The sequence below is a fragment of the Myotis nattereri genome, assembly GCF_964212035.1.
Source record: "Myotis nattereri genome assembly, chromosome: 18".
NCBI classification, from domain to species: domain Eukaryota; kingdom Metazoa; phylum Chordata; class Mammalia; order Chiroptera; family Vespertilionidae; genus Myotis; species Myotis nattereri.
In genome coordinates this window covers 38,429,175-38,499,090 of record NC_138093.1, presented here as the reverse complement: position 1 = coordinate 38,499,090, position 69,916 = coordinate 38,429,175, and the positions used below count along the sequence as shown (strand labels likewise).

General features: G+C 51.8%; 3 protein-coding genes across 3 annotated transcripts; 2 read left to right on the top strand and 1 right to left on the bottom strand.

The window, feature by feature from the left end:
• Positions 1–18,640: 18,640 nt before the first annotated feature.
• Positions 18,641–18,901, top strand: LOC308534404 (uncharacterized protein; the record flags this gene model as incomplete). The annotated part of the gene is made up of 1 exon (XM_081112893.1): positions 18,641–18,901. The coding sequence occupies one exon, from the start codon at positions 18,641–18,643 to the stop codon at positions 18,899–18,901; it is 261 nt and encodes an 86-aa protein (XP_080969019.1).
• Positions 18,835–34,769, top strand: BCL9 (BCL9 transcription coactivator). The gene is made up of 7 exons (XM_081112892.1): positions 18,835–18,940; positions 19,753–20,069; positions 21,200–21,389; positions 24,554–24,653; positions 27,448–29,686; positions 31,089–31,349; positions 32,475–34,769. Exons 1-7 carry the CDS (start codon positions 18,888–18,890, stop codon positions 33,590–33,592), a joined length of 4,278 nt encoding a protein of 1,425 aa, XP_080969018.1. The 5' UTR covers positions 18,835–18,887; the 3' UTR covers positions 33,593–34,769.
• Positions 34,770–50,983: 16,214 nt separating this feature from the next.
• Positions 50,984–67,253, bottom strand: ACP6 (acid phosphatase 6, lysophosphatidic). The gene is made up of 10 exons (XM_081113004.1): positions 66,509–67,253; positions 60,458–60,586; positions 60,218–60,348; positions 59,849–59,928; positions 57,439–57,526; positions 56,493–56,625; positions 55,473–55,570; positions 53,512–53,607; positions 51,984–52,149; positions 50,984–51,431 (listed from the first exon to the last, which is right to left on the bottom strand). Exons 1-10 carry the CDS (start codon positions 66,725–66,727, stop codon positions 51,288–51,290), a joined length of 1,284 nt encoding a protein of 427 aa, XP_080969130.1. The 5' UTR covers positions 66,728–67,253; the 3' UTR covers positions 50,984–51,287.
• Positions 67,254–69,916: the final 2,663 nt, after the last annotated feature.

Genomic DNA, 69,916 nt, shown 5'->3' with positions numbered 1-69,916 from the left:
CCAGTTCCCAAGCTGTGGGAAGCAGATTCGTGGAGACACCGAACAAGACCCAAGCCCACGTCACAGTGCCAGTGGTCCCGGGGGAGCTGCCGGAAGAAGGGAGGCGGGAATATTGGCTTCCTCCTTCCAGAAGAGACACTCCGCCCTACATCTTCCCAGCAGGAATAAGGCTCTGGGACTCCCCATTCACCTAAATGGATTGGGGAGAGCGAGGCTCGGGGGTCTTGTTTCTCCTGCATGGGCAACCTAACAAAAAAAGCACTTCCTGCTTTACCACAGCCCCGGGCAGCAGCACTATGCGAGTCCAGGGACTTTTCCATTTCCACCCTTCATTTTCAGTCTTAAATACCTCTCTTGGTATATTCCTTTGGGGTGGAAATTCAGCAGGTTTGGTTTGGACAATGAGATAGATGAGTTGGTAAGAAACAGTATAAGCAGCCAGAAACTGGGGCCAGACTGGGGGGTTTGAGCAAGGCAAGAATTTGTTAGGACCTCTTATAACCCTCACACCAGCTGGCTCAGTGGGCTCAACCTTTCTGAGCTTTAATTTCATCATTCCTAAGGTAGAACTTCATGCTCTCTTACAACAATAAATATTGTTAAGAATAACCAATCCTTGGAAGTTAGAACTGTGCTGTAGAGTGTTGGACTTAAATTCTAATCATTAAATTTCTGTCTTGGAATTCTTTTTAAAAATATATATATATATTATTGATTTTTTACAAAGAGGAAGAGAGAGGGAGAGATAGTTAGAAACACTGATGGGAGAGAATCATCAATCAGCTGCCTCCTGCACACCTCCTACTAGGGATGTGCCCACAACAAGGTACATGCCCTTGACCGGAATCAAACCTGGGACCTTTCAGTCCGCAGGCCGACACTCTATCCCAGCCGTGGGCAAACTACGGCCCGCGGCCGGATCCGGCCCGTTTGAAATGAATAAAACTATTGAAAAAAAAAGACCGTACCCTTTCATGTAATGATGTTTACTTTGAATTTATATTAGTTCACACAAACACTCCATCCATGCTATTGTTCCAGCCCTCCAGTCCAGTTTAAGAACCCATTGTGGCCCTCGAGTCAAAAAGTTTGCCCACCCCTGCTCTATCCACTGAGCCAAACCGGTTAGGGCAGTCTTAGAATTCTTATCTGTAAATTGAAGGGGATTCCTTCTAACCCTAAAACTTAGGTACATTATATGTGTATCAAGAGCTAAGGGAACAAAAGCATTTTGAAAGTGGACTTTACAGGTGAGAAAGACTGGAGGCAAACTTAAATAACAGATGCTGTGATTAGCTGAAGAACTAAGAAGCTATTCTTATATCACCCATGTTTGATGCGTGCTTATCATCATTATGAGAGGCAAATTTCAGAAAGCAAAAATATAAAGCTGCCGGGCCAGAGTGGCTCAGTGGTTGAGCATCAACCCATGAACCAGGAGGTCACAGTTCGATTCCCAGTCTGGACACAAGCTGGGTTGCAGGCTCGATCCCCAGTAGGGGGCATGCAGGAGGCAGCCGATCAATTATTCTCTCTCATCATTGATGTTTCTATCTCTCCCTCTCCTTTCCTCTCTCCGAAATCAATAAAAACATTAAAACACACACACACAAACACTCAGGTCTCTTTATTGTTAAAAGCCTTCATTTTTTTTATTGATTAAGGTATTACAAATGTGTCCTTATCCCCCCAGTGCACACACACACACACACACACACCCCGCTCATGCCCTCACCCCCGCCCCCTGGTGTCTGTGTCCATTGGTTATGCTTATATGCATGCATACAAGTCCTTTGGTTGATCTCTTACCCCTTACCCCCACCCTACCCTACCTTCCCTCTGAGGTTTGAGCATCTGATTGATGCTTCTCTGTCTCTGGATCTATTTTTGTTCATCCGTTTATGTTGTTCATTATATTCCACAAATGAGTGAGATCATGTGACATTTATCTTTCTCTGACTGACTTATTTAGCTTAGCATAATGCTCTCCAGGTCCATCCATGCTGTTGCAAATGGTAGGAGTTCCTTCCTTTTTACAGCAGCATAGTATTCCATTGTGTAGATGTACCACAGTTTTCTAATCCACTCATCTGCTGATGGGCACTTAGGCTGTTTCCAAATCTTAGCTATTGTAAACTGTGCTGCTATGAACATCCTTTCTGATTGGTGTTTTCAGTTTCTTGGGATATATTCCTATAAGTGGGTTCACTGGGTCAAATGGGAGTTCCATTTTTAGTTTTTTTGAGGAAACTCCATACTGTTCTCCACAGTGGCTGCACCAGTCTGCATTCCCACCAGCAGTGCACAGGGGTTCCTTTTTCTCCGCATCCTCTCCAGCACTTTCATTAGTTGATGTGTTGATGGTAGTTATTCTGACAGGTGTGAGATGATACCGCATTGTCGTTTTGATTTGCATCTCTTAGATGATTAGTGACTTTGAGCATGTTTTCATGTCTCTTGGCCTTCTTTGTGTCCTCTGTCGAAAAGTATCTATTTAGGTCCGTTGCCCATTTTTTGATTGGGTTGTTTATCTTCCTTTGGTTAAGTTGTATGAGTTCCCTATAAATGTTGGAGATTAAACCCTTATCAGAAATAACATTGGCAAATATGTTCTCCCATGCAGTGGGCTTTCTTATTGTTTTGTTGATGGTTTCTTTTGCTGTACAGAAGCTTTTTATTTTGATGTAGTCCCATTTGTTTCTTTTCTCTGTAGTTTCCATTGCCCTCGGAGCTGTGTCGGTGAAGATATTGCTTTAGCATATGTCTGAGATTTTGCTGCTGTGGATTCCTCTAAGATTTGTATGGTTTCCCATATTACATTTAAGTCCATCAACCATTTTGAGTTTATTTTTGTGTACGGTATAAGTTGGTGGTCTAGTTTCATTTTTTTGCATGTATCTCTCCAATTTTCCTGACGCCATTTATTGAAGAGACTGTCTTGACTCTATTGTATGCTCTTGCTTCCTTTGTCAAATATTAATTGAGCATTGTGGTTTGGGTTGATTTCTGGGTTCTCTATTCTATCCCATTGGTCTATGTCTGTTCTTGTGCCAGTACCAGGCAGTTTTGAGAACAGTGGCTTTGTAATACAGCTTGATATCTGGTATTGAGATCCCTCCTACTTTGCTGTTCTTTCTCAGGATCGCTGCAGCTATTCGGGGTCTTTTTATTATTCTAGATGAATTTTTGGAGGGTTCATTCTAAGTCTGTGAAATATGCCATTGGTATTTTAATGAGGATTGCATTGAATCTGTAGATTGCTTTGGGTAGTATGGGCATTTTAATGATGTTGATTCTTCCAATCCATGAACATGGTATGTCCTTCCATCTGTTTATGTCTTCCTCTGTCTCTTTTTTCAACGTCCTGTAGTTTTCTGAGTACAGGTCTTTTACCTCTTTAGTTAAGTTTATTCCTAAGTATCTTAATTTTTTTGGTGCAATGGTAAATGGGAATGGTTTTTTAATCTCTCTTTCTGTAACTTCATTTTTTTTAAATCCTCACCTGAGGACATGCTTAGAGAGAGGGAGGGAGAGAGACAGAAAGAGAAACATCAATATGTATGCTCCTTGCCTGGGGATCAAACCCATGACCAGGTTTGTGCCCTGACCAGGAATCCTACAGCAACCTTTTGGTGCATGGGAGGATGCTCAACCGAGCCACTCCGGCCTGGCAAAAGCCTTCATTTTTTTAAAAACAGTTTTATCATTTGGATTAAAAATGATTTATCTTAGAATTTCTAGAGTAGCAGAAACATTTTGAAGCTTTTTATTTACAGAATTCTTTAAAAAATTATTTCCTCATTTTCTATTAGTATTTTTGTATGTACATATAGTATGCTTGATCCTTATACAGCAAAATAGAATTCTTTTTGTAAGGAAATTAGAAAATTCAAAGGACAAACATTTTAGCAAAATCGATAAATATTTGATAAAATAATTCATATTTTAGAACACACTTCAATTTCAGGAACAATGTAGCTAAATTATCATTACTATGGAGATCTTAATCATTAGATTCCATGACTTTAGCATGCTTGATATTATTGCCTTTTTACCATAGTGCTTCACATTTAATATTCATTTACATTTTTCTTCTGGCTCAGAACATAATTTTGAACTTTGACACATATATAGTGGAGAGAGGGGGTAATGCCTAATAAAATGGTTAGGATGTTTTGAATGAGTATTATTGTTATAATGAGCTCGTTTTTGAATTTTTAGAGAAAGGTGATCTGGTCTGAAACACCCAGCCCAGAGCTTATTTTAGCAGTGTTATTTTCTTACAGGCACGTCTATGAATCCCTTCTCTCCACCTACATTAGCAATTCTAATGTTTCGTGGCTTTAGTTGTCCTTTCATATCCTGACTTTTTCCTTCCACCTTCTTTTACAGAGGTTTCTTACCTATGTTACACTAAAAGTTTTACTGCCAAAAATTGACACCCCCCCCCCAAAAACAAGCATTATTATTTTAATTACTTCCCATTTGGAATCCTTCAGCTGATCTTAGGCTTATATTGTTTACACCTACTGCTGTGTTTTTGTCTGCATTTATGTCCTCAGTCATAATGGAAGACAGAGAAGATCTTGCTATGAAAAAAGTTTTTCAGAAAATCTAAGCTGGGGAGACATTTCATAGATACTTATTTGACCAGTTAAGAGTTTTAAAAATGGTCTCCAAAGCTTTTTATCATGTAGGGCTCTCCTGTATCAGCCTTTACAGCCAGTACCATTGGTTAAAAGATTGCTCCGAGGAAGACTTCCTATTTTATACGCAGGGAAATTGACACAGAAATAAGTAGCCTGGTTAAAACCATGGTGACAGAAGCAAAACCAGAAGGAAATTTATCTCCTTCCCTTGGCCACGTTGTCTCCATCCATCTTCGGGGAGAACAGGCAAGTACATTGTAAGACAGACAGCCTTCACTCAGCTGATTCCAAAAGCCAGTGCACAGAGTAGCAGAAACACCGCCCATGAGACTCTCCCAATACAGACGGGCATCAGCAGTGTGTGTGTGTGTGGGGGGGGGGGGGGGGGGCTGGGGGGCAGGTGGGTCTGTAATAACCGTGGGTCACAGAGATAAAACAGTAGCCAGACTGCGCTTTATGCACCATGATGCTGTCATTTTTTCTGCTGAGAAAAAGTGCAATCACATGGGTTACCTTCTCGCTTCACAGGGGGCAGTGCGGGGATGCCCGGGCTCTGGGCTCCCCAAAACAGAGGCCTTCCGACACATCTGGGGAGCGATGCTGCCATTAAAAGGCGGTGGTGCCGCGATTGGAGGGTTTGGGCTGAAGGTCCCCTATGGGCACTCGCTAGCGACGCGTGAGCGAGGCTGGGCTGGGCGGGGTATGGGAGACCCCGCAGAAGCCACCTGCAGGACCCGGGCGGGAACCTGCTTGAAGGGGGGGGAGTGCACCCCCTTGAAGGGGCCTGCTCCCCAGGAGGGGAGAAAGCCAGCACAGCAAAGGCAGTGCCCAGATTGAGGGGTGACATTGCCTCCTGGAGGTGCGAGGGGGCAGCCTTCAGAGGACAGCACGCAGCAGAGACCCCTTTCTGCTTCTTCCAATTCGTTTCTGTCAAAGATGGCCAAATTCCACGCTGCCCTTCCCCCTCCCGCCTTCCCAGTCCCCTAGGTTTGCTCTCGGTGCTGCGGGCGGCGGGCGGGGGTTCCGGGTGAGTGTGTGCGAGGGAGGAAGGTGCGGGGAAGAAGGGGCCCCCTCCATGGCCGCACTCCCACCCCGCCGGCCCAGGGGGAGGTTCTTTTAGTTAAGAAAGGGCTCTGCCGCTTTAAGGCGGGGAGTAGGCGTCACCGCTGGCTGTTGACTTACTGGGGAGGGAATCCGGAGGCGTGGCCATGCAAAGCAGGAGGAGGTGCCCGCGATGGGCGGTCCCAGAGTAAAATATTGGAGGAGGGGCGGGGCCACGCGGTGGGCGGGGTGAGGGGCGGGGCCTCTCCGGGAAGGCGGGGGAGGGGCAGAGGAGCGGTCGGGTTGGTACCATCGCGCGCGCCGGGAGGGGACCAGTGACATTCCCTTAGATGGGGGCGGGCCCTTCCCGGCGGCTTGGCCGGGCTGGGGCGGGGAGGGGCGGGGAGGGGCGGCCCCTTCCCTCGCCGGCGGGACGTCGCGGCCGGGGGGAGGGGCCCGGCTCCGCTCGCGTCCGCGGTGGGGCGGGCGGCGCGCTTCGTGGCGCGGAGCGGCCGGGGGAGGGCCGAGGGGAGGGAAGGGGCGGGCCCGGGAGGGGAGCCGGAAAGGGGGAGGCGCCGGCGGACAATGGAGCCTATGTGTGTCTGTGGGAGTGGGACGGCGCCGCCGCCGCCGGGGGGAGACGCTGCGCCGCCGCTGGCCCCGGCCCCGGCCCCCCGGGGCTGAGAGCCGCCCGGGCCGCAGCCCCCGCCCTGCCCGCGCCGCTCCCCTCCCCCACGCCCGCTCGGGGGTAAGCGGCACCTCGGGGGGAGGGGGGTGGGAAGGACCGAGCCCGGGGGGTGGGGGGGTCGGGGAGCCGGTCCGCGTCCGCGTGTTTTGAGCCGGTTTGGGGGCAGGGGCAGCCGCGGCCGCGGAAAGCCGCGGGCGGGGGAGGGGAGGGAGGGAGGGGGCGGGGGGCGAGGCTGCAGTTGAGTGAGTTGAGTCTGGAGAAATCTGGGTGGGGAGCTGGGGGCGTCCCTGCCCTGAGCTCGCCGCGCGGCGGGGGGAGACGGAGGCTTCTTGGGTTTGAGGTTTGTCCCGAGCGGCGCTGGGGGAAGCTGAGTGGGATGGGACGGTCCTGGGGTCCCGGGACGAAGGGGCGGGAGGGGGAGACGGAGAACTCACCCGGGAATTCGGGCCGCGCCGGGCTGGGTCTGTGAGCCCCGAGGGTGCACCGCGCGGGCCGGGGACTTTGCAGGCGGGTGACTTGTTGAAGGCGGGGAAAGTGAAAGCCGGGGAGACCCAGGACCGGGGGGTCCAGCAGGTGAGGTGACGGCGGGTCCGGGAGTCGCTGTGGGGGTCGTGGACACACCAGTGGCTTCCGAAGCGCAGCCCCAGTCACTGACCTTTGAAAGTTGCAGAGACGATTGAGATGTCACTGGGTGGTGGTGGGGAGCCGGTGAAATGGAGATTCCCTTGGGAAAACCACGGCCGGTTGTGATGTTCAGAGGGGAGAGCCCGGGCCTGCGGTGGTGCTGCTGGGGGCCTGGAGGAGGAGGCCTGGTCTGTGCTGGGGAGGGGTGGCTTCGGGGCTCCACGGTAGCCCAGGTGGGGACTGGGAAGTCATTGGACGAGGTAGAGCAGTGGACAGCTGTCTCTTGGTGGGGAGACTCTTAGGTGGGATTAGGCGTTGGTTCGGGCCAAGGTGGGTAGATCCCTGCCAGTGACTGTCGTGGGAGAGTGATTGAGCGGCTGTGTAAAGAGTTACATCTGGTCAATGGCAGGTGGTCGAGTATTTAACATTTGACATATTCAAGAACTAAGTGTCCATTCTTGGGCCAGAGAGGTGGACGCCTGCATTGTGATGAATCAGATTTAGCAGGTGGGAAGGATAAGTAGTGAAATAATTGAGAGATGGGGTGGGTGGGGGGAGAGATTGGTGGGTAAGATTCATGGGCGGGTTAAGAACCTTTGATTGTCCTGTTGATTTTTTTTTTGACTGGATGCTATTAATTGGCGAAGTTTTGGCAAGACATTAATGTTAGCGTAAATAATGTTATGGCCCTATGTGTACATTTAAGAAAGACCGCCTTCCTAACTAGTGAAAAAGACCCACGCTGTTAAAGACAGAGGTGGCTTAGTAAAATGAGCGAACGCCGAGGTGGCATAAGGATGCTTTGAGGAATGAGAATTCCATGTTAGCTGGCGGTGTGGATCAGAAGGGAAAATGTCACGCAAAGCCGAAGCAGTTGGCATTGCGTCCATAGTGTTAGGACCTGGGATCTAATGGTGTTGAGCCATTGGAATGTTACTTTGTGGTAACAGTTCTGAACGTAAGATGATAATAGTTCCATACGATATGGTAGGGGGATAAGAAGGTGATTGACTCTGAGATGAAGGAACAGCCTCCATACTGCTCTCTTCATATAAGGCAGTGATGGCGAACCCTTTGAGCTCGGCGTGTCAGCATTTTGAAAAACCCTAACTTAACTCTGGTGCCGTGTCACACATAGAAATGTTTTGATATTTGCAACCATAGTAAAACAAAGACTAATATTTTTGATATTTATTTTATATATTTAATGCCATTTAACAAAGAAAAATCAACCAAAAAAATGAGTGTCAGGTTCGCCATCACTGGCAATTTGTATGTAATTTGGATTTTGAGCTAAGGGTTCCTGACCTGGATTCTGAGATGACTAGCACACATGAAAAGGTACTTCTGTGCACTGGAATTTCTTCTGTGGGCTCTTTTCCCGCCGGCCTTCAGGAATTGCCTGCGCCTCCGAATCAAAAGCAGATTCTCTCTGGCTTGGGGGGTGGGGGGGCGAGTACAGAGGTCTCACAAGCATCATCATCAGCCGCGTACTTGATCGCGGTGACTTGGGACAGTGGTTGTAGCAATCAGGAGGCTGGCTCTCCCATTGGCTTCTGTGTGACTTGGAACAAATCTCATTTACTCTCCGGTTTTCCCATTGATGTTGTGGTGAGACCCCTGCCCAGACCACTCATAAGGCATTGCAGTGCTTAACAAGTTGGTGCTCTCTGCAGGGTGCTTTGAGCACTTCTGAGAGTGAGAGATTCTGTATTATACAGCTCAGCCTTCTTCTCGCTTCTCAAACTCTGTCTCAGGAACAGACTGAATTCAGCTTTGGTAGCAGTGATTAGCACACTTTTTAAGGAACTGAAAGGAGTAGCTTATCCATCGATCTTGTTCTGTTTGTCTGGGTCTTGTTTTTTATTAGTTTTCCCCTTTCAGTGGCAAGACAGAAATAGCGATGACAATTGTAGAAAGTTAAGCAGAGGCCCCGGGGGATAGTGGAATAAACACTCGGTGAGCTCTAGCTAACCTTAGGCTGATACCAACCCTAAATTTGTGTGATCTCAGACATGTTACTTAGCTTCCTGGTGCCTTAATTTTCTTCAAATATGAACTGATGCTGGTGGAATGACTGACTTGTCTGTCTGCCTCGGTGACTATGATGTCAGGGCTTATAAAAACTTTATTTGCTCTAGATCAGGGGTTCTTAACATCTGTGTCCCATGTATCTCTTGGCCATCTAATGAATCGTGAGGACCCCTTCGGAGAATCATGTTTTTTTAAACGCATAAGCAGAATTACAAATGACACGGAAACAGTAAAATGTTAAACAATTGTGATAGTCATTTACATGCTTCTTTATGACACATTAAATAGCAAAAAGTAGCTACAGGTCTAACAGTATAATTTTGAAATAGTGATGAGTGTAAATACTCTGTGGCCATATCTGCAGGGGCTGTATGTGATGTGAAAGTGTCTGTGGTTTCTCTTGGTGTCGCAGTCACAGGACAGCTGATACTGCTGCCAGTTGTCACCTATGTCCACAACTGAGGGCAGTGCTAACTTTTACTCCGAGGTTAGTGACTGGGAAGATGGAAGTTCCCCAGCAAGTTCACAGTTGCCCCTCCTCCCTCCCTGGCCTCTCCATAGACCGCTGGGGAGGCAGTAGATCCTAGATTAAGAATTCCTGCTCTAGACCAACTGATTTTCAAAAGTCAAATGATCTTATGGCCACTTGCATTCTAAGCTTTGCAATATTTTCTCAGCATCTCCGCCATGCTAAGAGCAAGGGCACAGAGGAGATCTAAAATAAAAGGCCGTTTTGCAGCCAGTGGTGACTGTTCTTGGTTGTGGAGAAAGTGAAAAACGGTGATTAGAAAGAGGCTTTTGCGTCTGCTGGATCCTGCTGTTTATAAACTCCCCAAGTCTTCGTCGCGATGGACTTGGGCCGCAGCGCTCCAGCTTACCTTGTGAGTTTTAGTGGTTTTGCCTGCCTTCCCATTGTTGACCTAGACCTGATCATTTTCTTCCAGATACTGTTTTGGCTTCAGCGCCTTGGGGAACGGGGGGTTCTCTTTGAAACTGGTGTGAATTGGGGGATGAACTTTCCCATTCTTCTCATCCCTGTAGGACTGAACGTGGGACTAACCGGTGTCACTCCACGTGGACCTAGAACTTCCCATCTGCGTGGGAAGCAGAGCCCGCTCTGGGAAGCTCCTGCGCCCTGATGTAGAAGAGAAAGCGGATTGGCCATCTTGAAAGGTAAAGAGCCTGCGATGAGCCCATCACTCCTGTGGTTTAATCTCAGCGGGTTGTATTGTTGTGTCTTTTTCTGCAGGGTCTCTTGTAAGTTAAAAGTGCGTTTGTTTGTTTATTGTTGTAGCAGTCCTCAAGGCAGAGGTCATAGGGTTAAACGTCAGTCAGAACTGCCGGTGCAGTGACCTTATACTTCTCTGTGAGCAGGGACTTCTGCAGGAGCGCACCTCATGGGCACGGCGCGGGGGCGAGGAGTTAGAGCAGGTGTTTGTCGTGTCGCCGTTGGTCGGAGTGACTTTGAGGCCTGGTAGCACTGCCAAGCCCTGGGCTCAGTTGGGCTCCACCAGCATTGGTTGAGTTTCTGCTGGGTGCTGGGTGCTGAGAGGAGGAACCTCCTTTCCCGGGGCGGGGGGCGGAGGGAGGGGGCTCTAACCATTGAGCAACACCAGCCAGGGCTGAAATTTAATTTTGAGTGCTTAAATTTTGTCAAAATGCTTTCGCTTTTTTATTTGCTTACTTAAAGTTTGTTAGCTTCAAGGATGACAGATGTCCGTCTTTCCCCTGTGAGTATGAGAACCAGTATTACTATTTTGTTTGCACCAAGGTTTTCAGGACGTGCCCTTAGTCTAGTTTCCTTTTTGCCACACGTTGGAAGGCTTGGTTCTTCCGATTGTGTACTTTTTCTGAGAGGAAGCCTTTTAGCAGTTGGCGTGCCAGAAGTTAAGGAGCGAGGAATGGAATCCTGAGGCCTGTTAGTCCCACATTCTAAGTTTGATTCTATGCCTTTTATGGAGCAATGATCAGAGCCTAGAAAAGTTTGTTAAACAGGACAGAGTTGTAATACACTTGACTTTTTAGAGCAGGGCAGTGGGAAAGGATCATTGGAAGAGTTGAAATTGGAATCGGAGCGGTGATTCTGGCCTGGGTTCGGTTAATTTGTGAATTTCCTTATGACTTGTGGCAACCTGTAGGGCAGTGGTTCTCAACCTTCCTAATGCCGCGACCCTTTAATACAGTTCCTCATGTTGTGGTGACCCCCAATTTCACTGTTACAAATTGAACATCATTAAAGCATAGTGATTAGTCACAAAAACAATATGTAATTATATATGTGTTTTCCGATGGTCTTAGGCGACCCCTGTGAAAGGGTCGTTTGACCCCCAAAGGGGTTGCGACCCACAGGTTGAGAACCGCTGCTGTAGGGTCTTTGAAAGTTTCCTAAGTGATCTGGCCTTAGGACACTCTGGGACTTGGTTCTTCCTTGCAGTTTGGAAACTATACATTGTGGGCTAAGGGGGCGCAGTGCTGCCCTTCTGATTTGTAAGGACTCTTGCTGGACATGTTCCTCTTGACGAGAGCCTCTGTGGATTTACCAGCTCAATTCAGCATGACACTGCGCACAGTAGGCACTCAGTCAGAGGGAGTCATGTGGTCCGACACTGCGCACAGTAGGCACTCAGTCAGAGGGAGTCATGTGGTCCGCATTCAGACCCCTCCCCCCAAAGCCTATGAAAGGAGATTTCCTTGCTCAGTGCCTCCCAGTGGATTACAGCTGGGAGGAAGGAGGAGCAGAGAATGGTCCTCACTTGGTGAATCAAGAGCGGACTTCTGTCTCCCTCACCTGACAGTCAGCTCTCGGTTCTCTGTACTAATAAGGAATGGGCAGAAGCAAAATGGGCTTTTTTCCTGCTAAGCTCCCAGAAACTTGAAAAGAAGGACAGTCAGTTTTACTTGTTCTTAGTATTTCTCCAGTCTCTGGGAATGAAACGTGCGGTTGGGAAAGAGGGAGAGTCACAGCCTGGAACCAGCTGCTGATTGACAGGATGCCCGTCACACTCATTCTTCACACGGGAGAGGACAACTTCCCTTCAACTCATGTTCTAGGATAAATGGGCAACCTGTCCTTTTCTTAAGATATTCAGTAACAAATCATATTGTTGATTTTAAAAATCCACTTAGGAGTTTTTCTTCTTTACTTTCTCCTTGTCCAGGTGAGGGTCACCTTTGAGCCAGGGGTTCCTGGGCTCCTCTGACTTCTCACCTCCAGGATGAGCACTGCCGTGTTGTGACCCTGGGGGTTTGGGTGAGTAGCCTGATGGACGATCCCTCTAGAAAGCGCGCCTGGCTTAGACAATTGGGGGGCGGGGAATGGGGAGGTTGGGCGGGCTCCCGATATTTTCCGGCAAATACCATGTGCCAGACACTATGGTAAATGCTAGGAATATAGGGATGAACATAGCAGTCTTGGCCCCTGCCTGCATGGAGCCTGGTGAGAGAGGTGAATGTTACACAGGCGAGCACATTGTTACAAACATGGAAAGTGTTGTGAAGGTGAAAAGTGCGATGAAAAGTGTGAAAGGGAGGGTGTCCCTCCTCTCCGAAGAAGAAACGCTGAGGCTGGGACTCAGTCATTCGGCAAAAGTACTCAAGCTTAGGTTTGGGTTGGAGTAAAGGAGAAAGGTGTCAAGAATGACTCCCCAGTTATGGGCATGAGCTGGAGATGAAGGTGCCGTCTACTAAAATGTGGAAGACTGAAGGGAAGTGTTTTTGGGAGGCAGGGAATATAGAGAAGAGGAATTCTTTGATCTTGTTAAGTGTGAGACATTGAGGTGCTGTCAGGTTGGCAGCTGTGTCTGTAAGCCTGCCGATGGAGAAGTAAAATTGGGGTGGCTGGCATGGAGAGAACTTACAGAATGAGAAGAGGAGCCAGGGTAGAGTCCGAGGAACTCTAAATTATAGAGATCGGGGAGAGGGGTCAGCGATCGGAGGGCTGGAGTGGTAGGAAACCTAAGGAAGTGTGGTGTTGTGGAAACCAAGAGAGTCTCCACGTCTGTGAAATGGGCATCGCAGTGGCCCTTGCCTTCCGGAGGCCGTGGGGGAGCGGGTGTGCGTGGACGGTGCTGGGAAGAGAGTTTCAGGAAGGAAGTGATCAGCTGGCAAGCTCCAAGATGGAATAAGACGAGGTTAGAGAAGTGGCCCGTGGTGACCTTAACAAAAATAGTGGTTTCTGCGATCTGTGGGGAGACGTGGGTTTAAAATGGTTAAAGGGTGACCGGCAGGTGAGGAAGTACATGAAGGCCGTGTCCTGTCAGCTCTCTGGAGCAGCTTGGCTCTGAAGGAGAATGGGATGCCAGGGCTGGGTTTTGTTTTTCCTTATTGTTACTCTTAATCGGAAAGAGGCTACAACATGTCTGAGCGCTGCTGGGAAATATTCAGGAGATGTGGGAGACGGAGGGCATGGCCAAAGGAGAGAGAGAGTGCTCAGTCAGCTGAAGGGGGGGGGGGGGCGCACCTGTGGGGGATGGCGTTTGGGGAAGCGGGGACCCCTTTCTGGTTCAGGAATAGAGAAGAAAGAGGGTGGTGATGTAAACAGGTTGGAGATAAGGTGGTCAGGACTTCCTGCCTGGAGACCTCTCTTCTCCCTATAAGTCCTGGGCAAGAAAGACCATGCACGAGAAGGGGGAGGGAGGAAAGTAAGCGTTGGGGATGGAGAAGATATGGAGTGATGTGAGGCGCGAGAGCTTGCTGGAGCGTGGTTGGTCGCCATAGGAGTAGCTAACCGGACGCTGTGTTGTGCCGCTCAGCACTTTCTTTCTTTCTTTCTTTTTTTTTTAATCTTTATTGTTCAGATTATTACATTTGTTCCTCGTTTTTCCCCCCATAACTCCCCTCCACCCAGTTCCCACCCCACCCTCCGCCCTCACTCCCCACCCACTGTCCTCATCCATAGGTGTACAATTTTTGTCCAGTCTCTTCCCGCATCCCCCACACCCCTTTCCCCCCCAAGAATAGTCAGTCCATTTCCTGTCTATGCCCCTGATTCTATTATAATCACCAGTTTACTCTGTTCATCAGATTATTTATTCTCTTGATTTTTAGATTCACTTGTTGATGTGTATTTGTTGTTCATAATTTGTATCTTTACCTTTTTCTTCTTCTTCCTCTTCTTAAAGGATACCTTTCAGCATTTCATATAATACTGGTTTGGTGGTGATGAACTCCTTTAGCTTTTTCTTATCTGTGAAGCTCTTTATCTGACCTTCCATTCTGAATGATAGCTTTGCTGGATAAAGTAATCTTGGTTGTGGGTTCTTGGCATTCATCACTTTGAATATTTCTTGCCACTCCCTTCTGGCCTGCATAGTTTCTGTTGAGAAATCAGCTGACAGTCGGATGGGTACTCCCTTGTAGGTAACTGAGTTTCTTTCTCTTGCTGCTTTTAAGAGTCTCTCTTTGTCTTTTGCTCTTGGCATTTTAATTATGATGTGTCTTGGTGTGGTCCTCTTTGGATTCCTTTTGTTTGGGGTTCTCTGCGCTTCCTGGACTTGGAAGTCTATTTCTTTCACCAGGTAGGGGAAGTTTTCTGTCATTATTTCTTCAAATAGGTTTTCAATATCTTGCTCTCTCTCTTCTTCTGGCACCCCTATAATTCGGATGTTGGTACGCTTGAAGCTGTCCCAGAGGCTCCTTACACTATCTTCGTATTTTTGGATTCTTTTTTCATTTTGCTTTTCTGGTTGGGTGTTTTTTGCTTCTTCATATTTCAAATCGTTGACTTGCTTCTTGCGATCCTCTAGTCTACTGTTGGGAGTCTGTATAATATCCTCCATTTCAGTCAGTGTATGCTTAATTTCCAGTTGGTCCTTTATCATAACCTCGAGGGTCTGACTAGATTTCTTGAGGATCTCACTACATTTATCGGCGGTCTCACCAGGCTTTTTGAGGGTCTTACTAAATTTATCAGTGGCTTCTAGAAAGTTCTTGAAAAACCTTAAAAGTGTGGTTTTGAACTCTATATCCAGTAGTTTGCTTTCCTCCATTTCTGTCATTTGTGTCCTGTTTCTTTGTCTCTGCATTTTTTATGCTTCCCTGTGTTGATAAAGTGGTTTTCTGTGCTAAGTGTCCTCTAGGGCCCAGTGGTTCAGCCTCCCCAATTACCTGAGGAGGACACTCTTGGTGCACCCCCTTGTGGTCTTTGTGCACAGTCTTGTTGTAGTTAAGCCTTGATTGTTGTAGGTATCACTGGGAGGGATTGACCTCCAGGCCAATTGGCTGTGAAAATCAGCTGTGTCTGCAGTGGGAGAACTTCTGTGCTGGAGACACCCTTCTGGGGCAAGACTTGCTTCAGTGGGGCTTTGGTGCTCACTGCGTCTGCCCACTGAATGTGTCCTTTATGGATCCGAGGAGCTGCAAACTGGATGGTCCCACTCTGACCACTGGGAACACTGGCTCCTGGATAGCTAGGGAGGTGCTAATCTAGCCTCTGCCTGAGGCTGCCCAGCAAAAGCCTCCCTGCAGGGCTTGGGCGGGGCGGGTCCCACGGGATCAACAGGGCGGGGCTAGCAGTTATGGCTGCTCTCAGAGGCCCCGCTTCCTCAGTGTCCCGGCAATCGCTGCAAACCCCTCTGAGAGAAAGCTGCCCTCGACTTCCGACCGCTGCCAGACAGTCCTGCTTCTCCCGTATGAGTCTGGGTCTCCAGAGACTCGCCCGGAACTGGAGCTCAGAGCCTGAGACTCCCTCCCGATTGAAAACGACAACCGCGCCCTCAGCCGCCAGCCCGCTCCATGCGCGCCTCCGCACCTTAGTATTTTACTTCCACACTGCACCTCCTCTGAGTCTCGGTATGCTTTTCTCTTTCCTTCTAGTTGTAGAATTTCCACTCAGCCAGCCTTCCTGTGGTTCTGGATGATTTCCGTTCCCTCTTTTAGTTGTATTTTTGAAGTGGTTGTGCGAGGCAGCAAACTCCGGTGTTTATCTATGCCGCCATCCGCTCAGCACTTTCTGTGGACCAGCTCGCCTCGTCCCCCAGGTCCCTGCTGTGACAGGCATTCTGTAGTGTTTGGCTGAACGCCAGCTCTGCCTCTTAACTAGGCTGTAACCCAACTTACCTGGGCAACTCACTTAACATTTCGAGCCTCAATGTCCTCATCTCTCAGTAGGGAGAACAGTGGTTCCCGCCTCTGGGGTGGTTGTGAGTGAGTGGCAGTGCTTAGAAGAGTGACTGACACATAGTAAATGTTTTAAGTATTATATAGAAGAAAAGAGGGAAACATTGTATATATAGATCTAAGGAGTTAGGAGATGTATTTGGGGAAAATAATCTCTCGCTGGCTATAATTAGCCACTCTGTAGATCTTTCCAGTCCTTAGAAGTAAACAGTTGAGTATAATGTGCAAACGTAGGAGCTGAAGAGCCTAATTTTATTCTTCGGAGCCGTATGACAAGATGCTTGGCGGATTCTGCTCAGTGGTTGAGGTGTCAGGAAGACCGAAGCTGGGTGACTTATTCCCGCCCACCCTCCTGGATTAGGGGTTGAAACACCTGGGATTTCTGGGTACTGGGTGACCCCACATGCTTGTTCTAGCCTCTGTGCTGTCCGTCCAGCCCTAAAGTGATGGCAAGGAGGTGACTGAGAGCAAAGAGCCCAGTCAGCAAGCACCTGCTGGAGACCGAGGAGCCATTCCCAGCTGTGTGCTCTGTCCATTCATCTGTAAAATGCCTGTTGACCAGGTTGGACTAAATTGTGAGAATGAGAAAGTGTATGGAGAAGTACTTTGAAAATGGCAGTGTTTTATGTTCACAGTATCATTAGAAATTACCTTTGTTAACAGCTCATCAGAAGTGCCTGACGTATTGAGGTGACTTGGTATCTGGAATATGTTTTGAGGTCTTTGGGGGAAGACTACAACACACATGCCAGGTGCTTCTGTCGTGGAGGAAACTGAATAAGTCACCGAGGGTTTAGCCACCTTCTTAGTACAGAGAAGTATATAAAATGGAAGAACTTCAAAGCAAGGTGCTTGTCTTCAAAGAACATAGTGTTTAAGGGGGATACAATATACACATAAGACTGTTCAGTACGACATGTGGTGGAGGACTGGGATGCGTGATGCAGACAGAAGGCAGCAGGAGAAGTTACAGGAAGGGACTGTATCGGTGGTAACAGCTTTTCTTTTCCTGAGTAAGTGTTTCCTGATGGCTCTCCGTGCAAGATGCATTCGCTGCTTCTATTTTACCAGTGGATCCTGATGTTTACTGAGAAGTTACAGAATGGTTTACGACTGTGTATGTCAAACTTGACAACCACAATCAATTTTATAGTCTAAACTGGAAATACGAAAAAGCTGAAGGTGGTGTGGGATAAAAATACAACTTCACCTACAATCAAGACCAACGTGTTTTGGAGCTGCTTTCCCCTAAGGTTGACACAGAACTATTCAATAGCATTTTATTCTAGTTCTTTTTCCTGACTTCACGTAAAAAGCAAAGAAGGTAATCCTGGGCCTCAGAACTTCCATAAATTCCTCTCAGTGTCGCAGGTAAAATAGCTGGGACTCTTGCACATTCTGAACGAAGAAGTAGACATTTCCCACTCGACAGCGACCATTCTCAGTGCCAAACCCTGGAGTATCACAAACCCTCCCAGTGTCGGTCCCGTCCCCGAGTCCCCACATGTACGTAGCTGTAACACCTGAGCTGCTGCTAACTCTCTTGGGTTCCTGAGCCACGAATCCTGTGTCTAATAATGTCCTCCTCTGTCGCCTCCCCATCGGTGAAATACCAGAAAGCGGGGAGGGAGGCGAAGCAACAGTGGTTGCACAGACACCTCATTTTCCTACCTGAAGGGCTTTCTCATCTGCTCTCTGGCTAGGTTTGGGCATATTTTCTTGACCTTTATGCTTCAAATTAGCCTTGCAAATTGGCTAAAACAAACCGTAGCCTTCAAAGAGGTTCTTTTACCGTCACATTCTGGATCCTTCCCAGGCTTCCCCACGCCTGCAGCCCCTGCCACTGAGCAGTGAGGACAGGCGCCCAGTTGACATAACTGATGAGGAAGATCATGGGAACCCGGGGAGAACTATTGGGTTTGGTACTGGCTCAAGCGTTGGTTTCAGCAGTCCCTCCTGAACCAGCTCCCAGCCTCGGCCCTGAGAATATGAGCGGAGATTCATTTGCTTCATGGTTTGAAGTCGGGGCGGGCTGGTTGCATTTCGGTGCCATTGTGTGTCGTCAGAGGTGAAACACCAGAGAGTTGCTATGGATTAGGAGTACCCAGTGGTGTTCAAAGCATTGTTTTTAGAAAAGAAAACCTCAAGTTTCTGCGGGTTTTATATTTGGAAGTAGAGAAATGTAAGGGAAAATACGTGGCTCAAGATAAAAGTGTTTTTCTCGAATCTGCCCGGGACGTGATGCCTGGGTGGGAGGCTCGGTGCTTGGCAGAACGTCTTAGTCACTCTCCGTCTTAGCACCAGGGCCTGTAGGCCAGACTGTGAACATCACCCTTTCCTGTGACCCGACAGAAGCCGAGGCCTGGTCTAGCTGCTGCATGGCTGAGTCGGCTGCTGTGTTAACCTTGATCCTGTGCTAAGGGTGTTTGATGTCTCTGGTTTTGCTCCCAATCTTTCTGGGTGTCCTTTCCCGCAGTGTGCCCTGGAGATGCGAGATTTTCCTTTGGCGGCAGGAGGCACACACCCAGAGGATGCTGGAGCTGCGAGGGGAAAGGACCCACTTCCACAGCGGAGGAAAACAAAGAGGAAAAAGGCACCGAGGCGGCCAGCGCTGAGGGGCGCCCCCTGCTTGCAGTGGGCCTCTGCCACTGCCCTGCGCAGCCGTTCCTGCTGCCGCCCGAGAGGAACTCGGGGAGCCCGTCCTGCCTGTGACTGCAAGCTCAGGATTTCAATCAATGCATTCCAGTAACCCCAAAGTGAGGAGCTCCCCATCAGGAAACGCACAGAGGTGAGGCGGCTGCCCCGCGGGCCCGTGCGACCAAATGGGGAAAGGAAGAGGCCGTAGATAAGGAAATAGTCATAGAAGAGTAAATGCAGCGTTTCTGTCGGTTTTTCTTTGTTACCCTTTTGTCCATCCTCCCCTTCCGGTCCTCTTTACCTGGCCTCCTCACCAGAGCACAAACGACAGGGCCTCCAGCACCACCCAGCGCCACAGTCCAGAACTAAGACAGCAGCCCCTCGACTGGGAAGCTCTTTCCTCCGGCCCGTGTACTGAAGTTGATGTTTTACTAGAATTTTCCTGGTCTCCTGGGGGCAGTGGCTAGTGTAGCCTCTCCAGTGTGATGCTGCTTGGGGGTGGGGACTGGGCCCTGGCAGGGTAGGGGGTTTCTAACCTGCCAGTCATGGGGTCTCCTTGCTCTCGGGACCTCGTGTTCTCAGCAGCGAAGCTGGGCTCCGTTACAGCTGTCCCAGGCCGTCAGCTGGGGGTGGGGTGGCCGTGTGATCTCCGAGACCTGTTTGTTTACTCTGCGCTAGTCTCCGTGTAAGAGTCACTTCTGTGTACATAGAAACCGTTGTCCTTTATTGACAGAAGCCCTAGAGATGGGTCCCCATGTGGCTCTAGGGTTCCCGAGACCTGGCAGGCCTGGTGTGAGCCGCCTCTCCGAGCTGGGAGCGGGTGGAGGGAACCAGCAAGTGGCTGAGGTGAACGGGTGGTGACAGGCCTCCAGGCTCCCTGACCCATGCGAGGGACTGCCTCTCCCTGAGTGTGCTGACCAGCTGCTCCCAGTGTCTGATGGCCCTGTTGTTTGTCTCTTTCAGTAGCCCTAAGTCAAAGCAGGAGGTGATGGTCCGTCCCCCCACAGTGATGTCCCCATCTGGAAACCCCCAGCTGGATTCCAAATTCTCCAACCAGGGTAAACAGGGGGGCTCAGCCAGCCACTCCCAGCCATCCCCCTGTGACTCCAAGAGTGCGGGCCATACCCCTAAAGCGCTCCCTGGCCCAGGTGGGAGCATGGGGCTGAAGAATGGGGCTGGAAATGGTGCCAAGGGCAAGGGGAAAAGGGAGCGAAGTATTTCCGCCGACTCCTTTGATCAGAGAGATCCTGGGACTCCAAACGATGACCCTGACCTGAAAGGTATGTCTATAAGATCTCTGAGACTCAGAGGGAAGTAGGTATTTCGGAGGGAAGGCCTCTGGCATTGGCAAATGTCGGGAGCCCATAGCCGAGTGGGGAGAGCAGGTGTCCAGTCAGGAGCTTGCCTTTAAAGTGGAACTGTTTCTTCTCCTTTTCTGATGCTAAAGACTAGTGTGGAACCACCTTGCTGAGGAATTCTTGCTCTCAAGGATGCAGGTGCTGGGGTTATGGTCGCCTGCTCCATGGCCCTAACCATGCTCTGAGGGACGCTGGTCTCTGTACTGTTTGTACTTCAGTATGGAAGCCAGCCGCTCCGGTTTGTCTGTGGGAGCAGCCCCCACTGGAGCAATTTTTCTGGCCTCTCCTTCTCCGTCAGATTAATCCTCCATAACTTGGGTTTTGTGCTGTGCGGTTGCTACTTTGCCAGAGTTGTGGGCACAAGGGGATCCCTGGCACTAGTCCAGGTTTGTCACAGCCGGTGCCAATGTGGCAGAGACTTGGTGCCATGGAAATGGAGTGAGCCAGGAAGAATGGGACAGCGGCTGTGGGTTTAGGCCTTTTCCTCCTGGTATAAAACCGGAAATCTTAACTGCAGGCCCGCACATGGTCAGTACTCAGGAAGTGGGAGTGTGATTCCCCAGCCCAGATTAGGAGGAGAGCCTGGGGAGCCACCATCGTTCCCCCCTCCGGTCTGTGGGAGCGCTGTGCTGGGTGTGGGCTGCCGTGGCCGGGAAGTCAGATGCAGTTCTGTCCTCAAGGATTTGAGCGCACCCAGACAGCAGACTCTTAAACAACTATGAGAGAATGTGTACAATTCGAATTGCTGAAGTAAGAGAAGTTAGGGCTCGGGGGTGTCCAGTCCAGGCCACGTGGTTCTAGAAAGGTTTCCAGGAAGAGGGGACATTATGCTAATATCTGAAGAATGTGGGGAGAGAAGGAGGTGGGGAGCAGTGCTTTATAATTCGTCATGGAGGGAAAAGCATATTTCAGTTCAAATGAGTAGAAGAGGATTCCTCTTAGCAAGGTACTTCCTCCTTGAGATTTTCAAGGTGGGTTTGTGTTGTGATGCTGTATATGCTGGCAGAAGAGAGGTGTATTCGTTCTGTGACATGAGGTTTTCATTCTTTTAGAATGTAATTCTGCTGACCACATAAAGGCCCAGGACTCACAGCACACACCACACTCGATGACCCCATCAAATGCTACGGCCCCCCGGTCTTCTCCCCCCTCCCATGGCCAGACTACTGCCCCAGAGCCCGCAGCTGCTCAGAAGACTCCAGCCAAAGTGGTGTATGTGTTTTCTACTGAGATGGCCAATAAGTAAGTTGATGGCTGTGGCTTGCTGTTGGCTTGGCTTATGTGTCTGGACACCTAAGTTTTTATTCCCATTGAAAATTGCTCTCCTCCCTCATTTGCATTATTATCATTACAGTTAACAGCATAGAAAGAGGTAAAATTAAAATATAAAACCTTGCCAGTTGGCGTAGCTCAGTGGTTGAGCATCAACCTGTGAACCAGAAGGTGATGGTTTGATTCCTGGTCGGGGCATATGCCAGGGTTGTGGGCTCCATCCCCAGTGGAGGGTGGGGGGTGCGGGAGGCAGCTGATCAGTGATTCTCTCTCATCATTGATGTTTCTATCTCTCCCTCTCCCTTCCTTTCTGAAATCAATAATAAATATATAAAAGTGTATATTATAAAATCAGTATTTATATATAAAACCTCCCCACCCCCACTCCCCAGAGGCAGCCATGATACTTCCTTGGCTTTCCTTGCAAAAATATGTTGTGCTTATGCAAACACACATTATAGACCTTTTAAGCAAAAAGGATTGATTGCATCAAATACTTTTCTACAACTTAGTATTCTTTTTTAAATGACATAAATATTACGTGTCTATTTTAGGATAATTAGAAAATATAAGGGATTTTAAAAGAAAAAAAAATCTCTCAAATTCACCAAGATAACTAACTGTTCTAAACATTTTGGTCACATGTTTCTGGTGGATGGAGGATCAATGGATTTTTAGTTATTTATAAAAATGTGGCCTGGCTAGTGGGCTCAGTAGTTGAGCGTTGACCTGTGAACCTGGAGGTCGATTCCCGGTCAGGGAACATGCCTCAGAGTGGGGCATGCAGGAGGGAGCTAATCAATGAGTCTCTCTCATCATTGATGTTTCTATTTCTTTCTCTCTCCCTTCCTCTCTGAAATCTATATATATGTGTGTGTGTATGTATGTGTATGTGTATATCCTATCTAATAAAAGAGAAACATGGTAATTAGCGTACGACTGCTACCCTTCCCATTGGCTAATCAGGGCGATATGCAAATTAACTGCCAGCCAAGATGGTGGCCGGCAGCCAGGCAGCTTGAAATTAACATGAAGCTTGCTTGCTTCAGTGACGGAGGAAACCAACATTCCCCGCCTGCCTTGCCGCCTCTGAGCCTGCAGTTTGAAACATTGTAACAAATATAGAAGCTAAACAAAACCCCAGAAACCTGCTTTCAGCCGGCCGGGATCTCAGAGCTGGAGTTATACATTGCTTCAATTATAGAACCCAAACAAACCAGATACCTGCTTTCAGCAGCAGAGGCCTCAGAGCTAGAGCCAGAGCTAAAGCTGGCCCAGAATTAAAAAAAAAAAAAGAAAAAAAGGAGCAATTGGGAGCTTCAGCCCTCAGCCCCTCACCCAGACTGGCCAGGCACCCCAGTGGGGACCCCCACCCTGAAGGGTGTGTGACCAGCTGCAAACAGCCATCATCCCCTCACCCAGGCTGGCCAGGCACCCCAGTGGGGACCCCCACCCTGATCCAGGACACCCTTCAGGGCAAACCAGCCAGCCCCACCCATGTACCAGGCCTCTATCCTATATAGTAAAAGGGTAATATGCCTCCCAGCACCGGGATCAGCGTGACAGGGGGCAGCGCCCAAACCCCCTGATCGCCCTGTGGCTCTGTGTGTGACAGGGGGTGGGGCCACAACCTCCCTATCCGCCCTGCTCTGTTCGTGACCGGGGAAGGCGCCCCAACCTCCTGATCAGCCCTGCTCTGTGCCTGATACGAGGGAGCTCCCCAACCACCTGATTGCCCTGCGGCTCTGTGTGTGACAGGGTGCAGCGCCCCGCCCCCCCCGCCCCCCATGGGCTCTGCTCTGTGTGTGACAGGGTAGAGCCACAACCTCCCCATCGGCCCTGCCCTGAGTGTGAGAGTGGCAGCGCCCCAACCCCCTGATCAGCCCTGCTCTGTGGGTGATAGAGTGCGGCGCCCCAACCCCCCCTCCCCCCACGGGCCCTGCTCTGTGTGTGATGGGGTAGAGCCACAACCTCCCCATCTGCCCTGCCCTGAGTGTGACAGTGGCGGCGCCCCAATCCCCTGATCGGCCCTGCTTTGTGGGTGATAGAGGGCGGCGCCCCAACCCCCTGATCCTCCCTGCTCTGTGTGTGACAGGGGGCGGTGCCCCAACTCCCCTATCGGCCCTACTCTGTGAGTGACAGGGGGGAGCTCCTCAACCCGCTGATGGGCCCTGCTCTGTGCGTGACGGGGGAGCTCCCCAACCCCCTTTTCGACCCTGCTCTGTGCGTGACAGGGTAAGGAGCCCCAACCCCCCTGATGGGCCCTGCTCTGTGCGTGACAAGGGGCAGCGCCCCAACCCCCGGATTGGCCCTGCTCTGTGCGTGACAGGGGGTGGCGCCGCAACCTTCCCATCGAGCCTGCCTTGAGTGTGACGGGGCGGTGCCCCAACCCCCTAATCGGCCCTACCCTAAGGGTGACTGAGGGTGGCATCACAACCTCCCAGTCCGCCCTGCTCTGTTCATGACAGGGGGTGGCGCCCCAACTCCCCAATCGGCCCTGCTCTGAGCCCGACCAGGGGCTGCACCTAGGGATTGGGCCTGCCCTCTGCCACCCGGGAGAAGGCCTAAGCCAGCAGGTTGTTATCTCCCGAGGGGTCCCAGACTGTGAGAGAGCACAGGCCAGGCTGAGGGACCCCCCCTTCCCCCCGAGTGCACAAATTTTTGTGCATTGGGCCTCTAGTATATATATATTTTCTTTTTAATGTGAATAGATCCTACACCGTTTTCTGCTGTTTTTTCACTTGAGATTTTTCAATGAGATACAAAGTGAATCTTGACAGCCTTTGTTGATGGTTAGGTGTGGGGTTCCATGCTCACAGTCTCAGGCTGGAGTTTTGAACTAGGATTCTCTATAAAACACCCACCACCGTGTATTGGTTTGAGGGAGAAAATCCTGTGGTTTGTCTCTAATGCCTCTTTTGGGATTTGCTAATGGCTGTCTTTTAATTTTAGAAGTTTGGCAGTAAATGATAGACATTGAAAACCTGTTTCTGTTGAGCTCGAATCACTCAGCATTTCGAGTGGTTCTCCATACTCCCCTTCCTCCCGCTGACAAGTTCGTTCTGGGTGGAGGTGCTTTGGGCTCGGTCAGCGAAATAGAAACCAGCCCCCGTGTGTGCTCTCTGTCTCCGCAGAGCCGCCGAAGCGGTGCTGAAGGGCCAGGTGGAAACAATCGTCTCTTTCCACATCCAGAACATCTCCAACAGCAAGGCAGACCGAAGCACAGCCCCTCTGGTATGTGGTTTGGGAGTTGGAACGATGGGTTAAAGGTTCTGCAGGGACCAGAGGTGGGAGCTGGTGACTGTCTTCAATAGGGCGAGGGTCCTAAGCTGTGTTCGGGCATCTGACCCCATTGGTGAGTTACCAGGAGGGAAAAGGTGAAAAATGAAACAGGAGTTATGTAGGTATGTTAGGGTTTCCTTCATGGAACTGTCTCTGGGACTATGAATTCAGACCCTGTGTATAGAGCAGGTTTTAAAAAAATAAACACTCTTGAGCTAGTTGAAGGGCAGAAAAAAGCAACAACTAAAACTACAATATTGGAGTACATGGCAGTAAATCATGAAGTCATAGACGAATCAGAGAGTCTCTGTGACTTTCAAATGATTCTTATTTATTTCAAAGAGGACCATTGAGCCCTAGCCAGCTCAGTGGCTGGAGCGCTGGCCTATGGGCTGAAGGGTCCCGCACTTGATTCCTCATCAGGGCACAGGCCCAGGTTGTGGGCTCAATGCCCAGTGTGGGCCATGCAGGAAGCAGCCAATCAATGAATCTCTCTCATCATCGATGTTTCTCTTTCCTCCCTTCCTCTCTGAAATCAATAAAAACATATTTAAAAAAAAAGAGAACCATTGAATGCTTTTAATTGCTTGATATTTCCAAAATTATAATAAATTGTTAGTCTGCTTCCTGTCTGGAACATAAGCACCTAATAGACAACTACGCTGGGAAAGCATGCCATGGTGGTTTTGGTTCAGGCAGTCCTCCAAACGGAACCAGAAGATACTCCTTGTGTCTGGCATCGCCACTGCCTACCGAGGCCGTGGGGAGACTAGGAAGTTCAAAGCAGTCTCTGCTTGCGGGAAGCGTCACACCGAGTACTGGGATCAGTGTCGACCATGGGACAAGCTAAAGGGCAGCAGGACTGAGGGACAATTTAAGATAAAGTAGATGGCATATCAGCAAAGTCCCTCTCTGTTGACATCGCAGAACCTGGGCTTTCCTGGACTTGGGAAAGGCATTTCCTGTTCCTCACGGTCTCCACTCCTTCAGGGCAGAGGGCGGAGAGATCTGACATTTAAAATGTGTGTGTGTGGGGGGGGGGGGGGGGAAGGGGGAGTGTCTATCTGTATATGTATTTTTAAATTTATGCTTAAATATGTGTATATTTAAATTTTAATTGTCCTAGAATGCACAGGGCACAATGCAACTCAAAGCAACATTTTATTCACTTAATGACAGATCTCATACAGTTTTCACCTCCACCCTCTCTGATGCTAAAATGCAATCAGAAAAGGAGTTAGGCAGGGAATTGGGGATAATTAAATCACCTTTGCTCCAAGTCTAAAATAAAAAGGATGGTACTGACGTTAATTCTTCCGTCATGGTCACCTGATATGAAATCAGTGCCCACCCCCCACAAACAGACAAAACCTGGTCGACAAAACCAAACCTAAAACGGCACTGGAAGGAAGTGAAGGTGACCTCCACACCCCACTCGGAGTCAGGGTGTGGAAGACACTTTGACCGCACAGGGTCCTACAGGCTCAGGGCCCTGCAGGCTCATGCCCTGCCCCACACCAGTTCTGCAGACGGATGTGCATGGACACCTGCAGGTGACACCTCTGTGTACATGGTCACGGAATGTGACCGCGCTCAGGTGTGTCTTTGTGTTTATTCAACACAGACTGTCCCTATGCAGAGACACACATAATGATTTATGTACAAATTGGCACACAGGTAAACATTCCAGAGAGGAAGTGGGGAGCCAGGTAAGGGCCTTAGGGGTTTGGAAATACAAACTGGATTCAGTGAACAGGTAGGAGCAAATGAATCAAAAAGGGACCGTGGGGCGCCCTGGAGGCTGGGAAAGAGCCCCGAGGTGGGGTTTGTGGCTGGGCCCTTCTGGTCTTTAGTTCCTTCAGCGCTGCCAAGGTTTAGACCCAGAACATACATGTCCTTCTTCCCCACACTGACAGCATCCATGTCACCCGCTGTGAGCGAGTGTGCTTTCTTTCACCCGGGACTCGTGTAGCGTTGGTCCTTAATAAATAATGATAAGGGGATCGTCCAGTCTGAGACAAGGACAGTCTCCTTCTATTGGAAAGAACAGATCGAGAGACACCATGCGCCAGGTAGCCTCAGATTTCTCCACAGGCGCTTCCTGCCTCCAGATGATCTTACTGTAGTTAATGTACAAGTTCTTATCAAATATGGAGTCAGTGATCACAGCCTGAAAGCAGAAACCAGAGATGCCAGGCTGTGTGGAAACTCAGGGCGAGGAGAGGAGACGCTGGAAGGAGGCGGCCTGCCTGCAGCCTCTGGCTGGGGCGGAGATGGGGCATCACTTTCTCTCTCAGCCGAAAACATCAGGCCTTTTGATTGACAGTGAGACGTCTGCATACACGGTTATACTTTCGGGGAAAATAAAAAGGTGTTACGTACAGCCTCCCACATACCAAGGAACTGATCTTGCCCTGAATCAGAAACACATAGTAGACATGTGATATCAAACCTGTTCCTCGAAATAGATACTCAAATGTATTCGCTTGGCAGTGGCTCTCCCTGGCAGGCTGAGACAGTTATTGGAACCTAATCTTCAGTGAGGGGAAGAGGAGGCTAGTTGACAGTAAAGGGGAAGAAAAAAATCAGAATGCCTCCACGTCCAAAGTGGGGTCGTACATGGGCCATTTCCATAGCAAGTGTCAATGTAGATGTGTGTGACTGAGCCCTTTAGAACATATCTTGCTCTTTTAATTGCCCTTTTGTTGAATTTACCGGTGATGTTTTAAATCTCATTTATGTGCAGAACACACAGATATCTGCCCTTCGGAATGATCTGAAACCTCTCCCACAACAGCCCCCAGCTCCGGCCAACCAAGACCAGAATTCTTCCCAGAATGCCCGGCTACAGCCAACTCCACCCATTTCGGCACCAGCACCCAAGCCTGCCGCACCCCTGCGTCCCCTGGACCGGGACAGCCCCGGGGCAGAAAACAAACTGCTTCCTTCGGTGGGCAGTCCTGCCAGCTCCACTCCACTGCCCCCAGATGGCACTGGGCCCAACTTGACGCCCAACAACCGAGCGGTGACCCCCGTCTCGCAGGGGAGCAGTAGCTCCTCCACAGATCCCAAAGCCCCGCCGCCGCCTCCACTGCCCAGTGCAGAGCCCCCCGCCCTGGGGGAGAACCCCGATGGCCTGTCTCAGGAGCAGCTGGAGCACCGGGAGCGCTCCTTACAGACGCTCAGAGACATCCAGCGCATGCTTTTCCCCGATGAGAAGGAATTCACAGGACAGAGTGGGGGGCCCCAGCAGAATCCTGGGGTATTAGATGGGCCTCAGAAAAAACCGGAAGGGCCGATACAGGCCATGATGGCTCAGTCCCAAAGCCTAGGGAAGGGACCTGGGCCCCGGACAGATGTGGGAGCTCCATTTGGCCCCCAAGGACATAGAGATGTGCCCTTCTCTCCAGACGAAATGGTTCCGCCTTCCATGAACGCTCAGCCTGGGCCCATGGGCCCCGACCACCTGGATCACATGACCCCTGAGCAGATAGCCTGGCTGAAGCTGCAGCAGGAGTTCTATGAGGAGAAGCGGAGGAAGCAGGAGCAGGTGGTGGTGCAGCAGTGCTCCCTCCAGGACATGATGGTCCATCCGCACGGGCCTCGGGGGGTGGTCCGGGGGCCGCCCCCTCCGTACCAGATGGCTCCCGGTGAAGGCTGGGGGCCTGGGGGTGCAGAGCCGTTTGCTGATGGGATCAGCATGCCGCATTCTCTGCCCCCGAGGGGCATGGCTCCCCACCCCAATATGCCAGGGAGCCAGATGCGCCTCCCGGGCTTCGCAGGGATGATCAACTCTGAAATGGAGGCGCCCAGTGTCCCCAACCCAGCATCGAGACCAGGTCTTTCTGGAGTCAGTTGGCCGGATGATGTGCCAAAAATCCCAGACGGTCGGAACTTCCCGCCTGGCCAGGGCATCTTCAGCGGCCCCGGCCGAGGGGAGCGCTTCCCGACCCCCCAGGGCTTGTCTGAGGAGATGTTTCAGCAGCAGCTGGCAGAGAAGCAGCTGAGCCTCCCTCCGGGGATGAGCATGGACGGCATCAGGCCCAGCCTGGACATGAACAGGATGATCCCCGGCTCCCAGCGACACATGGAATCGGGGAACAACCCCATTTTCCCTCGGATCCCGGTGGAGGGCCCTCTGTGTCCTTCCAGGGGGGACTTTCCGAAAGGAATGCCCCCGCAGATGGGCCCTGGGCGGGAACTGGAGTTTGGGATGGTTCCCGGTGGGATGAAGGGAGACGTCAGTCTGAACGTCAACATGGCATCCAACTCTCAGATGATACCTCAGAAGCTGAGAGAGGCTGGGGCAGGCCCTGAGGAGGTGATGAAACTGCGCCCTGGGGGCGCGGACTTGCTGCCCGCTCAGCAGAAGATGGTGCCCCTGCCGTTCGGGGAGCACCCTCAGCAAGAGTATGGCATGGGCCCCAGGCCGTTCCTCCCCATGTCTCAGGGTCCAGGCAGCAGCAGTGGCTTGCGGAATCTCAGAGAATCCATCGGGCCCGACCAAAGGACTAACAGCCGGCTCAGTCACATGCCACCACTACCTCTCAACCCTCCCAGCAACCCCCCGAGCCTCAGCACCGCTGCTCCCGTCCAGCGTGGCCTGGGGCGGAAGCCCTTGGATATCTCCGTGGCAGGCGGCCAGGTGCACTCCCCGGGCATTAACCCCCTGAAGTCTCCCACGATGCGCCAGGTCCAGTCCCCGATGCTGGGCTCGCCCTCCGGGAATCTCAAGTCCCCCCAGACTCCCTCGCAGCTGGCAGGCATGCTGGCGGGCCCAGCTGCTGCTGCTTCCATTAAGTCCCCCCCTGTCTTGGGGTCTGCTGCTGCTTCGCCTGTTCACCTCAAGTCTCCGTCACTTCCTGCCCCGTCGCCCGGATGGACCTCCTCTCCGAAACCTCCCCTCCAGAGCCCCGGGATCCCTCCCAACCATAAAGCGCCCCTCACCATGGCCTCCCCGGCCTTGCTGGGAAGCGTGGAGTCAGGTCAGTGCTCGCGTCCTTGCGGCCACCTTGTAGCTGGAGATGGCGAACGCCAGTCTTATTTACTGCAGGAAAACGGCTGTCCTCGCTTATCGTGCAGCCAGAGGAGGCGGCCTTTGCCAGCAGACATCTTTGTTGGCAAAGTGCGTGACCAGTACTTCCCTGGGGTCCTGAAGGCGTGTCAGATCCCAAAAGAGGACACAGGCTGTTAGTGCCGAAGGCACCGGTCAGATGGGTAAAAGGAGAAGGGAAATGGGAAATCGGTCCTTTCACAGCATAATTTACATTTGCAAAGTAAAATGTCAGCATTGGGTAAATGCGGCTTTAAACAACAGACCTCCCCTCTTCAGAGGGCTGCCCTCGCATGGAGAGAGTCTGCGTCTAATCCCAGGCCGAGGAGAGGCTGCGGAGACCTCAGGGTTCTCGCACATACGAGCCCCCCGCCCCCCGGGAGACTGCTGTTCTCACGATCAGCTGCAGTTTATTGGTATTTTCCTCCCAGGAGCGGCTCTCACGATGGTGGTTTGTGAACGAGCCAGAGGTGGCCGAGGAAGATAAGCACTGGGTGTAAATACCAGGTCCGAGCTGTCTCCACTTGAGAAAGATTAGAATCAAAATGAGACAAGATTTATCCTATAAGCCAAAGTGTTTCTCTCTGTGGGGTACCGTTCACAAAAGCTGTATAGTGGGACAGCCCCCTCAGACCTTTTTAATTCAGACTGGTTGTGGAAATTAATCAAGAGCGTGTGTAGGGCCCAGCCTGTGTGGCTCGGTGGTTGAGCATCAACCCATGGAGGTCACAGTTCAGTTTCCAGTCTGGGCACATGCCCGGGTTGCAGGCTCAGTCCCCAGTAGAGGACGTGCAGGAGGTAGTCAATAGATGATTCTCTGTCATCATTGATATTTCTATTTCTATCTCTCTCTCTCTTACACTCTCCCTCTCTCTGAAATCAATAAAAAAAACAACAACACATAAAAACAAGAGCGTGTGTAGGGTGATGGGATAGTACCTGGGGTCAGAGCGCTAGTCTGGCCTCACACTATACTAATCCCTGACTCAAATCCTAAATTGCAATGGGCAGGGGAACAATGCACTTATTTCACATTATTTTAGCGAAGTCATGGTCTGTGAACCGTCTTTCCCAGCCTGCACTAATATTTTTAACGCAGTCTTGCTGTGTTTGTCTTCCCCTCTGCGGACCTGTCACCTCCGCCTCATGCTGCCGTCTCCCTCTGTCCACACACGGCGCTTGACTGGAAGATGGATGATTTGTGTCCTGGGTCTAATAACACTGCCCTGTTCCTCGGCCTCCTCCCTGGCCTTGCTCGTTCATAGAGGCCCACGAGCCGTCAGGAGGAATCTGACTCCCTGCCCACTTCTGTTTGCTTTGCTGTCTTCTCGTAGGTGGCCCCCCGCCGCCCACAGCCAGCCAGCCTGCCCCTGTGAACCTGCCGGGCAGCCTCCCTTCCAGCACACCGTACACCATGCCTCCAGAGCCGACCCTGTCCCAGAACCCGCTGTCCATCATGATGTCTCGAATGTCCAAGTTTGCAATGCCCAGCTCTACCCCGTTATACCACGACGCCATCAAGACCGTGGCCAGCTCGGACGACGACTCCCCTCCCGCTCGTTCTCCCAACTTGCCATCCATGAATAACATGCCAGGTAAGAGCCAGGGAGACGGGATGTAGAGCTGGTGCCAGAGAGGAGAAACTTCTCGCATGTTTTCTTGATAACTACAGACCTCGATAGGTGGACGTTCTAAGAGGATTCAGCGTGTGCTTCTGAGAGAGCAGGTTTCCTTATGGAAGCTCTGGGGCTTCTGTTACCCGGGTTTGGGGCGGGCGTGGCCCTCCTGAGGCCGCACTGGAAAGCAGTTTCTTCTTAACATGCTGGTTGGAATGTCTTTATTTCCCCAGCGTTTCCTGAAAGGGCAGCCTCAAACCACAAGCAGCCATAGGATTTGAGACGGTGGAAGCCCGTTTCCTAGAGAAACACTTGAGGCTACAGAGGAAACGCCTCCCCTCGTCCGCACTCTCCCACGCCTCTCTAGCCCCGTCTCACAAACACTAAGGGACGTCATCTGGGGGGTGGGGTGGGCGGCAGCGACACTGACTTTTCAGCCATTCTGATTGCTAGGAACGCGCTTTGTCCCGGCCATCCTGATTAATCAGGGCGGGACGTGCTGTGCGGACCGGACAAGCGTCGTCCTCACACACTCAGTGGAGACTCCATAGAGACCAGCTACTGCAGTGCCCCTTCCTCATTGGAAGCGACCGTTCCGCTAACATTTCGTGTTACCCGAGTGTGAAATGCCCCCCCCACCCCCCCCCGTAAGGCAGTGTAACCTGATAATCCCAGTGTCAGTCGATGAAGCTGTCCTTGTTATTTCTGATTCTTGGACTTTCAGGGCTACTTAATCTTCCTTCTCAAAGAAGCACTGTGCTTACGTCATTTAGACACATTGCTTCTATATTAAACGTCTCCAGTGAAGACTATCTACTCATTTGCATACTAATTTGTAACTTTTCACACAGGAGACTTTGTTCGTAGCTGTCTCCTACATACACCTGTGTCCTACTGTGCCGGACAGTGATGTATTGTCGTGGAGAGCTGGCTGGTGTGCCCCCAGATGTGCTGTCATCTGACTGAGGGCAGGGGCTGTGCGTTGTGTGTTTTCCTACAAAGTTACCATGCACATTTGGTGCACAATAATTTTTTTGTTAATTTGGTTATAGTACTGAGTTGCTTTCAGTTAAGTTGATACCTTTTCTATCTTTATTCTTCTAGGACTGGGCATTAATACACAGAATCCTCGAATTTCAGGTCCAAACCCCGTGGTCCCGATGCCAACCCTCAGCCCAATGGGAATGACTCAGCCGCTTTCTCACTCCAATCAGATGCCGTCTCCGAATGCCATGGGGCCCAGCATACCTCCTCACGGGGTCCCCCTGGGGCCGGGCTTGATGTCCCACAATCCTCTCATGGGGCACGGGTCCCAGGAGCCTCCGATGGCACCTCAAGGACGGATGGGCTTTCCCCAGGGCTTCCCTCCAGTACAGTCTCCCCCCCAGCAGGTTCCTTTCCCCCACAACGGCCCCAGTGGGGGGCAGGGCAGCTTCCCAGGAGGCATGGGTTTCCCCGGAGAAGGCCCCCTGGGCCGCCCCAGCAACCTGCCCCCGAGTTCAGCAGACGCAGCACTTTGTAAGCCTGGAGGCCCGGGGGCGCCTGACTCTTTCACTGTCCTGGGGAACAGCATGCCTTCAGTGTTTACAGACCCAGACCTGCAGGAGGTCATCCGACCTGGAGCCACCGGCATCCCCGAGTTCGATCTGTCTCGCATCATTCCCTCGGAGAAGCCCAGCCAGACACTGCAGTACTTCCCTCGAGGGGAAGTCCCCGGCCGCAAACAGCCCCAGGGGCCCGGGCCTGGCTTTTCGCACATGCAGGGGATGATGGGCGAGCAAGCCCCCAGGATGGGACTGGCATTACCTGGCATGGGAGGTCCAGGCCCCGTAGGAACTCCAGACATCCCTCTTGGCACAGCTCCGTCCATGCCAGGCCACAACCCAATGAGACCACCAGCCTTTCTCCAGCAAGGCATGATGGGACCGCACCATCGGATGATGTCACCAGCACAATCGGCAATGCCCGGCCAGCCCGCCCTGATGAGCAATCCAGCTGCGGCCGTGGGCATGATTCCTGGCAAGGATCGGGGACCGGCCGGGCTCTATCCCCACCCTGGGCCCGTGGGCTCTCCGGGCATGATGATGTCCATGCAGGGCATGATGGGACCCCAACAGAACATCATGGTCCCCCCACAGATGCGGCCCCGGGGCATGGCCGCCGACGTGGGCATGGGCGGATTCGGTCAAGGACCTGGCAACCCAGGAAACATGATGTTTTAAGCTGCTACGATTGGATGTGCCGATCCTCGTCCGGATGAGATTTCAGTCCTGAGGGCTGCTTAGGGGCCCCAGGAGACTGTCGGTCATGCAATAGGAGAACAGAGACCCGAGGGCTGCTTTGGGGGAGGGGGGAACTCGAGAATGTATGGATTTACCAGAAAACAAATGATTCATTTAATCAACAGGTGTGTGTTTTTTAAGATTTATTTTTTAAAGATTATTTTTGTGGACTTGGGTATCCCATGATGGCACCTCCTTTTGGGAATCTGTAGCCGTGCTTTAGAATTGCCATCGGTCACGTGTTGCACCGTTCTCTGTATGTTTACGTCCTTTGGACTGGCTTCTCCCAGGATTCTTTTCTGGTTTTGTTTCCGCTTTGGGCTTTATTTCTGCGTGTACTGTACTATATTGTAAAAGGGATTTTAGCAGAGACGGAAGTCTTTGGGACGCGAGGAGAACAGGATGCTGGGCTGTTTACTTTAGGTGGAGAATCCATCTTCAGACCTTTGGACTATTTTCAACTCCAGTGTACAGAAAAACCAAACTACGACCTCAGAGCAGAGTATTAATGAAAAGCACAAAAAAAGGAGCTAAGTTCAGCGAGGGGTGGGGGGAGGGGGAAATATTTTCTTTTTAAAAATCATGACATTTAGGACATTTTGTTTTTCAGTTCAGGAGTCTTCAGCACTGTCTCCCGTCTGCAAACCCACCGTCCGTTCTCCCGTTTTCCCTCCCCCCTTCCCACCTCCTTGGTTAGCGTTTCCTTCCCTCGTGTCCCCAGGGGCGGCCCCTGCTTCCCTCTTCTCTGCCCCCTTTGGCAGCTGCAATACACGGTGTTCTTTTGGGGAAGTAACCCGACGGACTCCTTCATGCCGGCGGCCTCCTGGCTTCGGGGGGAAGCCCGTCTTTGGAATCTCCAGGGTCTTCTTTCCCTTCGTCTTTTCTTCCCCAGTATACCTTGCTTTTTGTTCTTTTATTAGGAATTCCCAAGTGAATTTTATTAATGTGGGAGTGGAACAGATGCTAAAAGCTACCCAGGATTTTGTTTTTAATTTTGTGGTTCCTCCCCTCCCCGCTCCCATGCGTAAAACGTTCTGTGTAACCTCCATTAAATTTGGTACAAAACCACTCACCAGAGCTGTGGTGTCAGAAAATAAATATATTGTTTCTTACAAAAGTGAACTGCCTTTTTGTTTGTTTGGATTCCTGTTGCCACATGATCAGAAGCATAGCGCCTGTGGATTGGAGGTGACCGACGGTGCGGTTAGGGAGATACATAAAGGGCCTTCACAGCGGAAGCAGAGTCCTTGCTACTGAGTATCTTGTAGATTATCTTGTTCTGTTCCCAGCTCCATCATGAAATCCTGGCTGAAGGCAGAAGAGCAGCCCTGGTCCCCCTGCTGAATGTTACCTCAGTGGTTCTCAACCTTCCTAATGCCGCGGCCCTTTAATACAGTTCCTCATGTTGTGACCCCCAATTTCATTGTTACAAACTGAACATAATTAAAGCATAGTGATTAATCACAAAAACAATATGTAATTATATATGTGTTTTCCGATGGTCTTAGGCAACCCCTGTGAAAGGGTCGTTTGACCCCCCAAAGGGGTCGCGACCCACAGGTTGAGAACCGCTGCTCTAGAGGCTATTTTTAAAAAATATATTATTGATTTCAGAGGGGAAGAGAGAGAAACAATGATGAGCCCTGACTGGTTTGGCTCAGTGGATAGAGTGTCGGCCTGTAGACTGAAGGGTCCCAGGTTTGATTCTGGTCAGGGGCACATGCCTGGGTTGTGGACTTGATCCCTGGTGGAGAATGTGCAGGAGATGGCCAATCGGTGATTCTCATCATTGATGTTTCTCTCTCCCTCCTTTCCTCTCTGAAATCAATCCTATATAATAAAAGGCTAATATGCAAATTGACCAAATGGTGGAACGACCAGTTGCTATGATGTGCACTGACCACCAGGGGGCAGACACTCAATGCAGGAGCTGCCCCCCCTGGTGGTCACTGTACTCCCACAGGGGGAGCGCTGCTCTGCCAGAAGCCGGGCTCACGGCTGGCAAGAGCAGCGGTGGTGGCAGGGCCTCTCCTGCCTCGGCAGCAGTGCTAAGGATGTCCAACAGCTGGCTTAGCACTGCGAGAGGGCACAGGCCAGGCTGAAGGACCTCCCCGAGTGCACGATTTCATGCACCAGGCCTTTAGTAAAAATACATTTTAAAAAAAACAATGATGAGTGAGAATCATTGATCGGCCACCTCCTGCATGCTATCCCCTCTACTGGGGATTGAGCCCACAACCTGGGCATGTACCCTGACTGGAAATCAAACCGTGACCTCCTGGTTCATAGGTCAACGCTCAACCACTGAGCCACCCCTGCTGGGCTCCTTCTAGAAGCTATTAATGGTCTTTACTAGGAATAGCAATTAGAGCGAATTCAATGGTGTGAAGTAATTAAGGCCAAAGGTATAGCCATTTAAATACGTTTTGAAATGTCCCTGGATCTTGTTAGGAAAATACTCTTACGATACCTGGAAGTCCCGGGTGTGCACAGCCTACATGTCTCTGGTCCTCTCTGTCTCCCGCCTCACCACCTGCCCAGGGTGCCCTCTGCCACCTGCTCCATCTGCACCGTTCACTTCCCGCCGCGCATGCTTCCACACGGCAGCCTGCAGCCTGCAGCCTGCGGGGACGTGTCTAAGGCACCGGCTGGGTGTGTTGGTTGGATTTGTTCTGGTGTATTTCTTTGTGGAGGGTGTTTTTAGCTGAGTGCATGGGCGTCTGTGTGCGTGTTGTTCTTAGGTGAGAATCCCAGTGAGCAGCGGCAGGTGCAGGCACCTGCTGTGTCCCGTCTCCTACCTGTGACTCTCCAACAAGTGGTTTGGCAGCTGTTTTCTCTTTCACCTTCTGCAGCCCTGTCTTCTCGGGAACACAAGACCCCAGACAACAAAACAGATGACCACCTGAGCACCTACTCTGCCAGTCTCCCCAGTGCGTCCTCTTGCTCATTTTTGAGGGGCCCTGGGAAGCAGGGGGTGATCCTCATTTGCAGATGAGAAAACTGAGCTCCCGGAGTTAGGAGTTCTGACAATCAGGTCTGTTCAAATGCTGCTGGTGGTGAGCATGTCGGGCTGGGGAGAAATCAGGAGAGCAAATTGAGGAATTTGTTTCATGAACTTAGCTCTGGTCCTAGGTGCTCTGGCTTTGAAGTGTATAGAAAAGAGCAGAAACCGCTAAGTTTGGGGGCATGACATGGAACCCTACTAAGGAAGCTGGACCTGGCTTCTTGGGCAGTCCCACCCCCTGCTGCACAGACCAGTGCTGTGGTCACGCATGGGTGCCGTCCAGTTGCTACTGTCCCAGGAGAGCCAAGAGCCGGAGCTGGTGCTACTGTCCCAGGAGAGCCAAGAGCCGGAGCTGGTGAACCCCTCTGGGGAGGCGGGGATGTGGCACTCCCGGCGCGCCCCCTGCTGGAGAGCCTGCAGCAATGCACATCTGCTTCCCAATAATTGAGTTTTGGGGAGAAAAAAACACACACACAACCTTATATAAACCTTCATTTACTTTATCAACATATCCCCACGTTTCATCACAACGGTGTCTGATAAACTTTGGTTCATTTGGGGTTCATATAACAATTCTAATTTACGAAGATTGCTATCAAATAAAATCACATGAGAAATGATGCTATTGCATGGAGAACTGGCGATGGTAGGGTTTAAAAGCCAGTGAAAGGGTGATAAAGATGTGTCCTGCTGACATAACCCTATGAAGGCCCAGCCAGCACCCTCTCACCACAAGCGGGTGTGGCAGGAAGGTGTGATTATAATGTATTTCCTCATTTATTTCTTAAGGACTAATGGATATGTGGTATTTTCCCTAAAACAGCGTGAAATAAAATAATTCACTTTTTAAAAGAATCTGCACTTATAAATGAGAACAACCCAACAATTGTATGGGTGGGCATGAGAAAATAAATTTTAAAACAATTTGACATGTAGGGATGGGCAAAAGTAGGCTTACAGTTGTGAGTACACAAGAGTTCATTCTTGACTTATTATTTATTAATTATTGTATTTCAGCTGTAGGCCTACTTTTGCCCACCCCGGAGTTAAACCCACTCTAAAAAGTGACGTGCAGCACAATTCACCATAGCTAAGATCTGGAAACAGCCTAAGTGCCCATCAGTAGATGAATGGATTAGAAAACTGTGGTACATCTACACGATGGAATACTATGCTGCTCTAAAAAGGAAGGAACTCTTACCATTTGCAACGTCATGGATGGAACTGGAGAGCATTATGCTAAGTGAAATAAGCCAGTCAATGAAGGAAAAATACCACATGATCTCACTCATTCATGGATAATAGAGACCATTATAAACTTTTGAACAATAATAGATTCAGAGGCAGAGCTGCCTCAAACAGATTGTCAAACTGCAGTGGGAAGGCCGGGGAGGGTTGGGGGGCAGGAGGTAGGGGGGTAAGAGATCAACTAAAGGACTTGTATGCATGCGTATAAGCATAACCAATGGACATAAGACACTGGGGGATAGGGGAGGCTGGGGGACTGTCTAGGGCGGGGGGATAAAATGGACACATATGTAATACCCTTTGTAATACTTTAAGCAATAAAAAAATTAAAAAAAAAATAAAAAAAAAAATAAAAAGTGACGTGCAGTTTCTCCCAGGCGCCCTCAGGGCTGGCTGTGAGCCTGTGCCGGGCCCTGGTTTGGGTTCATGCTCTGCTGTCATCTTTTGAAATCCTTATTAACCTTTGAATAGGGAGCCCGCCTTCCCGTTTGCACTGAACCCCATAAATTATGAAGCTGGTGCTGCGGCTGTGAACGAGCGAAATCAGGTACAGGGCGCGGGGTCCTGGTCTCTGTTCCTGCTCCTTCCAGGCGCCGGGGCCACCGGAGGCGGTGTGACCGCTGAGCTCCATTAACCTGTCTGCACTTCAGTCATTTCCTTCTCCTGCCCTGAGCACTTTGCGAGCTGAGAGTGAGGAAAGCTGTGCTTCACACAAGGACGCATTTATTCACAACCACTGAGCGCGCTGCCTGTTTCCGCTGGCCAAGGCTAGGGGTGAGGGTGGGGGTTCGGGGGTGACTGTGCAGTCTGATCAGTCCTCAGGGAAAGCGCGGACAGAGTGTGCAGCCGGAGAGGAAGGCCAGGAAGGCCTCAAGGCGGAGGCGATGTTTGAACTTACTCTTGAAGGAGGGAACGTTTTCTGGTGGAGGGGGTGGTGGGGAAGCAAAGGCCTGGGTGGGCTTTTAAAGGGAGGGGGGTAAGAAGTGCGCTAGGGTGAGGGGGCAGGTCCCGGGATCAACGGGGCCCAGTAAGGACTGTGACCTTCAAAGGTTTACGGAAGGGAATCAGGTAATTCGGGTGACTCTTCAGAAACCTTGTTGCGCGGAGTGTGGAAGATGGGCTGGGGCTGGGGCTGGGGCTGGGGCTGGGGCTGGGCTGGGGCTGGGGCTGGGGCTGGGCTGGGGCTGGGACTGGGCTGGGGCTGGGCTGGGGCTGGGGCTGGGGCTGGGGCTGGGGCTGGGCTGGGGCTGGGGCTGGGGCTGGGCTGGGGCTGGGGCTGGGGCTGGGCTGGGGCTGGAGCTGGGGCTGGGACTGGGCTGGGGCTGGGCTGGGGCTGGGGCTGGGGCTGGGGCTGGGGCGAGAACACAGGAAGACCACCTGCCCACAACGTGCGTCTACAAAATCCTTAGACGCATCTCTTGTTTTCAAAAACATTAAATTGTATAGCCCATGCTGTTTACGTAACTTGAGCCCTGCTGCCACTTTTCTCTAAGCCAGACCAGTAATATTTTTCAAAGTCACAGACTCCTGCATTTAGGAAAATGGGCAGCCCCACCCCCTGCTGCACAGACCAGTGCTGTGGTCACGCATGGGTGCGGTCCAGTTGCTACTGTCCCAGGAGAGCCAAGAGCGAGAGCTGGGGAACCCCTCTGGGGAGGCGGGGATGTGGCACTCCCGGCGCGCCCCCTGCTGGAGACCTGCAGCAGTGCACATCTGCTTCCCAATAATTGAGTTGGTGACCCTGTAATGACACATGTAAAGCATACGGGTTATAAAGCACAAAAACCAGTTTGTGGCCAAACACTTCGTACTGGAGGATGTTAAATAGTAAGCGCGGTCAAGAAGGTGTGATGAGAATTATGTGACCAAGTATGGCCTCTCGCTCTTCAACAGGCCCCTCACCCGATTCCTGTGGCAGGCGGCTCTCCCGATTCCTGTGGCGGGGGGGGGGGGGGGGGGGGGGGGGGGGGGGGGGGGGGGACACAGGCAGGTCAGCTGTCACGGTTCCGCTCGGGGGTGCTCGGGGGTGCTCGGTGGTGCTGGGGCCCGGCTGCTGGGGGAGGGAAGGCGGTGTGTGATCACAGGCGGAGGAGAGAAAAGGTCAGAAACCACTTCCTCGCACCTTCAGAGCCTGGAGAAAGCCAGTGTTTCACCAGCCGCACAGCGGCTCCGTCTTCCTGCCAAATACCCCCTCGGGGCCCCCGGCAGCGCTGAGGGACCAAGGGCTTCCAAAGACAGGGTTCTAAAACCAGCCCTGGGAAGGCGGGAGAGGGGGTACAGGGTGTGGACGGCCTCCCCCTTTCGCTAGTCCCTGGGGCCAGGGTCGACGGCAGAAAGAGCTTATAAATCGCAATGGTATTTGGTATCTGATTCATTAGTGTTGAGGGGGGATTTAAGTGTTCAAGATGTTTAAATCGGTCTTTGTTTGCTTTTGCCACAGACTTTCTGTTAAAGGCTCCTGGGAGCCTGGAATTATTTCTCATCTTCACCAAGCTTCCAGGAGCTTCTACCTTCCCCCCCCCCCCCCCACACACACACAAACACACACACACACACACACACAACACGCACACGCATTTACAACATAGAAACCCACAGCTCCTCGGGGAGCTGCCTCGGGGACCCCCCGCCCTGTGCCGAGGCCCGCGCTCCCCATGTGGAATGCAGTCGCTGGGCCCACACCTGGCTGGAGACTGAGGCATCACCAGGATCCAGTCAGTTGCAGGGACCATGGATCACTGTGATTTATTTTGTTATTCAAACTGCAAAATGTCTCCCAGGCTTTGGTGAAATTCTCTGGTCTAGCTGTCAGTCAAGTTGAGCTATTAAACACTGTTACACACAGATTTGTTTATATGCATGTATGTGTGCCTTTAATGTACTACGGTACGCAAATAATTAAGTGCCCGCTCTGAGATGTCAGCACACTGCCGTGAAGGGGAGTGTTCTTTCCTTGACCTTGAAGCTGGAAAATCCCCAGGATTTTCTTCATTCCTCTTGCATTTAGTGCCTGCAAAATCATGATTATTTACAGGATTAATAGTACCAATAAAGAAATACAGGGATCAGCCCAGCCAGTGTGGCTCAATGGTTGAGGTTCAGCCTATGAACTAGGAGATCCTGGTTTGATTCCTGGTCAGGTTGCAGGCTTGATCCCCAGTGTGCAGCGTGCAGGAGGCAGCCAATCAATGATTGTCTCTCATCATTGATGTTTCTATCTCCCTCTATCTCCCTCTCCCTTCCTCTCTGAAATCAATAAAAAAATATTTTTTTTAAAAAAAGAAATACAAGGATCACATTCCAAATAAAGCACGAGCCAGGCATCACTGGGCCCAGGAGAGGTCTCAGCACTGTGATGGGGCATGGTGTCAGTAAGGGCCTTTGTAAGAAGGCCTTACTGCTTCCTAAGCATTGAGCCTCCACCTTAAATCCCGCACTGAACGGGCACAATGGGGTAGAAGGAAAGTTTATGGCTGCCCACAGGGACCCTGCATCTACTCGAAGAGACAGGCACTAGCCATGACTGTAGAATGGAAGTCTATTCTATTCTCACTCAGCATTACCACAGTCCATACAGAACTAATTACTAAGTTAGCCAATAAAGACAGACCAGGGCCATGCAGAATGAGGTGGTCTTGTGATCAGACCTCTGACCGCTTCCTGCGTTGTCAATCTCTCCCCTTCCCCTTAGCATTCAGCAGCCCTGGGCTTGGTCCTCGGCCTTCTGCTGACTTCTAATTCACCCAGTCACTGATCACTAAGTACCATCCACATGACGGTAAGTTACTATCTCCCTCAGCCTATTCCTCGGGGTTGCAGGCTCAGCTAGTCAACCAGCACCTCGACTCTGCCTTCTGCGTGCCCTGCAGGCACCGCAAACTAAACAAGCCCTAAACGTAACTTCTGAATCCCCCCAAGTCTAGTCTCAGGCCCCACGTCCCCATCATGTTAACTGATATGTGTCTATCCACCTAGAAGTCATTCCTAATTCCTTCCTCTTCCATGAAACCATCCACAAACCCTTTATGTCTAGTTCCAGAATCCGTCTCAAATCCGCCTTTATCCTTTAACCCAGCACCTGGTGTGCAGCCCTGACAACACTCCACATGCCAGCGTAGACTCAAAGCCCCCAGTGGCAGGAACCCGCGGTAGCCGGCTCATCCCTGGCCAGCTCACCATTTCAGAGGTGTTCCCTAAGTCGCTCTAAGGAGTGTGTGCCTGCAGTTGACATGCTGGTCCGAGTGTGGTCTGCGGGGCCCAGGCACTCAAATGTGCAGCGTGCCCTCAGCCCTTCGCCGCCCTGATGGCCCTTCTCCAGTTGCCCACCCTCCAGCCCTCAGCTCCCAGCACAGCTCTGCAGCCAGCGCCCCACCCCGGGCACCAGCGGCCACAGCACACTCTGAATTCTGAGGAACACTTCATACCGAACAACCGCTCACTTCAACCCCTGTCCTGCTGTGACAACGGACTTTGAGGTCAAGAGCTCTATGTATCCTCAGGAAGTTTCATCTCATATTTGACTCAAGATTTTTAAAAAAAGATATCAGCACGGACTATCTACACACCTATCGTTTATTCACTCACCCACTCAGTCATCAACAGGTGTCCCTCTCAGTATATGCCTTTAGTATGACAGCCTGTACCCTGTATGTCTACTCAGCTGTATTTTTAGGCAAACCATTGAAAAGGAGGCCCAGAAAACTACCCGTAACACGAAGCCCCCCCGAAGAATGAATGAGCACTGAATTACTTTATCAACCCAACAAATTCACTCAGTAAACGTGATGAGGCCCTACTATGCGCTGGAGAAGCACACAGCAGTGAACAAGACAGACAGGTTCCTGCCGATTACAGCGGGGGAGATGGAGGACAATAAAATAATAATCATAGTAATAACAGCTAACATTTATTGAGCATTCTCTTTGTGCCAGGCATTGTCCTAAGTACTTCACATGTTTATTCTTTTTTTTTTTTTTTTTGGTTAATCCTCATCTGAGGATATTTTTCCATTGCTTTTCAGAGAGAGTGGAAGGGAGGGAGGGAGGTGGAGGGAGCGAGAAACATCAGTGTGAGAGAGACACATTAACTGGCTGCCTCCCGCACACACCCTGACCGACCGGGGGTGGGGAAGGACCCCATGAACCAGGTACGTGCCCTTGACCAGGAATCCAAGCCGAGAGCCTTCGGTGCGTAGGCCGGTGTTCCAACACTGAGCACACCGGCCAGGGCAGCATTCTTTACACACATCTGAGGGAAAGGCTGTCACTTTCCCACCTTACAGGTTAAGTGTGCGGAGGCACAGAGGAGTCAGTCACACCGGTCCTGGGGGCTGCAGCCTCGGCCTAGGAAACCTGACTTCAGAGGCCGTGTCTGAACCAGAGAAACATAAATCAGACAGGCACACAGACACAGAGAGGTGGTCTCCCGAGGCAGGGTCGCCTTTAAGCTGCAGGGAGGGACAGGCAGGAGCCACACCTGCCGGTCTGAGAGCAGAGCCAGCGGCAGAGCTGCAGAGGTGGGCGGGCCTAGCTCAGGGCCTCGGGCTGCAAGAGTTCACAGCTGTGAATAACCTAACCGATTGAGTACTCAGCCTGCGCATCACCATCTTGCCAAGGAATGGTGTCTCCTGAACCCCACGCCATCGAAGGACGCCCCCCACACCAACACAGTGCCCTCCCCGTGGCCACCCTCAGGGGCACACGCAGGACGCAGAACCCATTCCATTCCATCTCGCGACAGTCTTGGCTGAGTCACAGCCTCTCTGACCCTGAGCTCCTGAGGGTTCCCCCAGTGCTGCAGGTCACCGCCCCCTAGGGCCGCGCCACCGAGGAAAGAGCATCTAGGGCAGGGGTGGGCAACCTTTTTGTGAGTGCATACCAAAACCAGCAAAATCTCTGACTCAAAATTCTTCTGGTGCCAACCCTAATTTTTTGATAACATGTTACGCCTACTTGATATCTCTTAAGGTGTACGTATGTGAAGAACCTTGAAGAAATAATAAAATTCATTCGAGTGACAAAAACACAGTATATGATGATGAAAAAGACATTTATTTTTTAATGTATACATGTACACTGATAGTCCGACAGAAAACTTTATGACGCCGTTTGATATTATCAGTGGGACTTTTGCTGCTGCATCACTGATGACAGAGATTTTACATCAGGTTTATATTTCGTGACCTTCAGAGATATGCACGAGCTACTACTTCCATCCGTCAGGCTACTCCTATTACGAGACTTAACAAAATTCATCACTGAGAACAAAGGTTCACAAGCGTATGTGGATGAAACCAAAACACTGGTCGGATCTAGGAAGGCGGGGAGAGTTAAGGCAGAGGCATAGAAATTGCTCTTCCCCTCTTTCGTCAATCCATGTCTATGGTCTTTAAGATAACTTGTTATGTAAAATTATTTATTTATCTAAGATGCACCTACACTGAATTTATCTGAAAAATAAAAAAGTCGATATTAAGAAAAAAATTGTAAATGGAAGATTATAAGAGAGGGTTTCGCATGCCAGCAAAAGTTACTGGCGTGCCATGTTTGGCATGCGTGCCAAGGGTTGCCCACCCCAATCTAGGGACACTCGGTCTAGAGTAACCACTCTCGCACCTTCCCCGCCCCTCCCTCCCTCCCTCCTCCTCTCCTCGAGGCCAGGGAAGCGGTCTCACTCTGGCGTTCCTTGCTAACAGCACCAGGGACTGCCCCTCACCTCCCAGAAGCCCTGCTGGTTTGACCCCATCAAGTCCTACTTACCCAAGTGTTGCGCACCCGTCCCCTTAATTACCCCTCGTCAGTGCCCCGCTCAGCGGTCTGTGGCCTGCAAGCCCCGGCCGATTTCAGGAGGCGGCTCCCAGCGAGCCTTGGCACGAAGCACTGAGCGGGTTTGCTGCTATTTCACACTCCAGTTCCTTCCAAATTAACTCTCTGATGAATACGCTCCTTTGCAGCGATCCAGTGCGGCCATTTCCTCAGACCCTGCCTTTACCTCTGAGACGTTCATCTCTCTGGATCCCGGCCTCCGAGAAAAATGTCCTGCTTTCCAACCAACATAAACAGCCACCACCCGGCTGCTGCCCCTGCACACGCCTTCACTGGCTTCCCCGGCCGTGCCTTTGATTCCCAAGCGCACACTCACCTTCTCTAACAACCTGCACCCTGGCTGGGCGGCTCAGTTGGTTAGAACATCGCCCCAATACGCCGAGGTTGTGGGTTCGACCCCCGGTCAGGGCACATACAGCAATCAGCCAATGGATGCATGAATGAGTGGAACAACAAATCGATGCTTCTCTCTCCCCACCCCTCCGTAAAGTCAGTAAATGAATAAAAATTAAATCTGCACCAAAAGGAGCAACTCAAACTGAGTCCGAGTTTGAGCCCTACAGACTTGAAGATGCAGATTTGGCGTCTGTATTTGAGCAGCTTCCACGTTCCGTGCCCTCAGCTACAGAGCGCATCCCGGCACCGCGCCCCCCCCCCCCCCCCCCGACCTGCTCAGTGCACAGATGGACAGACCTGCCATGGTGGGTGAGCTGCCAAGGGGGCAGGGCCCAGGACAGTGGTCACGCTGGGATTCAAACCACTGGCTCTTCCCACACGTGGGTTAAGCCCCCCTGAAACAATACCAGGACCTCACCCCCGACGGCCGCCCTCCAGGACGGGGACCACGCCCAGCTGCCTCGGACCACAGGAGCCACGGAGGCCTTCCTGACAGTGCGTGAGCAACGCCTGTGTGCGCAGCACTTTGCGTATCCCACAGTGCTGCACCTACCTCGCCTAGCGACCCGGCGATTATGGGAGGGAGGCACTGTGTCACCCCGTTTTACAAGAGGGTAGCAGGCTTGTTAGCAGGAGTTAACACACTTTCCCAAAGTCACACAGGGCAGGACTTGACCTGATTGACTAAGACCAGTTCTCTCTCAAGTTCTCAGACATTAGTTTGGATCTTTACTTCAAAAATTAAGATTGTGGGCCATGCTATGCTCCCCACCCTCCTTTCAGGGAACTGTGCCTTTCAAAAGCCAGGCAGGGAGAAAGGGGACCTGGGAAGACCAGCTTTTCACAGGTGTTTTCAGCTCCCTCCACCCACCTGTAAGCAGGTTCCCAGAGGCTGGCAGGGTGGACGGGAGGGTTGGGACTGCCGGCCAGTCCCTGTGGCCACCAGGGTCTGGACAGAGCACACAGCCCTCTCCTCAGAGAACTCCCAGCCAGCCAAAGGGACACGGTGGACTGCAGTGCTGGCCCGAAGCTGAAGATTGACACTTCCCGGGCATAGAGTAAGCAGAGCAGTTTCTCTGATGAGTGGTGATGAGCGGTGCCCCAGAGCATCCCAGCTGAGGAGAAGGGGTGCCATGTGCGACTTGCAAAGACCCGAGTTCCTTACCACAGATACACATAGGGCGCACGCCAGGCCTGGTGCCTGAGGACGGGATGGGACCCCCCTCCCTCTCCAGGTGGGCCCGTCACAGTGGGACCTGCTACACGGAACTGCTGAAGGGCAGGGTGTGAGCGCAGAGCTCCGTGAGCAGGTCCTCGGGAAGGTCTGCCAGGTGAGTCCTGATGATGTCACCTACCCAGCAAGCCAGCGATGCCAGGGACACCACTGGACTCCCCTGGGAGGCCTTTACTTTGCCACCAAGGGTGCCGCCCTCTGGAAATGAACATGATCATAGCAGCATGGAGAGGGAGCGTCAAGGCCAGGGCACGTTAGGAGTCTCTGAAGTGCTTCCCACCTTCATCCTCAGGACAGAAGGTCAGGCAGGCAAAAACCAGCCTCCGATTTTATGGCTGGGAAAACAGAAGCTCAGAGAGGGTGTGTGATGCGCCCACAGTCACACAGCCGGTGGGCGGCAGAGCCGGGTTCCCCCACACAGGGCCACCCCCTCAGCAAGGGCACGCAGAGAGGGCGCTGCTGCCCGGAGGCCGGCCTCCCCGGGTTTCACACCAGCTGGGAGACCGGTCCCAGCTACACATCTGTGGGCAAAAACAGCAAGAGGACAAAAGAACACCCGGAAGCCCCAAGACTGACTCAATCCTCACAACCCCAACCAGCAGGCAGAAGGGCCTCCATTACATGAGGGGAAACAGGCTCAGAACCACTGCCCAGGTCAGAGAAAGTCTAGTGTCCGAATTCTTTTACTCCACGCTGCCCCCTGCTGGTGAGTGGGAGCGAGTGCACAGAGCCACCTTGTAGAAAAGTTCTTTTGAGTTCACTGTGTGCCAAGCCTGTATTGGCTCTAAAACACAGTAGCAGACAAGACGGATAGGTCCCCGCCCCCCTGAGAGACAAACAGAAACAGGGAGGCATCAGGATGAGCAGGACGTAGAGGGCCAAGGGAGGGCGCTAGGGGTCTGGGGACGAAGGCATGTGAGAGGCCAGATTTTTCTTAAAACTGTTCAGTCTGGCCAAAGGGGATGAGTGAGAGTGTGAGGCTGGAGAAATAAGCAGGAAGCGGGTCTCAGAGGGTGACAGAAGGCAAGGAAGGGTGTAACCCGTTAGGAAGTCACTACCTAACCTGGGAGAGTAGTGTCGAGGGCGTACGTCCATTCATTCAACAAATGCTTGAGCACTTGCATGCACCACAAACTATTTTATTTTTCCTGTTTAAGTTAGATGGCGAACTTAGCAATTTTAGATACTCCTTAAAGAACAAGACTTTTTTTAAATGTTTTTATTGATTTTAGAGGGAGCGGGAGAAAGAAACATTGACATGAGATACATTGATTGGTTGCCTTCCATTGAACCCACAACCTGGGCATGTGCCCTGACCGGGAGTTGAACCAGTGACCTTTAGGTGCATGGGACGATGCTCAGCCAACTGAGCCCACAGGCCAGGGCCAGGAACTACTCTTCATGTGGGGACACATCGGTGAAAGGTGAAGTCGGTCTTCGTGGAGCGCACAGTCTAGTTAGAGATAAACAAGCCGCCCAGGTGTAATGTCAAGCACTGGTGAAACCACCGTGGGAAAGAGGACAAGTGCAGGGTTTGCTAGGGCTGCCGCAGCAAAACACTACAGGCCAGGAGGCTCACACGACAGAAATGCATGTCCGTATAGCTCTGGGGGCCAGGGGGCCAGGGTCTGGTGTCAGCAGGGTTGGGTTTCTTCTGAGCCTTTCTGGGCTTGCAGACGGCCACTTCTCCTGTGTCTTCACCTGGTCTTCCCTCCGTGCCTAACCTCCTCTTCTTATAAGGTCACCAATCAGATTGGGTTAGGGTCCACCCACATGACCTCTTATTACCTTAATTACCTCTCTCAAAGCCCTTTCTCCAGTCACATCTGAGATACTGGCCATTAGGACTTCAATGTAAGAATTTTGAGGGGACATGATTCAGCCCATAACAAGAGGATAGAAGCCTGGAGACAGAGAGAGGGGAAGGGTCTGAAATATTTTATGTAGGATAATACGGGAGGGCCTCTGATTTGAGATCTGAGTGATGGGAGGGAGCCAACCATACAAAGGTCTAGGGGTGGGCAAACTTTTTGACTCGAGGGCCACAATGGGTTCTTAAACTGGACCGGAGGGCCGGAACAAAAGCATGGATGGAGTGTTTGTGTGAACTAATATAAATTCAAAGTAAACATCTTTACATAAAAGGGTACGGTCTTTTTTTTTTTTTTTTTTTTTTTTTAGTTTTATTCATTTCAAGCGGGCCGTAGTTTGCCCACGGCTGGTCTAGGAGCACATTCCAGGGAGAGGAAACAGCTTAGGCAAAGACAGGACGTGGGGTTACATGACATACAGGACAGGAGAAGGCGAGGGTGGCCGAGCGCAGCGAGAGGAGAGGCGAGGGTGTCCCAGGACGTGGGGCCCACTGTGATGACTGTCTCTGTGACGTGGGAAGCCAGGAGAGAGTTTTGAGCAGAAGACTGATGTGATCTATGTTTAAAAGCAATGCCCATGCTGAGAATAAAAGAGGGAGAAGGACAGGGCAGAGACAGGACTTTGCAGTAAGTCCAGGTGAGAGACAAGGCTGGGACCAGACAGTAGCGAGGGCAGTCCTGAGAAGTGGTCAATTCTGGATGCAGTTTGAAGAGACACAACAGGATTTACTGATGGATTCGATGGAAGAGAAGAGGAATCAAGGGAAATTCCAAGCTACTGGGTGGAAGAGGTTACATGTAAGGAAGCAAGAATTGAGAGTTGATTGTGGACAATGGCAAGTCTAATACATATTAAATATCTTCCATATCCATGTAGTGATAGTGAGTACACACCTGGAAATGCGAATTCAGGGAAAGGTTCAGATGTAAGAGGTAAATTTAGGAGGCACTGTAGAGATGAGATCACTGGGGATGAGTGTAGGAGAAAAGGACTGAGCCCTGAGACACCCCAACACTCAGAGATGACAAAAAGGTAGACTCAGCAAAAATCTGAGAAGTGGAGAGCTGGAGGAACTCCAAGGAGTATTTGTCATGGCAGCCAAACGACAAAACAGTCCAAGGCTGCTGACGAGAGCCTGAGAAAGAGGACGGGCCACGGGCCACTGGAGTGAGCACTCAGAGGTCACTGATGACTTTGACGAGAGCCGTTTGCACGGATGTGGAAGGAGTGGGCACCTGATCACAGCTGGTTCAAGATGAGTCAGAGGGGGCAAGTATGAAGAACTCCTTTGAGAAGTTTTGTTGTAAAGGGGAGAGAAAAAACAGCACAGCTCCAAGACGTGGAAAAAAATTTAACAGAAAATAGTACAGCACATTTGTATGCTACTGGCAATAACTGACAGGAAGAGAAAATCAACCACGCAGAAGATGAATGCAGGAGCCAGTGTAAAGCTGGAGGGCTGGCCCTGGGTAGGAGGAGGGATGGTTCCTTCTCAGTAACAGGAAGGCCTCTGGCCACCAACACCAATGGGTTAGCAGCTTTGGTGGTGGTCGTGGTGCGGAGACCACAGATCTCTTCTGATTGCTTCTACTTTCCTATAGTTATTATCAGAGTGAGGATGGGGAGGAGATATTGAAAGTCAAGGATGAAGAGATGGGAATAGATTCACGAAATAAACGAGGTAGGACAGACCTGAACTGATTAAAACAGAGGAAACCGTGAGAGTAAGGGGACAAGGATAGGCTTTTGGTTGAGCAGCTGAGTGGATGGTGGAGGCGATATTCGGTCAGAAAGGGGAGCCTGTGACGCGGGTTTAGTAGGAGAGGGAGGTTGGATTCTGACATGGAAAATGCTGTGCCTTTGGTACATCCACGTGGACAGGAGTGTCTGCAGTCAGAAGCGAAGCCTGAGCTGAGAAGCAGACCTGGGGGTGTCAACATAGAGGCGGGTGGGAGTGGAGAGGCTTTGTGATTGCTTTCCTCTGAGCGGTAAAGGGACTGGTTGTTTGAAACACATTGAGGAAGAATGAGAACATGGACAAGGGAATGGGGGACTGACAGGTACTGTGGGCGCCGAGTTCAGGGTGGAGCTCCATGTGGAGTGGATCCAGCCTCCACTGTGGAGCCCTGGTCCTCCCTCAGGAGCTCCAGCCCCAGAGCCAAGCCTCCCAGCACCCCCTGCGGGGTCTCCAGAGCGTGGCTCCATCTTCCTGCCCGGCAGTGCCCGACCTTCAGCTAACCTTTTGCTACACAGCCTCTCCTCCTTGCTCACCTAAGAACGCCCACGCGCCCCTCTCTGCCCCTGGGCCAGGGGTTTCTTCTTTGAACCCAAACAGCTCCTGATATGCCTCACCACAGACTGGAGCGCTGTGCTGCCGCCACGGGTTTACGTACCTGCCCCTCCCCCTGGACTGACAACCTGCGGACGGAAACGTCTCGCCTTTACAGTGACCACTTCTTAGGAGGTGCTCAACGGCGATTTGTGAAACGGAGGTAAGAAAAAAGAACGGAAGTCCAAAGCCACGGACGTCCACAGGGTCACGAAGTCCCGGCCTAGGTCACAGGCCGACGCTGTGGACGTGGGACTCGAGCCACAGTCCAGGAAGTGACCCTTGGTCTCAACATCACACTGCTCCTCCTTTCAGGAAGTGACCCTGCTGTCCCCCACAGGAAGGAAACACCTGACCCTACGTCAAAGCACGTGAACTCCTTTTGTCCTGTTTTTTGTTCATCTTCATCTGAGGATATTTTTTTCCATTGCTTTTCAGAGGAGTGGGAGGGAGGGAGAAAGAGAGAAACATCGATGTGAGAGAGACATGTCAATTGGTTGCCTCCTGCACACCGTCCAACCGAGGGCGGGGAGCGAACCCAAAACTGAGATACATGTGCTTGACAGGGAATTGAACCCACAACCCTTCAGGGTGCGGGGAAACGCTCCAACCACTGCTCCAGCCACGGCAAAGCACATTCAGTCTTGCTCCTGCCTTTCCCAAACACAACAGACAGGCACTGCGCAGGGCATTTTATTTGAAATCAATGCATCCGCGTGGATAAGCAGTCACTCTCCATTTCCAAGTTCCGTCACCCGGGCTTGAGAGCAGAGTGTGTGGTATTTCTCTGGGCTTAAGGTGTAAACTGACAAGGTGTCCAAGAACTTGTCCAGTGGACAGAGCGGGTCCGGGCAGCCTCGCGGCACCTGCTCCTGTGGGAGAGAGGCGCTCAGCAAGGCCAGCCGTGCCCAGAGCTCTTCATGCACGCACGTGGCAGCGGGCAGACGGCTCCTCCGCCAGCCTCGAGTCACTCGACAACCGTGTGGGACTGACTGGGAGGACACGGGCAAGTCAGGCCGGGCTGGGAGGGGCTCTCGGTCTCGTCCCTGGGCTGCTCCAGCCTCTGCCCCCACAGCCACCTGCCAAGGCCCCGAGCGAGCGCTGACAGCACTCCCCTCCCAGACACCATCACTAACTTTCAGAACAAGCTCCCAGTGAGGACTTTACATCCCGCAGGCACGCTGGGAACAGGAGGGTGCCTGTTCCCGGAAGGATCTGAAACAGGACTGGGATGAGGCCAGCTCCAGCCTGCCCTACAGGCCAAGCCTGCCTGTCCCGCGCCACAGCCACAAGTCGCCTGGCATGACAGAGAGCGGAGGTACCAGTGAGGTTCCACTGGGCCCGAGGAGGGAGGCCTGGTGCTGGAAGCAGGCGGCGGGGGCGGGGGAGGTGCCCAGCCATCCCCACCCGCCTCGGGGTCTTACCTCCCCGTGGTAATAGAGCTGCACAAACCACTCCTGGGATTCCCGGTGCCGGTAGAGTTCCATGGTCACGTCAGCAGCAAACGGTGGCCATTTGTGGTCAAAAATCCCCAGGGCCAGCAGGAGAGGCAGGAGGGTCACATCGTGAGCCGCGTAGAGGTACAGCTTTCTGCAACGAGGGAACAGTTCTCCCCTCGTCTTCTCTCGGGACCGGAGGCCAGGCCACGGCCTGCCTTCTCTAGGCAGGAACGCTGGCCTCCGAAAGCAGGGGCGTCTGGGAATCAGTGAGCCGGGCTGGGAGCCCCTCTAAGCGGAGGGTGGGAGGGGCCTTGTTCCCACTGCTGCCTCCCTGAAGCAGGGGCCCCGCTGGGTGGCTCTCTGGCTTCCTCCTGCCACGGGCTCCACGCCCACCCACCCGTTCCTCCCTGGTGAGTTTCAAAGATGACACTGAGCATGTGCGCCCGGGGCCTTCCTCTCCTCTCCCGGGAGCCCGCCCGCCTACGCCAACGTCCCTCTTCCTCAGCCGTGTGATGAGCTTAGGAGAGCAAGGCTTCTCCTAGTTGGGGAAGCTTGCATTTGGGGGAATTAAGTTCATTTCAAAGGAATATTAATGCACCTGCTTGGCTCTCAACACATTCTCCAAATGGCTTTGATTAGTAATAAAGTTGCTATTTCAAGCCACATCTGTCTGACCCTTAAATCTATCTCTTGGGAAAGATCAAGGATTTTATTTGTTGAGCCCCAAACCAGAGGACTAGCACTGGGTGCTGAAGTCTTCTACAGATACACGGCCCGGGCAAAGCAGCAAAGGCTGCAGGAAACGCATGGCCATCACGGTGCTGTGACGGGCGGGGAGGGGCAGGCCCACAACTTGCTATTGTAAATCCTGGCCCCCAGTTCCTGATGTTCCTGCTTGAACTCACTGACCCCTGCCTTTCCCCTGGGATCCTTTTAAACGCAGACTGACTCAGGAGGTGAGGCGGGCCCGAGAAGCTAACAAGCCCAGACGATGGCAAAGCTGCTCACCCGCAGACCACACCTGGCTCAGCAAGCGCATGGGACACTCAGCCTTCCACAGCGGGGCCCCTTCCTGGGCTCCCACCTGCACCCGTGGTGGTGGGGGCTCGTAAGCCACGGCCACCATTTTAAACTGCCACGCGGTATCATACCCTTCCATACGCAGTGAAGGTACACAAACGAAACCATCTATTAACCAGTTATCTTTGTTCTGGGCTATTATAATACAAACCAGTGATATCATAATGAGCTACTCTGTTTGACATGTTCAATTAGTAAAAAAATAGAAAAATTAATTGAGGGTTCTTTAGCTAAAATTAAAATTTCAGAACATGACAGGATGGGTGTAGCAGGAAAAAAGGTGAAGATGTGAATGTTGCTGGGACTTGTGGCCTCTTGAACATCCACCATCAGTCCCTGACAGCCTGGTTCCTGCCCCCCTGAGACCCGGGTGCCCTCCCTCCTGGCAGAGGCCCCCACTGCCCTCAGCTTCGGGCTGAGCTGCTGTGCGTACCTGTGGCTGCCGGGGGGCGTGGCCGGGTCCACAGCCGTCAGCAGGTTGTGCTCCAGGAGGTGGAGAAACGGTCCTACTGCCATCTGAAGACTTTCCCTGTGGCCAGGAAACAACACGAGGCACTCGGCACGGGCACGCAGGCCGGTGCTGCCCCCGCGGACCTCACTGGCCGAGTCAGACAGCATGAGGGACAGCGACAGGCCAGGGGGAGAGAGCGGCGCGGCTGAGAGTGTGAGGGTTCTCTGTGCACAAACACTCCCAACAACAGAAGCCCAGGACACAGACCTGGCATGCACACAGCTGGAAGGGAGGGCAGAGGGGCAGGGCAGGCAGGCCCTCAGGAATAAAGGACAAAACTGGCCAGGGCAGGGCTCCCAGAGGCCTGAGAAAAGCAATCCAATGGAGCCGCATCCTAGCCAGCTCCCTCGTGCAGCCTCCTGAGACCAGCCCGCAGCACCTTCCTCATTTAGAGCTGGTTTAACAGGTCAGTGGTCGTGTTCTCGTGCTCATGGGGCTGGTGCTGTGGCTCCACCACTGTCATTCCCAGGCTGGTCACAAAGCAGTAAAACGGGCCAGTACGCGGCCAAAAGACGGTTTTGGTGCCTCTCTCTTTTTATCAAAGGGAGAAAGCACCTCTCTCAGAACCCAATCACTGGCAAAAGCGAGTGGAGCTGCCGTGATTGGCTTAGCCCAATTCTTATGCATGTGACGGGGTAAATGGCCACCTTCATAAATCAAGGAACGTTAAAGCAGGAGATGAGCAGGCAACCAGTCCGGTATGTAACACACTTTCCAGAAAGTGTGTGGCGGCCAGGCCACGTTGGGTGGCACTGTGAGGGTGTGGACACATCACTCACGAAACCGGACTAACGGGACTCAAAGGAGAAAGGACCAGGTCTGACTTAAAATGCTTCACAGCAGGAGAAAGCAAACTGCGGCTACCGGTCAAATCCAGCCCACCTCCTGTTTGTGTGGACAAGACTTCATCGTGCCCTTTGTCTGCATGTCGCCCTTGGCTGCCTTCGCACTTCATGGGCAGAGGTGAGTAGTTGTAGCAGATAAAGCATAAGCCACAAAGCCTAACATATTTACGACGTGTGTGTGTGTGTGTGTGTGCACATGCGTGTGTACTGCTGGAGGGAAGGCATTTCAGGAACAGATGCGGAAGGGCGAGCAGGGGGGCAGCAAGCTGCGAGGGGCGGCCGGAGCCTTTGGGGGCTCCGTGTGAGTGAGGAAGGGGACACAGACCAGAGTGGGAGGAAGTGGCAGAGGCTCTCATTCCTGTGCAAATCCTCGAAATGTCAGCTGCTTGCTTCCTCCCACTGTCTTCCCAGGGCTGCTCCTCCATTTCCCATCGCCTCCTCTACCAAGTCACCTACGCTGCGTGCAAGCGGGACGTGCTCCACCAGTCACAAGAGCGTGCTTGCTGCCATGTGGCCACAGAGATGTCCACTCTGCCGGTCGGGAAGCAGGCCGCCCGACAGAGCCCGAAGCATCAGTGACATGGAGAACACGGGCTGGGAGTGGAAGGGCTGGGCCCACGGCCGGCTCTGCCCCTCGCTGAGCCCAGTTCCTCCAATTATGAAGCCAGGACTTGGGCCCCATCTCACAGCAAGAACCTGAAGATTATTTGTGAACTGTGAGGTGATGAAGTAGCAATAATTACTCTTACTTCGGCGCCTGCACCTCAAGTCCTTTGAAACTCACAGCAAAAGGAGTGTCAGTGAATAAGGAAGCTCAGTCAGGAGGTGGCTCCCGATTCTGGGTGACAGTGAACAGAGCGCGAGGTGCCCAGCCCCAGCTCCGCCGCGGGGGAGCCTCGCGGAGAGCCTGCACAAGGGGGTGGTCTCCGCCAGGGCACAGGGCGCCCGCAGGCAGGTGTGAGCTGTCTGACGAGCCCCCCACACACACACAGGAGGCTGACCACGCGTGACTTCACTCGGCAGCTGGAGAGGCCTCACCTGTCTCCACTTTGCATGTACAAGGCTGTGTCCACAGCTCTCTGTTCAATGATCTGTGCGCTTCTCCTCAGCGCTGGGCAGCTCAGGAGGCCGTGCACCTGCAGGGCCACGGGTACGAGCTTAGAGAGACGTGCTTCTCACTCACTGAGCCTGGCAGCTGGCAGCTTCCACGGAGCCTCCAGGGCCCGAGGAGGGCCTTTTTGGGGAGAGGCCTTTGCAGCTCAGAAAGCTGTGTGCTCAAGGTCCCATGGAAGCTATTCCTAGAGATCTGAAGGCCCGAGAAAAAACTGTATTTCCTCCCTTTCTGACGGCTCCCCATTTACTCCAAAATGAAAAAGATTTGTATTTTTTTTAACTGTAAAAGAAAACAATGGTGAATAAAATACAAGGCAAGTAATTCATGGCCTTCATTTTCCCCAAAATGATTTCCAGAAAGAATGGCATATAAAAACTTCACAAGCGCCAGGTGTATTTCTGGCTCCAGGGCACCATCATCTTCATCAGAGAAGGAAGATCGGGCTACACGGCTGGGGAGCCTAACGTCTGAATCTGAGAAGCACTTGCCAGTGGGCGGTGTTCAGTGTTGATTAGAGAAGAAATCCTTTGGCTCAGGAAGTCGGGGGAAACAGACTTCAAGATGAACCAGCTTTCCTCACTGCAGGCTGCCCAGAGTCTTTAATATGCTGATGTGCATACACACTCTTCAAACACAGGTCCGATATACAGGGACGCCAAAACGTATAAACAAGGATCCTTCCTTTCCACCACCCACCCCGCCCTGCGCATCACAGCGCACGCACATTACGGGTATTCTGGGGAACCTGCTTCCGGAAACTGATCTAGTTAAACGTCTGTGCTCCTGAATGAGTCAGTCCCCTTGATGGTCCCCCTGCCCTCACAGCTGCCTGCAAACCAGAGGCCTCCACCCGCTCCCCTCCACCCAGTTCCCGCTCAGGGGCCAGGCCATCGGTGCCCACTCCAGACTCCCCCACCCGCAGGGCCCAAGGACAGGCACCCCACCTGCTCAGCAGCCATGTTGTCAAAGAGCATGAAGAAGTCCACTCCATCACCATCGGCAATGCCCATCTCCTCCTTCACCTTTTCCAAATCCCCCAAGATTCCTGGCTGCAGAGAGGCAGCCTGCCTCCGGCCTCTGCCAAAACATAACAAGTGTTCCCTTACACGTACAGTGACTAACAGTTTACAAAGCATATCCAATCCATCACTGGAACCTCATTCAAGCCTCAACCACTCAGAGGGGTTAGCTGTCATTAGCCCCATGTTACAGATGAGCAAGCGAAGGCTCTATGAGGTCAAAAATGACTTGTGAAAGTCAGCAAGCACCACGGCTAGAATAAAAGCCTGGATTTTCCAAATCCCACTCTAGCATTTTCTTTTATTATACCCTAAATGATGCAAGCATAGCCCCGGTCTGCCTGAAAACAGCGTTCTTTTCTCCTGTGAAACACATACTTTATCCTCTTAGGACAGCCCAGCAATTCCTTGATGGCGCTGAGACATGCCATCAGCCCAAACCTACCTATCCCGCAGGGTGGCACGCTGGTAAGAGAAGGAAGTCTGTGTCTTCTGCCTGCCCACCTGGATTTGCAGTTTGATAACTGGCTCGATCATTTTTTACTAACCTGTTAGTTTCTTCACCTGCCCCATCTGAGAGCTCCATTACAGAGAATAACGCCATGGAGATAGCGAAGGCCCACCCACGGCCGATGTACCATCTCTAGCCCAGCACGTGGCTTTTCCAGGCTGCCTGCCCGCTCACTATGCGTCTACCACGTGAGCAAGTGCACCTTCACTTCCTGGGCAGCAGCATCGCACCTGCGTGTAAGCCATCCCCCTCCTCCACCAGCAGTGAGCAGCAAGGCCCTCAGTCCCGTGGAGTCCTGCAGGAAAGGCGGCCGCCCCCCAGTGTGAGCGGCCCCCCGGGTGAGCAGGCGCGGGCAGCTACCTGGTTCTCTCCCGCAGGCTCCAGCAGCTCTGGTAGTTGGGGTACAGGACTTCAGAGCTCGCCTCATCAGTGTGGATGACGACGGGTCCTGGAGGAAGGGGGGCACAGGCAGGAAGAGGCTTCAGCGTGCTCCTCCCGGCTTCTCCCCTTCTTCTCTGTCTACACAGAGCCGCTCCAGCAGGCCGGCCATCGAGGTCACTCCTGAAGGACAGTGAGAGCCTTCACAGGCCCAGGCCTTGCCCACAGGAGCGCCCCTATGGTCTGACCATGGAGAAGGCAACAGCCTTGTTCGGTCTGGCACAACCCGTCTTATTGGGCCACATACAGACTGTGTTCCCTCCCACCGACGCTCAGAGAAGACCTCTCACACCTCCACACGCTCTGCTCTGCACCAGACCTGGCCGGGGCCTGTGGCAGCTGCCCGGTCTGCAGAGCTCAAGTCTGACCTCTGACGGTCAAAGCTCCCACCAGCAGCTCTTTGGAATTGGCTGAGGCCAACCTGTGGAGTGATTAGGTGAGTCTAGGCCCCAAAGAACTATTACTCCCAAATTAGTGATCGTCAGGCCCCGGGACTTGGAAAGCAGGCTGTGCTAACTGGACTGGAATGTCAGTTCAGACACACTTCGCTGGGCAAACGACCCGAGGCTCTCCAGAGGCACCGGTCTCAGAGCACGAAGGTGAGGGGTGTGGGCTCTGCAACCATCCGCCAGGTCTGAATCCCGCTCCGCCACCCACCAGCTCTGTGTCCCTGGGAAGTCACAGCGCCTCTCTGGGTCTTAGTTCTCTCATCTGTGAACTGATGACAACGGTACCTGCCTCACAGGGTGACTATAAGAATTAAGCGAGTTCATTAATGCCAAGCTCTTAAAGTTTGGTGCATATAAGTCCTTTAAATGTTAGAAAAATAACTGTAATTTAAACCTTTAATATAACATGATAATTTTTATCTGGTATCTAGTATTGGGGTCTGGAAATTGGGCCTCCAATTTATGATCAATGAGGCACATCTGGGTTGACACTCAAATATATGTTGACTGAATGGCTGACCACATGGACAGACCGGCAACCTCAGGCGTCTCCCTCAGCCTGATGCCCTGCCCACACACAACCCTCTGGGGTTTCTCTGCGTTTACTCCTGAAACAACATCCCGGAGTTGCACCACTTCTATCCATCGTAAACCTTGCGGGGTTCTCTGGTCTGTTCAGCTCCCTTGATATGGTCAAGGCACGACAGAGGTACGACGTGGCTGTGACAGAGTTCAGTGGGAGTCCCACGGTAGCTGGGTCCCAGCAGGGAGCAGCCACACCAGAGGCTGAGGACACAGTCCTTCCTTGCTGAGAGCGGGGCAGCCTCCGTGGGCCCTGTCTGCAGACCAGCCTGCCACCAAGAAACAGCTTTCCCACCGCAGCCATACTTCTGTCTACGAGAAGAGGACGCTGCCTTTCAGAAGCGGAGCGAGCGAAGAGCTGTCAGGAGGCCAGGCTCTGCGGGCTGTTCCTAGGCTCAGGGGTTCCCGGCAGTAAGGGCAGCCATCCTGTCCGCTGCGTGTTTCTCAGACACATGCCGTTTGTGGCCGCCAGCCAACCTCAGCCAGAAGCAGCAGCACCACCAACCCGCTGGGAGCAGGCCAGCCTCCTGGGCCTGGAGGTTTCCACCGTTTTATCTATATTTTTACAAGCCTGGAGGACATGTTACATCTACTTGAGATACCGCTAAAGAAGCTGCACAAAGAACCAGAGGCTTTGGCTTACGGCACCACTGTCATTTTAATATGAGTGAGGCCATGATGTGCTGAAACCCACACCAGCCATGAAACGTACATTTGAATCAACTGTATGTGACGAAACGCAGCTTCGTTTGGTAGGCAGAGTCCTCACTACATGGAGCCCCGAGGGAAACGACAGACGCGGCCTCGGTGGGGAAAGGGCTGGGAACGGCTCGCTGCGATCACTCAGTGGCTGAATGTGTCAACACCCAAACTCCGTCGGCTTTCTCACCAGGAAAGGCGGGCGAGTGCGGGTGCTACTCCCTGGGTCGCGCCGTGGCTGACCACCGGGCCAGAGCGGCACAGGCATCGGTCCCAGCCAGGGCCCCTCCTTCCTTTCAGCAGGGTCTCCCCTAAGCAAAAAGCCCCACACGGCTCACAGGACCTGCCGGCTGCCTCCTCAGCTTGTGCAGAAGGTGGAGAGGAGTCAGCAGGCAGAGCCCCATCGGAGCAGCTGGCTCACTCTGCAGCCATGGAGGGGGGCGGGCCAGGCGGGAGCCATTCCAGAAGGGCCACTGGAGCAGGTACGCCACGGAAGCCACGCGTGCAGGGGAGGGCAGGGGAGGCCAGGGGAGCAGGCACCAGGGAAGGGGCGGGGGGCTTTGGGATGAAGAAGAAAAAGACGTTTAGACTCTAATCCGAACCTTCTTTCTGACACTGGAAAAGCCCGGCCAGCAAGCACCGCGTCGACTCCAGGTTCCGATGCATGTTAGTGGAACGAACACTGGAGAACACAAAAAGGGAGCGGCGCTCAAAAGGGAAGATTAATTACTTACACGCTGCCTAGTTCCAAGAGCTCCGGGCTGGAAGAACTCCTCTCTCTGTGGGATGCTGCCCAAGGCGCCCCGGAGCCAATGGGTGTGACCGCCAATGGCCACCTTCCACAGGATTCTGTTTTATGAGGGAAACGGCCCCAACCACCTCGGGTCAGATGGGAACCAGGGGCGTCAGGACCGGCTTCCTCCTGCTCCGGGCCTTACGCTCCCGCAACCTCCGTTTTCCAAGTGACTCACAAGATCTCACGTGGGTTGAAGGTTGGCGAAAGGAAGGGGATGTCCTCCACGTAGTTCCTCCTCAGCCTCTCGCCCAGGGCGAACATCTGCCGCATGCCCACACTGGTCAGCTGCCCCGCAAACATGCCCCCCTGAGGCGGGGGAGAAACGGGGAGAAGAGGGAGCGCACCTGTCAGCCCCTGCCCAGCCCCGGGAGGCCATCCCAGCTTCCAGTGGGCTCCCGGAGCAGGCGTTGCTCACCTTCAGGACGGTCCCCCGGTACTGAGAGTCAAATGGAGAAGGCGGTTTCGGGCCACCAGCCAGATTGGTGACGGTGTACTCAAACCGGGTTTGCGGTGGGACTTCCAGTAGCTGGGGACTCCACTCCGCCTGTTGCAATCACACACAGAAACACACACCGAAAAGAGCCATTGTTCAGAAGGTTCTTGGAACTTCCAGCATTAACATCCCACAGCTGGAACCACACTGACACGAGGCCTGCAGCTTTCCCGTGGGAGAGAAGGGAAGAAACGCTGGCTCTCGCTCCAATTAAAGGAAGAGAAGGCCGGGGTTACTCCAGCTGTCCTTAGTCCGCGCCCGTCATTGCCACAATCATCACTGGTAAGAGGCTGCCCTGGCACTAAGTCCCGACTGAAGTAAAGCGAGAAGGGGCCAGAATGCCCGGCACACAAACACTTGGTGAATGAATGAATGAATGAATGAATGAATGAATATAATCTCAGTGACCATATACCTGTAAGAATTGGTAAGGAATCGGCCTGCAGGTGTCTATGGCCCTCCCTTAAGGACTCTACTTAATGTCCCTGTAACCACCCCATGTTTCCCTTCCTTTCATTCGATTTCTCAAACAAGCCGCTGCCCTCTTATGAAACCTCCACCCCTTCACCATCTTCCTTCACTGCTTGCAATCTGGCTCCCACTCCAACGGTTCTGTGATGGTTTCCAGAACATCACGTGCTATGACCATGCCCAGCTATGACCATGGCCCCAAACTCAAATCTCTGACTCTCCTCACTGACCCACCATGCCTGTTGGTCGCTAGCTAGAAGGTCACTCCAATGTCCTTCCTCCATCTCACTGTTAGAGTACAACCTCACCCCGAGGCACAAGCCTCCCGATTCCTCCCCCGCACCCGCAACCCATCCTTCCAGAACCGCCTGCTGACCACCTTTATCACACCAGTAGCTTCTCCTAATGTTTCACAAGAGAAGCGCCTGGCCTTCTGCGCCCTGGTCCAGCCCCGTCCCCAGCTGTACTGCCTCCGCCTCTCTCCTCCCCTCCCAGCCAGACCATGCCCACTGCTCCCCTGTATCTCTTCTCAGCTCGCTTCCCTACTTGCTCAGAGGGACTCCTGTCCCCAATGCCCATCCAACTTCTCTCAGGTTCAGTGATAACTCAAGTCTTACTTCCCATCAGTGACTACTCCAGCTTCCAGCGACGGTCTTACCCGAACTACTACAGCACTTCCAATCAGAAGAACAATATTTACCTCAATTTCCCACTACTTTGTTTTATTTTAAAACTAACATTTGAAAACCTATTATGTCCCATACTAGAGGCCCAATGCACGAAATTCGTGCAAGAGTAGGCCTTCCTTCCCCCGGCTGCCGGCACCGACTTCCCTCTGGCACCCGGGACCCGGGCTTCCCTTGGAGCCCCAGCTTCGTCTGGAAGGTCGTCCGGTCTAATTAGCATATTAAGCTTTTATTACTACAGATGATTATATTTATCCGGACCCCCTCCCAGAAATATCCCAGGGGAGTGCCACTGGGAGTCCCAGGTTCTCTTCATGCAGGAGAAGCTCTCCATTCTTCCAGAAGGCATGGCCTCAGTCCCACCTGCACCTCCTCTCCAACACCAGCCTCTTCCCCTGCTGGTGCTGCAGCAACCGACATCAGAAGGTGGGGTGTTCAGAGCAGAGACCTTCTTCCTACTGTCTTTAATCACTGCTCCATCTTTGATTGCACCCAAGTTCTGATGTTATCACTTTCCTGCATAAAACCCGTCAAGGGCTCACAGGGCGTGGCGGCCCCTGCCCCTCTCTTCCTCCTGCCCTACACGGTGCTTCTCAAGCCACACAACCTTGTTCTATGGCACCATTCTCACACCTGTTGGCCTTTCAGCCTCATGTTTCTTCTACCTAGAATTTCTTTTCGCTTTCATCTGGAAAGACTTCTGCTCATTCCAGAAGACAGCGTAAACATTCCCAGAAGCTATGACCATGGCCCCTGGCTCCCACAGAGGCCTTGGTGGCTTTTTTTGGTGGCTTCTACCCAACAGTATGAGAAGAGCTCCTTTACCAGACTGTCCTACTCAGTAGATTTAGCTTCCTCAGACCAGAGACTGGGTCGTCTACAACCTCTGCATTTTGGGTGCCCAACAAAGAGCCTGGCACCCAATAGGTACAATGAATAGCTCCAGCAATCCTCCAGCTCCTGTGGAAGATACCAAGATTGAGATAATCTTGTGTGCTTTTGGCATTTTCAGGTTAGCAGAGACAGCAAGCCATGAATGTAAGTGATAGCAGCACTAAAATAGAAATCAGGTGCTACCAGAAACCGAAGAAAGGCCACAGTAGTTCAAAGGCAAGACAGGCCTGCTCTTCTGGGCCAGGGATTCCAGAAAAGTTTCATGGAAAGAATGGCATCCGAAGTGAATAGGATTTAGACAAGCAAAGATCTGGACCTGAGAGTACAAAGTGGGTAAGAGGAGAGAATAGTATTGAGAATTCAAGAATATAGGTGGGGGGGAAAGTAGGTTTATAGCTGTTCATCTATAATAATAAAAGGGTAATATGCTAATTATACGGGATGTCATTCCGGACATCCTTCTGAAGAAGCCAGGGCCAGAGAGAAGCCAGCCCAGGTCCCGGGTGCCTGCTGGCGGCTGGAGGAGGGAAGCCGGTGCCAGCAGCTGGGGGAAGGAAGGCCTACTCTTGCACGAATTTTCGTGCATTGAGCCTCTAGTATGGAAAATAATACAATAACTAATAAATAATAATGCTAGGATAAACTCTGTATTTCATGTACTCACAACTGTAAACCTACTTTTGCCCCACTCTGAACACAGAAAGCTTGAGCAATGGTGAAGAATGTATATAGGAAAGAAGTAGTTCGATTTGCCTCAACCTGGGAGCAGTTTTCAAACTTCTTAGAGTAAATGCCAAATAGAGTTTAACTTTAGATTGTGTATGTGAAGGCAAAAACTGGAATTTCCCTAGTTGAAGCAGGAGTGGGAACCCAGAGCCCCAGCCACTCAGCATCCCCCTCGCCCACAAGCTCCCTAAAAATGTTTGGAAGCCAGAGGTATAGATCACACTGAAATGGGAAGACTGGATGCGGAAAAGCCAGCTTCAAGATGTCTGCAACACAGTAGATGGAGCTTAAGGCCACATCCAAGGCAGCAGGAATAGAAGGAGTTGGTGCAAGACATGTGAGTCAAACTTGGCAAGTGAGTAGTTAAAAGGTTTATTTGGGAGTTATGTTGGTGGGTAAACAAGGAAGAATAAATAAAAATTACTTTGATTTTGAGCCTGGGTGTCTAAGGTGACAAGGGAAATGGAAGTTACCTATGTCTGAACTCCACCTGAGCTAATCACATCCAGATCTCCTAGGGGTGGAGCCTCAGCTTTTTCAATGTTTAGTCCAGACCCTTCTAAAGCTTTACCAGAGAAGCGTATGCCATGCCTGGGTGCTCTAGGCCAGCGGTCGCCAACCTTTCGGACCTCACGGACCACCACTGGTCTGCGGACCACCGGTTGGCGACCGCTGCTCTAGGCCAATTAAATCCGAATCTTTGGGAGAGAACCCAGGCATCAGTATTTTTTAAAGCTCCCAAATGAGTCCAGTGTGCCCCAGGTTAAGAACCACTGCTCCAGAGGAATGGATAAACTGACGAGCACATCCTTCATGCAATGCTTCCTGAAAACCCTTCGCTTAGCTGAGCTGTGGATAGGTATTAAGCAACCATAAGACTAAATTATCCTTCCCAGCTTATTTACATTACCAAGTAAATATAGAACCAAATGCCTCAATCAACAGTGGAGCTGAGACAGGTTGAATTTTATTTTATAAAACCTGAGGAACCTGCCTGAATTGGAGGCCACTTTGCCACCATCTGGAGGGGAGCTGAGGGAAACCTGAAAGCAGGGACAATTATCTTTTGAATATGTATTTGGATCTAATCTAATCATCAGGGGGGAAAAAAGGCCACCAATCAAGTTCCAGAGTTTTATTTCCAGAGCAGAGCTAAAGGAAGACACGTTAAGTCACAGCCATTCAAGCCACCAGAAAACAACCCAATAAAACATCTAGTTTTACACAATGCCACTTTCTGAGGACTTCTGAGATAACCGAAGTGACTTGTCACATATTTATCTACAAACCAGTCAGAAGTCTGGAAACATCTACCAAAGGCAATTTTAGTTTTAGAACTGTTGCCAGGTAGTCCCTTTGTCTATAATTAATACTAGAACCAGGAAGATTAGAACAACTTCTAATAAATTGAATCTTGAAAAGAAAACCTGAGAGAAGAGCTCCAAAAACAAGTGATAGCAGGCCAATGGCACTGGCTTGTAGCTCAGATAGAGAATTAGTTCCACCCCCGACTTGTGTGCACAAGACTTCCTACGAGATAACCCATGATCTTTAGTGCATCTGCCTAAAGTCTGGAGAATGTGAGCAGGTAGGAGAGGTGACTGCCTTTCCTAACTGAAAAGTGAGGCCATGGACTCGGATGTTCCATTATTCCGTGGCTACACAGACAGAAGACGGATGAAGCTGGCATTCTTCCTGAGCTACAACTGCAACATAAAGGCAATAGATACCCATCACACGCACCCTGGCTCAGGAGAAACCCTTAAAAAAAAAAACCTAAAAAAAATTTAGGTTCTCCAGGGAGTACATTACTGTACACACTAAGTCCAGGCCTAGATATTCAGACTTTTGTTCTCTGCTACTACTCATAACTTTGTCTTTAATACGAGTCCTCTATTCCTATATGTTATTTTCCAGTTTTTCTGCACCAAGAATCAATGAATAAGGGAGAGTGCAGAGATGGGCTATGTGCAAAATCATAAGGAACATGTAGTGACCTAAATACAAAGGCAAAGGAAGGGACTGAAAAAGAAAGAAAGGGGGAGAGAGGAAGGAGGGGAGGAAGGAATGGAGGGGGGAAGAAAAGAAATTCCAGCTCCAGAAAGGGGACGGCCATAGCGAAAGGCTAACTAGAAACCCGGCAGGAGAAGTAAGTGCCACCCAAGACTTACTAATGTGGGAGGTGCTGTAAAGGCTGGACATCCTCGGTGGCCAGCTTGAGAACTGGTTTTCAGTGCACAGTGTGAGGACACAGCCCGAAGGGTTTCTGGAAAGCGACTCTGAAGAGCCGGCCACCAGGCTGGGACATCCACCGACCCGGAGGACTGACAGTGCACAAGCCTCCACAGGTGAGAGAGAGCCGGCGCCTGAGGAGTTCAGGCTGCATATTCTCTTGCACTGAAAGCCAGTCCTTCGGTCACAGGCCCTCCTGCCATGAGAGGTCAGAGACCTTCGCTGGCTCTCCCCAAGAAATCAATCCAGAAAAGGTGGTTATTTAAAAAGCTAATTATTTGTGCTTTAATCATAGTTTTCCCGACCAGGTATATTTTAAGACCTTAGAACCACAAGAGTCGCCAATTTTTAACTTTTTTCCTACCTCAAATCCCCTCCCCAATAGGTTTACCCGCAGAAACCCCAACTAGAAAAGAACCCTAAGATACTGCACTTGTAACCAAAAAGCCATCAGGGAAATCTCCTGCAAACCCTGAGCAAGCTGTCCCCAAATCAGTGACTTCTGTTCCCTACTCTGATCGCGGTGAGGCTGGTTCCTGTCACAAAGGTTGCTGCAACTCTTTGACAACTTTCAAAAATGGTCACAGGGAAAAATGCACTACACCCTTGTACTTGAGGTCATACAAATATTTGTTAGAAATGCAGGATCTCAGGCCCCAGCCTCCCCTGCTGGATCAGAATCTGCATTTTAACGAGATAAGTCCCGAGGCGATTTATAGGCACCAGAAGCAGCGCGTGGGCACAGCCGTCAGGGGCGCACGGGAAGTTGCACAGCCGCAGCCCGGGGAGCCCCAGGGTGCAGCGGTGGCGGGCCAGGGGGTGACCTGGCGCCTGCTCTCTTCCCTTAGTCCGGACCAAGCCCGAACCCGGCTCCGAGAGGATAAAATTCCAAAGGTGGGTGCTCCCCAGATGGCGCCTGGCCCGCCTCCGCCTCCGTAGGGCCCCTGCCGGGCGCACCGCTTACCTGCTCCTCCACCGGGAGCTGCTTGAGCGGGCTCCGCGCCCCGTGTCGGAACACCACCTGCACCATCTTCAGCTCCAACAGGCTCCGGTCCACGGGGTGCTGGCCGTCCGGCCCTCGCAGCTCGGCCAGGGCCGCGCGCCGCTGGTGGACCCAGTACGCCAGCGAGGCCAGGACGCCCGCGGGCGCCCACCTGCGCACCCTGAACACCCGGGTGACCATGGCGAAGCCCCCCCGCTGCCCTCGGAAGGCGGCGGCCGGGGGCGCACACGACTCGCGGGCTTCGGGGCTCAGCGGCCGCCCCCTAGTTCCCGGGGAGCGGCGGGCGCGCACATCCAGCCCCCCAATTTGGGACCGCTGCGGCTCCGAGACCTGGGCCCCTGGGGTGGGGTGAGGGGTAAGGAACAGGTGGGAGAGGAGGGCTCCCTGGGAGTTTTAACCCGCGTGGGGCCGGCCGCTCCAGCTGCAGCCTGGGGCGGGGGGCGCTCCGTTCCCAATCTTTCGCTTCTCGGAACCTTAAACTTATATTCCAATCTGGGCCTCCCGCACTCTGGAAGGGACCGGAACCAGCCTGAGTTCCTCGGCGACAGCGACCCCCCAACAGACGGCTGGGTTCCACTTTTCTACAAGCACCCCGCACCCACCGCCGCCCGCAGCCCGGACCCGCTCCCCGCGACGCCGCGCGGAGGAGCACGGGAGAACCAGTTCCGCGGCGACGCCCGTCCCGCAGTCGAGCTGGGAGAACTACAACTCCCACAAGGCTGCGCGCGGAGGGGCCTCGAGCCCCGCCCCCCCTCCCGGCTGGTACTTGTCCGCTCAGGGACTGGTGGCCGCTGCCCTGGGAGTGAATCCGCTAGTTTGCCAGGCGGGTAGAGTAGGAATGGAGGGCAGTGATAGAACTGGGTGTGGAGGGCAGTATTTTCGGTCTAGAACGCCTAGTAGATTTCATCCAAGTCCTGGAAGTAGGGGTTGCTGAAGCTGAGAGCGGAGCGCTAGGCGCTAATCTGCATTTACTGACACCCCCCCCCCCCCTTCTTTAAAGAGACTGAAATCATCGCAAAACATGCAGAACTTTGAACTCACGGATGTGTTTACTTACATCCAGACTATTTTCTCGTGGAAAACTCCAGGCCTTGTCTGCAGGTGCCCCAGTGACTAAGCACCTTAAGTTACAAAGAAGAAAGCCAACCTTACCGGCCTGCGGGTCTGGTTCTCTAGCCTATACAGCTACCCCGGGCCTGTATTCCCGATCCTGGCAACAGGGCACAATCTGACCATCAGTGTCCATCTGAAGGCGAAGGTCACGTTGAGAGGAGAGACATTTGTGAGAGAGTCGAAATATGTAACATCCAACCAGTTCTTTCATCATTCCCAAGTCTATCCTTGATCAAGCTGGACCACATATGAAGGGAACATATTTAGGGACTATGGATACTCCTGAGAGTTTAGAGGGATTCACCAAACCAGAGGCTTCTGAATGTCCTCCTTGGGGGAAGGGTCCTCTGGGAACACTGCACGTTGTCACTCTTTCCCCTGACCTACCCCAAGGACTCCCCTTTCAGAGTGCATTGTCCTGATGCGGTGAGAAGCTGAAAGCTGTTTTTCTAGAGTCCACCTGAGACATCCGGAGCACCAGGCAGCACAGCTTCGGAGCCTGTGTGATGAAGGGTGACCCAGTTCGTTACATTTGGGCTGGAGAGAGCTGTTCTCAACACTTCCATGAAAATGTGGCCCAGCTTTATGGTGCAGAAGGGCCCTGGTATACATATGAGCAGCATCAGCATCTCTGAGAATTTTAGCACATCAGACCCCCTTCAAGACAGTGGAATATTGGCGCCCGGGTAGCAGTGCCTCTTGCATAATGGTCAGGCACCCTCCTCCACACCCTGCACCTGGCAGCGTGGGCCAGGCTTGTCAGGCTTCACGAGGAGCACCTTTGACCTGCATGAGCAATAGCAGCGGATCATCCCGCTGGGTGGCTGGGGTGGGGGGCGGGAACGACGTAGGGGGCGGGGCGGGGCGGTGCTGGGGATGTCTCAGCAGATGGGCAGGAAGCCAGAGCCGGTTTGGTTCGGTTGGAAAATGACAGGCTCCATGTGGTAGTTGAAAGCACTGCATGTCAGCACAGGTGAGGGAAGCCTTGCGGAGTCCTACAAATATTTGATGTGTGATGTATGCAGAGCGGGTGGTGGTAGTCACCTGCAGTTTAAAAGAGAAGGTAGAAATCTTGAAATCATGCTCTGGGGATGCGTCGGCTCCAGAGTTGGGGGATGGGGAGAACTTAACACTTATTATGACCCTGGTTTTACCACAAGGGCTGGCTTGGGAAGTAAGCCCTCCTTCCACCAAATTGTCTTTTTTTTTTTTCCTTGATTAATTTGAGCAGATTTTAATAAAATCTAAAATATTTTGAGAGTCAATTTTTTTTATGATGTCCAAATTGTCTTTTAATACTATGCCCCAAACTCAGTTTTAACCATGAGATTAGGTAAGAAACAATCACATTCACTGTTTTACTCCCGTAGTGAGCCCAGTGGCAGGCTCATGGTAAGTAGTCCATAAATACTTGCTGAATGAACTTATAGGATATATTATTGAAATGTTGTTATTAAGACTTTCCAACAAATGGAATATGAACAGAACGCTGTTGGTATTAATATGGTGTCTGCATTAGACTCTCCATTTATATGAATGTCCAGATAGGAAGATGAAGACAAATGAGAAATACTTTCTTTGAAGCAAAAAACAACCTAGCTTGTTATAGATGGAAAAAAAAAAAATAGTTTCTTCAAGGAAACAAAACATTGTCCCCGCTCCTCCAAAAAATCTCCTCAAAGTTTTCAACCAAAAGATAGGATTCTTTGAAAATAATCGGCTAGAGAAAAAGATTTAAGCACAGCTTAAAACTATCTCTTCTATTGCCTTATCATTCCCTTAACTAGCATAGATTCGGAGAGAAGTTTTCAGCAACTGGAAAGTTTTTCACAGATCAATAATGACATCACTGATGCGTTATCATTTAAAAAAGATCACAATATTACTTCATTTTTAACTCCAATTAAACTTTATTTTATGTAGTGCTTACTCTAAATGGTATTTCATTTTCATATTAGAATGTTTAATATATTATTTCAGTCTATTTACATTTTACTTAAGCTTATGAATGTTTTATTTGAAATGTATTACTTTATTTTACTGATCTCAAGTACTTAAACTATGGTGTTTATGTGAAAATAAGCACCAAAATATACTGAAAATTTACTCCAGTATTTAAGTGAGCCTTTACTTTGGCACTGGAGGCTCTTCTAATCAGTCTCCCCGCCACTAACACCATCCCTGGGAGACACACGTCCATCTCTGTTTGCTTTTCCAAATAGAGCGTGGATCGGCTGAGGGTAGACCTTTGCCCGA

Coding starts and splice junctions, on each gene's coding strand:
- ACP6 (XM_081113004.1), bottom strand. CDS start 66,727: ATGGTCACCCGGGTGTTCAGGGTGCGCAGGTGGGCGCCCGCGGGCGTC. Junction 60,587..66,508: donor AGCTCCCGGTGGAGGAGCAG/GTAAGCGGTGCG, acceptor TGATTGCAACAG/GCGGAGTGGAGTCCCCAGCT. Junction 51,432..51,983: donor AGCTCTATTACCACGGGGAG/GTAAGACCCCGA, acceptor TCTCTCCCACAG/GAGCAGGTGCCGCGAGGCTG.
- BCL9 (XM_081112892.1), top strand. CDS start 18,888: ATGCATTCCAGTAACCCCAAAGTGAGGAGCTCCCCATCAGGAAACGCA. Junction 24,654..27,447: donor ACCGAAGCACAGCCCCTCTG/GTATGTGGTTTG, acceptor ATTTATGTGCAG/AACACACAGATATCTGCCCT. Junction 31,350..32,474: donor ATCCATGAATAACATGCCAG/GTAAGAGCCAGG, acceptor TTATTCTTCTAG/GACTGGGCATTAATACACAG.